This window comes from Papaver somniferum, chromosome 6, assembly GCF_003573695.1.
Source record: "Papaver somniferum cultivar HN1 chromosome 6, ASM357369v1, whole genome shotgun sequence".
NCBI lineage: Eukaryota > Viridiplantae > Streptophyta > Magnoliopsida > Ranunculales > Papaveraceae > Papaver > Papaver somniferum.
Genome location: NC_039363.1, coordinates 80,077,395 through 80,149,081, shown reverse-complemented (window position 1 = coordinate 80,149,081; position 71,687 = coordinate 80,077,395). Strand labels below are relative to the sequence as shown.

Genomic DNA, 71,687 nt, shown 5'->3' with positions numbered 1-71,687 from the left:
TGGTTAGAATGAGTAGTTAATTAAAAGCAACTTGTAAAAACCTTTCAACTACCTAATGCATCTATTCAAGAACAGAAAGAATAAAATTTCAGGAAATGAATGGGAAATATCTGAATACGCATGCAACAGATTAATCAGTGACCAAATGGATACAACAAAAGGAGCACCTGTTATGTAAGTGTTGGCGGACCGAATTCTAGATCCTCAAATTGGGTAAATTAAAATTGTGATGAGGAATTTCAACCGCATTGCAACAGAGAGGCTTTACCCTGGTATCTCATTTGAAAAAGGGGACGGTGGTCATTGTGAGAGGGTTGAAAGACAAAAAATACCTCAAAAATCCTAAAATGTGTCTAGGGAAACCATATCTTCCTATTTTGAACTGTTTTCCCATAACATGAAGCAAGGATCAAATTTCCAGATTAGGTTCTTTGGTACATAGGATTAGTTCATCGCCATGAGGCAGATATGAGGATTATGTGTTGAGGTCAATAGACTGAAGTATGGAATAAATAATAAAAAGATACTTAGGTATGTTAACAAAATAAACAAACCCAATTCACCTTAAGCAAGGCTTGTTGATGTTTTTTACGGTTATAATAGAAGTAAATGCTGCAATTTCCAACTAAACAATGCTGAAAATCAACAAATGATCCAGGATATCAATTGTATGTCACCAACTCGATAAAGCCAAAGTAAATGGTAATTTATGAAAAACAGATTGTTCGTAACCAAGTAAACAATAACTTAGACCAAGAAAAATTGGTGATAAAATAATGGTCGAATTAATCACTGTCAATGCACATGATTCCAAAAGAGTGTTACCAGTAAGGCATTAACACAGCTACCAGATTAGAGTCTGGCCTCAAATGGGTCGTTACCAACATGATTAGTAGCAGAACCCTAGAGGAAAATCTGCAACCTTGACCCCCTAAGGCAGAAGTTTAGAGTCTGGTTTATGTGCCTGCATTAAGAGATTGCAGTGGAGGACATTCAAACACAACGATGGTAACAACAGACAAATGTATACTTGAGATTTTCTATTATGAGTTCACCCATTCTTCAAGCTACCTACCTGGATTATGAAGAAGCTGGATGTTGGTGATAGTTTTTTGAAAACCCACATATGCATTCAAAAGGTCCCACGGCCATGAATGGGTTAGTCTGCCATACAAAAGTTGAACACTTCATGTGATAAGAAACTTTGTTATAATCATTCAACAAAAAATTCTCTGCGCACAGTTAACAAAAGGGTATAGGGAGATGCTACAGAAATAACGAATCACTTTTAGACATTAAGAATTTATTATGCTTCGGTTAAGCTCGCTATAAAACTGAAAAGTAACATTTATCAGTGGAATTATAAAATGAAACTTACGTGGAGTAGATTAAACCACATATCCTAAATGAAATAATTTTTTTTTAAATAATCAAGTATATGTTTTTTTTTTTTTAATGTCAAGAGCTCTTTCCAGACCGCGAGACAGGTAGTAATTAAACCAGGGACGGACCCAGGAAAGATAAATTTTCTTTTAAGACCCGGACTAAAAGCCTATGTCGAGCAAAAACAAAAAAAAAAATTGACTTGTGGACTGGGAAGCTTACCCGGGTTAAAGCCCCCTTTAGCCCAGCTGTAGGTCCGTCATTGAATTAAACCATTAGTTATGAAAATATTAATTAAAGAGGACACTTGATACATGGATATTCGAATGTAAGAAAAAGTGTAGTCATTTTTCTTTCTTCACTCTGTCTTCACCTCAAGTGAGATCTACATACAACGAGAAATCATAGTATACCTAGCAAAAAAAAAAAGAGAAATCATAGTACATGTTAATGGTTGGAGATACATCAAGTCTGCAAGTACTATTGAGAAAGGCTTACCTTTACGATCAATGGCTACATATGCTCGAATCAACTTTGAAATGTAGACTAAAAAATTACAGCCTAAAAATCACATGTTCGTTTATACTAACAAAAAAGATTAGGAATACAGAGAGAAATTAGGGAGTTTAACTGAAAAAACTTTTTCTCTTTCCCAAAACTGAGAGAGCCTGTGATAATCAACAGGAGAATGAATCAATGAAATCAAAACTTTCGAAAATACATTCATAATCGACTAAAATATAAGAGTGAAAAACTAACAACCCTTGTCTCAATTCGAAAATACATTCATAATCGACTAAAATATAAGAGTGAAAAACTAACAATCCTTGTCTCAAACTTAGAGCAGATAACTAAACTAATATCCCAATTTACAAACTGGGTAAAAGAATCAATAACAACCCTAATCTCGATTAACCCCAAATGCGTGTCTATAACCATGATTTTTGGTCATAGAATAATGATTAAAGACCATAAACTCCAACGACAAGAAGAAAAAAAAGAATCATGAAGGGAAAAAAATGAATCATGAAGGAAAATACAGATAGTTAGGAGAAAGAAAAGAAGAAAATCAGCGAGAGAAGACATATCTGTTGTTCGAAGTCGATGATGACGCTATGGATGTCGAATAAATAGAAAAAATATATTGAGAATATGAATCTAAATTAAATGCGTTTGAAAGGGAAATGAATTCGGCGTTACAGAAAAAAGGAAAAAAACAGAAGCTCGAGTCTTTTTCGCTAATTCCTCCCTTGCAGATGTAGATGGGGAAAAAAGAGCTGCCGGTTTTTTGGGAAAGTAGAGAGTCGAGCGTGCAGTCGAGACTCCTCAGTCGGGAAAAATGTTAATCCTCACACAGATGCACCGCTGCAAAGGGGGTGCTTAGATTCTGGAAATCAATCTGTATGACTCCGGCCTAAACCAAGACAATGGCCGTTCCAGAGTCAATTCGGTCACAAAGAGGGAGATGGGTTGATTTGTAGGAGGGAAGCTGAGAGTTGTGCGGGATCAGTGATGATCAAGGATTGTGGGTGTGTTGAAGGTTTCTGCAATATTGCTGAACTGCTGAAGTTGAGTTCTGTGAATAAATTTATATCGAGTTGTTGACGGATAATGATGATAATCGATGATTGATGATATTCGATTTATCCTCCCTGATGTCCTCGATTTAGACTTATTTATATTGCAAGAATGACGTACCATTGATCCATGTAAGTGTGACGGTTTCTTGAGTGAAAGAGTGGGAAAGTGGGAGATCGTGGTAAAGTCAGTTCCATGTCGTGTGGAGACCTGACTGATCGTGCTCCCACTACTTTGCTAACTCCTTCCACCATTTACACGACTTACGCACATTTATCACTGTGGATGAATCCACGTGCCGTAGACCGCCAGACCAAAACCCTAAGTGATATCCCCCCATTTGTGACGTGATTGACATTTCCCGAATCGTGGAGTCTTCAAGGCAGACGTGTATTAGTTGGTCAGTTGTTGTCTGATTTAGACCGTGAGTCTAATTTTGTTGAATCGAGCATAAGTGGTGAATGCTCGGCGATTCATGGATTGAACATGTAGTTATCTGAAATGTCAATGAATTACTGACTAGAGACTGAGCAAGTATTGCTCAACTCGACGAATTGCCGAATATTGAGAGTTTGTCGAGCAACTGAGCAAGTGTTGCTCAATTTGACGAATTTGATAATTTTGGTGTGCAACTGACCAAGTGTTGCTCAATTCACCAAAACACTGAATATTGATAATTTGACGTGCAATTGAAAAAGTGTTGCTCAATTCGACAAACTACTGATGAATTAACGAATATTGATGGTTGGATCAATATTCGAGCAACTGAGCAAGTATTGCTCAATTCAAAGAATTATTTACTGGTGCCGTGACCCAACGAAATATTAATCAAAAATATTGGTGAATTAACGAATATTATTAATTTGGATGTTGATTGCTGAATCAACATAGTTTTGTGTTTGAACTTGCTCAGAATGGTGATTCGTGGAGCGTTTGTTCGAAACCCTAATTTTTTGATCAATCCTTCAACAATTGGTGAATTGCTGAAAATTGGTCATGAGTGAAGAGGGACCGAACACATGGGATGATGAGAGTCCATATGATGCCCAGTGCTCGATTGAGCACGCACCATGGTTCTCAGTTTGAGCGTTGGTGAAAGAACGATGATTAAATGCAGGTTTCATCATTTATTGAAATATTGCTGGATTCAGCGTTAGGTGACAAACCTAGGTATGAGAGATGAGGACCGATCAAGAGAGCATGGGACGGGCTCTTGGTGGTCGCGGGACCAGTTGTTGGTCATTTGAAGGGTTCTCCGGTTGGTTGAAGAGAGTTCGGGCCCAGTATGAGCAATTGAACAAATTAGGTCAGAATTATGACAACATGTGGGACCGGCTTTGTGCAAGCCCTAGGAATGACTATGGTCGGTCATGGAGGCATGCACGTGTTTCCGTGGTGTCCGTGTTTCCATACTGAGAGTTTCAGTATTTTCTGATGCGCGTTCGAGCAACATAGTGAATTTTCAGAAGAGTTTCTTCTTGACTGAGAATTCTCGATTTTTGTTGGAATGAGCATGTTTTCTCAATTCATCAATACTTTGAAAATATTAAAATAAAAGTGTTTTAATATTTAAAATTGTCGTGAGAGGCTATCCAGTCGTGACTATGTTGGCTTTTGGTTTTCGTGATTTGAGCAATATTTGAGAAAATATGGAGAAATAATGAATTTTGCTCAAACCCAGGAGTTTCATGAATTGAGGAAAAATAATTATGCAAGATTAGGGATTGCAAGGTGTGGGACCGACCATGGCTAGGGCATGGTCGGCCGGCTAGGTTGCCTGGTCCCGTACACCTTTCCCTGTTTTATTATTTTTCATGAATCCTTGAAGTTATGGAGAATCCATGAGTTTTTGTTGAAACGGAGGAGTTTCGTGAGATTAGGGAATAATAATTATAAAAGGCTAAGGATTGTGAGGTGTGGGACCGGCCACGTCTTAGGCATGGCCGGCCGGTTAGCTTGCCCGGTCCCGCACACCTCTTGTTATTTTATAATAATATTATTTCGTGAATCCACCAAGTTATGGAGAATTCACGAGTTTTGCAAAAACAAGGAAAGTTGCTAAAACCAAGGAGTTTTTGTGAGTTCACGAAATAACAAAAAATAAGGAAAATAATGGGAGAGGCATGGGCCGGCCGGCTGGTGGGCCCGGCCTTGGGCGCCTCTTAATATTTTATTAATATTCATTGTTTTCTCTTGTTTGCGAAGGATTCCTCATTATTTCATATTTTTTGGACACTCGTTCGTGCATCCGGGTGCTCAGTCATGCATCATTGTCGAGTACACTCGCACCATTTTTGTGGGGCTTACTCAGTGATGGTCCAGACTCTCGGTTGTTGGGTTTATATTACTGATTTATGAAATTTAGTGGAGAATAATTCATGAAACTGAGTAATAAGATGAGTAGTTATTTTATTATCAATCAATAAAATCAGCAGCGGATTGAACTATGAATTCAGAATAATAAAATGATAATTTCATCACCATCTCATGGAATTACAGATTTGACCATGAAATCGGAGTAATAAAATAAGTGGTGATATTACCATTTCATGAGATCAGCCGTGGATTCGACCATGAAATTGGAGTAACATCTATTACCATTTCATGAGATCATCCGTGGATTCGATCATGAAATCGGAGTAATACATTTATCTATTACCATTTCGATCATGAAATAGGAGTAGTGAGATAAGATAAATTATTTTCAAGGAACTCAGTGGTGAATATGACCTAGAATTTAATCTCTTGCGTATAGTCAGTAAATCAGCGAGTGTTGCTAATGTCCCGAAGACGTTTTGCCCTATCAACATTTCATGTATGGAGGACCGCCTAAGTCTATACACGGGTCTCTCTACATAGTCAGGAATAGTGAGTATCACCGTCCTGAAGACGTTATTGCTCTCAATCTTACGGAGAACCGCCCAATTGTTCTTCTATGCAGAGGAAAATTCCTCTATGTATTCAGGGAACAGTGAGTGTCACCAGTATCCTGAAGGCGTTAAGCTCTCAATCTTACGGAGAACCGCCCAATTACGTTATTCTACATAGAGGCTATGATGAAATTCCCGGTGTCGAACGCTCCGGAGAGGCCTTTCGAGTGACATATGCATCATACTTCGTAAAACACGAATCGTCATATGGATCTCTGAAGCCGTGTCAGAAACATGCAGTATCATGATTTTACGGTTTTGACCCTTGTTGAAAATCCACCATCTACATTAAGTCCCCTGCTTAGTGAGGAACAATCATGTTACGCAGTAAGCATTAAATGGTGATTTTCAGTCAACGAGATCAGTGGTTGAACTCAGTCTACAAAGGTAGTTTCAGAATCCTCGATTTACCCCAATGACGTCATGTACGAGCAAATGCACAGATGAGAACTCTGATAGTAAGATAGAGTGTCATCCCGTGAGCGTGGAGAGATGAGTCACTGCTGATTTGGTTGGTTGAAAGTTCAGTTTTGGTCAGTTCAGCGTTTACGGGCTCGACCCAAAAAGGGAAATCCTTGTTTTCGGAACAGGCGTTCGTTCGTTAGTTTAAGAAACAAATAAAATAGACCTGAGTCTAATCACATAAAATTTTGTCTGTGAGCTTTCATGAAAACCAAAATTTTATTTTTTAAATATGTGAGATTTCACAAAGTGTATAAACCCTCATTTCAAAGGTGGATGCTCGTACGAGAGAAAAGTTTTTTCTTTTGAATAGACGTGCGTCTGTTAGTAATAAAATTTTGTCTATGATCTTTCATGAAAAAGTTTGTTTTTAAAAATATACTCTCGTTTCAAAGACCGATGCTCACGAGAGGGACCAAGAAAATACATATTTTCAAAGTTACATGAGTTTCACGTTATATATTTTTGTAAAATCAATGTTTTGATTTTGAACAACTATTGAAAGTAGACAATTATTCACGGTGAAATAATATCTGTATGCGAGTTTTCGCAATTGTAGAATGGACGTCTTTCCAATTTTCGAAAAACCAGTGGATGTTCACTCAGTAAAAATTCACGTGGGTTGTTCACGGTTTTGTGAAAATCAATTTACGATTTTTGAGCAATTGATGAAAGCAAACAATTGTATTCGTGATGACATAATGTATGTATGAGTTTGGCGATTTTATAGTATATGCACACATGTAGAAAATCAGCGAATGTTCACATGAAAGGTTATGTGAATTATTCATAGTTTCATGAAAAGTCAGTGTTGACTCTAGAATGATAAGTTTTGCTCGACTTCGCAGGTTTGAAGGAGTGAGCAAGTTTTCGAAGTTTCGTGTCACCACTAAAGTCTAGTGAAATCATAAAATAGGTAAGAGTCGGTGATTACCATTTTCGTTGTTGAAACTGATCTCATTAGGTCGTCTGTAATTCTGTGCTTCTGATTTGATTCCAGACAATGATGGTTTCCACCAGCAGCAGCAACGATTACTCCTCCAGCTCTTCCCTTAATGACCGAAGGATCTCTTATGAAGAGCTCATGAAGATAAAGTCCCAGGATGATGAGATGGAGGATCGTCGACGTAGAAAGGATCGAATCCGGCGCGGGATACAGGCGGCTAAAGAGAGGCGTCGATTTGTTGATGGTCCGAATTAGCTTCCGGTTCCTTTTGCAAAGTTGTAGAGTATTTCGAGGTCTTTCCAAGGACACTGAGTTTGATCCCATTTGGATAAGTAGATAATGTTTTAACCCCAAATTACGTAATACTAGGTTATAAAACCATTCCATTGATAACTAGAACCATTAGTTATTTCACTTAGCCTATAACTAGAGAATTGTACAAGATTATGTTATGAACCTTGTGTGAGCCTTTTGGCTAATTATTAGAGTACTTGTGTGATTAACAGTTATTCTTTATTAACAACTATCAATTCAAATATGAACCAATGGCTTATGGATCTCAAGGTAGGCGAGGCTTATCATCAAAAGAGGTGGAAATCGATAACGAACTCTCTTGTATTCATTATTGTTTTACAAATAAATCTTGGTGTTGTGAAATTCATCCATATCTTTGTGTGCTTTCTGTGGTATGAGATGTGTTCCGACACAATATCAGTATTCTATGGCTAGGGCGATACACCGCAATATTATTCTTCCTTTATATATTCAGTATTATATGGATAGGGCGATACACCGCAGTATTACCTATTCGGTGTGGAATTGGCATCAATATTAATCTTCCCTTACGTGCGGCAACACACATCTGATACATGGATGTTTACTGTTATTTATGGATGTCTTTGAAGAAGTTTCTACTTTGTGTTTTACTGTCTTTCCGTGTATTAACGACTTTCGATAAAACCTTCATTGTCTTCGAATCATATTAATGTTTACTTGAAAGTTAGTTGTTACTCCTACGGGGCACCCCTTTTAGGGAGGATGTGCTCACCCACCACTTTCAGTTTCAGAGACAGATCAAGATGTGCATGTGATGATGAAAGCTTCGAAGAATTATTTATGTTAGTTAGTTAGCTTCCGCTATGTTTATTCTGTGTTTGTATTCTATTTGTAAATCAACTCAGTATTGAATATGTATCATTTGAGAGGAGTTCTTATATATATATTTCAGAGCTGGGCTAGTTTTTGGGTTAAGTTTTGTAGCGGATTTTTTTAATTGAATGCTTAAGTTTATTATTTAAATTCTTAGTGCCTCTTTATTTGGTTAATCTCTTGGATTAGTCAGATACTAGCTTTGGGGGCGCTACAATGTTGGTATCAGAGCTCACTATTAGATCCTATATGGGAACAATAGGAATAGCCAGTGCCAGCTAGTAAATGAGATTAGTTTAGAACTGGGTTGGGTTGTGAGATAAATCTTAATTCACTAAAAACAATCAAGAACTAAAATATTTTTGAATTGAATTGTTTGATTGTGTTTGTATAACATGCATATTTGTTCGGTTATTGTGATGTGTATGTATGTTAATATATAGAATATGAAGTAAAAGTTGTAGGTTGAAACCAGTTACTTTATAGTTTAGAAATTTCAAACAGAAAACTAGAGATTAGTTAGTCTCAATTAAATGACACTTAATTAATCTAGCACTGGAGAATAGTGAGGTTGGAAATTCTGGTATGTTTGTGTTGTCTTTGTTCGTAGGAAACCATCGTAGGGTCTTGCTAACCTGGACAGGCCAACTACAAGCATGGATTACTATTCATATTAGGAAGACTTGCTTCTATTAGTGAACTGATAGATCCCAAATTTTATTTAGAAACCGATAGAGTACCTTTTCTTGTAATTAGAACCATTAATCTATTAAAGTAGATATGAAGTTAAGTTGTAAGAGTAGTTAAGACTATAGTTCGACTATTAATCTTATTAATGATAATGAATGATAATATGATCAATAATAATCAAAACAAAAGTAACACTAACACTTGTCAAATAGTATTCTAATGAACGTTATCTAATATAAATCTTATTAGTAAATGTATAACGATAAAAGTAATAATTAGGATCAGGTAGCTACGTGAAAATTATTACTAAGTACCTACAGTTAGATTCTGTAAATTAAATAAAATTAGGAATACATTCTTGTGTTTTGAGACCAGATAGATAATATTAGACTTATTAGGTTAAGACTTAAGAACGTGGGGTTATAACGTAAAATAAAAATACTAAATTTGTTAGTAATTTTATACCCAAATTATTATTTTTAGTTCAAAAACTGATTTAGTAAATCATTAAATTAAACAAATATACCCGGAGATGTAATAATAGTATTTAGATGCTTAATATGATATTAGACTTAAAGGAGAGTAAATTTGGATATGAATAAGATACTTTATATTAATAGCAAAATTTAAATACTATTAAAACACATCATAATTTTATGCGGACTCATATTGAAATAATATTAAATTGCCAACGCTAATATATAAAATAAGATATAACTACTATACAGACTTGATAAATTATAGTAATTGTTACGTGAATGTAAAATCATACTTAGAAAATTAAGACTTAGCGTACAAACTGGAGTAGCAATAAACTAATAACGACATTAATAAAGATATAGGGAATAGCAACACTGCCGATAATAATATTTCAATAGTTATGTTAATAGAAAATTTAGCGTAGTTAATATTTGAAAATTTATATTGCATAACAGTAAAGTTAAAATATCAATATTAGGATTTACATGAAATCAAATTTGGAATTAGTTATATGGATAAATTACATCAAATTAAGAAATTATTAAATACTATACTATAATTTTAGCACAGAGAGTTCAGATATCTTCTTTGTTAGAATCAAATTCACCATATTGAGCTAAGAGACAATCATATTGGGAATAGAATATTAGTCTATGAAACTTAGAGCTATAAATTATAGATTTCAGTTATAGAAAACCATATAGGTTTTTTTCATTCCTTGTTGTTTTGACTCATTTAAAATGAGTTTCCTTCTTTTCGCGCGTTTGTAAGTATGAGCAGTACTTGCATTTGGTCGAGAGATAGTATTTCTCTATAAGGTGGGGAGTTTTGAAGACCAGATGGGAGATTCGATTTTCGAGGACGAAAATGAATAAGGTGGGGAGAATTTAAGGACCCTCAAGCTCGTCAACGCTATTATACTAGTCAAGATACGAATTAGCCGATAATAACGATTAGTTAACACGAACGTTAATTAATAGGAATTAATCTAATAACGATTTAGATACAAAATTAGTAACGTTGGATAGATCTCGAAAATTTACGCGAAATGGACTACTTGAACGCGTCATTCGGATTCCGGACGAAGAAGATACGAAGCCCCGAAGTTGGAGTAGAACTTAGTCAACCTTCTGTTGACCTTTCTATTGACCGACGACCCTTGACCTTTCGACCGGACCTCTAGTTGACTGTACCTTTAATTAAATATTGGCCAGCCCTTAATAGTTCCATAGACATTGAATATAAACCTAACCATTAGTTAATAATTATGTTTATGTTAGGTTAATAAACAATTAGGATAATTAATTAAGCGTAACTTAAAACCCGTTTGAGTTTATCTTCTTTGTAACTTAAGAAGGAGCTGTACAAGAGAAGTAGGAGGTGTTGGTTACGAGAGGAAACAAGAGAATAGAGGATTTTATAAAGGGTATGAATTTTGTTTTCATAAGTAGAGATGTTATGTTGGTTGATGAAATAAACTAGTGAAGATGATTTTGGTAGGGAAGAGTTTGAAAAGAAAAGGATTATGAGACTATGTATGGAGCTAGAGTGAGAGAGAGGGTCAGAGAAAGTAAATAGTTGTTATTAGGTTTCCATTATAATCAAATAATAGAAGATTATTGATGAAGCTTGTATCATGGTGTTGATGATGGTGTTAGTGGTGTTCTTGGTGATGAAGATGGATGGATTATCATAATTTTGATGAAAGGTGTTCAATTACCTAAGGTAACCTTACTAACCCACTGTGTGTTAATGAAGATTTGGGTAGTTGATAGATATTTATTTAGACATGAATGATTATGTTCTTAATACTTGAAATCATGTTTTTATGTGAAACTCATGTTTCTCTGCCCATAATATGGTGATGATATTAGGCACTTTATAGTGATAATTAGAAATAGTTCTGTAAACATGAATTGTAGTACGTTCTGTGGTGATTCCGCAACTATTAATTTTATTCAATTTGGTTTAGAAATAGTGAGTTATGATGGTTATAAAATGACCCGTTGGATCTGAATTTCTGTGTAAACAGTCGTGAGGTTTTATATGTATGACTTCGGTAAGATAGGTTAGAGTGCGATTTAGAAATTATTCAGTAAGGTAAACTTGTAGAGGGTGACCCCTTGATTCTTAAAAGCCTGAGTTTGGTACTTTTGGATATGTATTGATTAATATAGATATCTTGGAAGTTGACACCACAAACTGTTTATAGTATTCCATCACTTGGTAGAATTTTCAGAAAAGGTGAAGAAGATGACCGAGTCAGCTTCTGACTCACACCGATTCAGACATAATTAGTGAGTCAGACCAATTCGGGTCTTGGAACGGGTTATCGGGTCAGGTAGTAGGTTGACCCGATGTGTTAGAGAAACTGGTTAGTAGGTCGGGTTATGGGTTAACCCGATGGATCAGTGAATGGGTAATGGGATGGTTTAGTGGTTCGTGCCAGATTAGGCCCAATAGGCTTGGGTTTAGGGGCAGAAACTTTATTTTGTATCTTATGGTCCGAATTAGCTTGCGGTTGCTTCTGCAAAGTTGTAGAGTATTTCGAGGGCTTTCCGACGACACCGAGTTTGATCCCATTTGGATAAGTAGATAATATTTTACGCCAAAATTACGTAATACTAGGTTATAAAGCCATTCCATTGATTTAACTAGAACCATTAGTTATTTCACTTAGCCTACAACTAGAGAATTGTACAAGATTATGTTATGAACCTTGTGTGAGCCTTTTGGCTAATTATTAGAGTGCTTGTGTGATTAACAGTTATTCTTTATTAACAACGATCAATTCAAAGATGAACCAATGGCTTATGGATCTCAAGGTAGGCGAGGCTTGTCATCAAAAGAGGTGGAAATCGATAACGAACTCTCTTGTATTCATTATTGTTTTACAAATCAATCTTGGTGTTGTGAAATTCATGCATATCTTTGTGTGCTTTGTGTGGTATGAGATGTGAGCCGACATAATATCAGTATTCTATGGCTAGGGCGATACACCGCAATATTATTCTTCCTTTATATATTCAGTATTCTATGGTTAGGGCGATACACCGCAGTATTACCTATTCGGTGTGGAATTGGCATCTACATTACTCTTCCCTTATGTGCGGCAACACACATCTCTTACATGGATGTTTACTGTTATTTATGGATGTCTTTGAAGAAGTTTCTACTTTGTGTTTTACTGTCTTTCCGTGTATTAACAACTTTCGATAAAACCTGCATTGTCTTCGAATCATAATAATGTTTACTTGAAAGCTAGTTGTTACTCCTACGGGGCACCCCTTTTAGGGAAGATGTTCTCACCCATTCCCACTTTTAGTTTCAAAGACAGATCAAGATGTGCATGTGACGATGAAAGCTTCGAAGAATTATTTACGTTAGTTAGTTAGCTTCCGCTATGTTTATTATGTGTTTGTATTCTATTTGTAAATCAACTTAGTATTGAATATATATCATTTGAGAGGAGTTCTTGTATATATATTTCAGAGTGGAACTAGTTTTTGGGTTAAGTTTTGTAGCAGATTTTTTTAATTGAATGCTTAAGTTTATGATTTATATTCTTAGTGCCTCTTTATTTAGCTAATCTCTTGGATTAGTCAGCTACTATCTTTGGGGGGCGCTACAGGTTGGTCCATTAACATATGGTTGATATATCATGAAGAGTTCTTCGCAGAAACATTTGCTGCAGAAAAATATAAAATTAGAAAAAGTTGGAAAATTTTCAGAACTGCAAACTCCAGAGTAAATTTGAGAGAACAATGATATGTTCGGGTTGACATTCTGAAGGTCTGTAGCAAGTAAAACCTATCAAGTTTTCTGTAACTTTTATCATGGTTTAACTATCTTATTTTTTCAGATTACAAATGTTCAAATATCAATGTTACATGCATTATGACAACCTTTAACAGTCAGTTGTTTTTTCTAGATTTTTTTCCTTGCCAGATAACGTTCAACATGTTGGATAACCGCCCGACAATCTCCATAATGTGATGTCAACCCCAAACACACATATAAAGATGGTTAAAATGAGTAGTTAATTAAAAGCAACTTGTAAAAACCTTTCAACTACCTAATGCATCTATTCAGGAACAGAAAGAATAAAATTTCAGGAAATGAATGGGAAATATCTGAATACGCATGCAACAGATTAATCAGTGACCAAATGGATACAACAAAAGGAGCACCTGTTATGTAAGTGTTGGCGGACCGAATTCTAGATCCTCAAATTGGGTAAATTAAAATTGTGATGAGGAATTTCAACCGCATTGCAACAGAGAGGCTTTACCCTGGTATCTCATTTGAAAAAGGGGACGGTGGTCATTGTGAGAGGGTTGAAAGACAAAAAATACCTCAAAAATCCTAAAATGTGTCTAGGGAAACCATATCTTCCTATTTTGAACTGTTTTCCCATAACATGAAGCAAGGATCAAATTTCCAGATTAGGTTCTTTGGTACATAGGATTAGTTCATCGCCATGAGGCAGATATGAGGATTATGTGTTGAGGTCAATAGACTGAAGTATGGAAAAATAAAAAGATACTTAGGTATGTTAACAAAATAAACAAACCCAATTCACCTTAAGCAAGGCTTGTTGATGTTTTTTACGGTTATAATAGAAGTAAATGCTGCAATTTCCAACTAAACAATGCTGAAAATCAACAAATGATCCAGGATATCAATTGTATGTCACCAACTCGATAAAGCCAAAGTAAATGGTAATTTATGAAAAACAGATTGTTCGTAACCAAGTAAACAATAACTTAGACCAAGAAAAATTGGTGATAAAATAATGGTCGAATTAATCACTGTCAATGCACATGATTCCAAAAGAGTGTTACCAGTAAGGCATTAACACAGCTACCAGATTAGAGTCTGGCCTCAAATGGGTCGTTACCAACATGATTAGTAGCAGAACCCTAGAGGAAAATCTGCAACCTTGACCCCCTAAGGCAGAAGTTTAGAGTCTGGTTTATGTGCCTGCATTAAGAGATTGCAGTGGAGGACATTCAAACACAACGATGGTAACAACAGACAAATGTATACTTGAGATTTTCTATTATGAGTTCACCCATTCTTCAAGCTACCTACCTGGATTATGAAGAAGCTGGATGTTGGTGATAGTTTTTTGAAAACCCACATATGCATTCAAAAGGTCCCACGGCCATGAATGGGTTAGTCTGCCATACAAAAGTTGAACACTTCATGTGATAAGAAACTTTGTTATAATCATTCAACAAAAAATTCTCTGCGCACAGTTAACAAAAGGGTATAGGGAGATGCTACAGAAATAACGAATCACTTTTAGACATTAAGAATTTATTATGCTTCGGTTAAGCTCGCTATAAAACTGAAAAGTAACATTTATCAGTGGAATTATAAAATGAAACTTACGTGGAGTAGATTAAACCACATATCCTAAATGAAATAATTTTTTTTTAAATAATCAAGTATATGTTTTTTTTTTTAAATGTCAAGAGCTCTTTCCAGACCGCGAGACAGGTAGTAATTAAACCAGGGACGGACCCAGGAAAGATAAATTTTCTTTTAAGACCCGGACTAAAAGCCTATGTCGAGCAAAAACAAAAAAAAAAAAATTGACTTGTGGACTGGGAAGCTTACCCGGGTTAAAGCCCCCTTTAGCCCAGCTGTAGGTCCGTCATTGAATTAAACCATTAGTTATGAAAATATTAATTAAAGAGGACACTTGATACATGGATATTCGAATGTAAGAAAAAGTGTAGTCATTTTTCTTTCTTCACTCTGTCTTCACCTCAAGTGAGATCTACATACAACGAGAAATCATAGTATACCTAGCAAAAAAAAAAGAGAAATCATAGTACATGTTAATGGTTGGAGATACATCAAGTCTGCAAGTACTATTGAGAAAGGCTTACCTTTACGATCAATGGCTACATATGCTCGAATCAACTTTGAAATGTAGACTAAAAAATTACAGCCTAAAAATCACATGTTCGTTTTATAACAAAAAAGATTAGGAATACAGAGAGAAATTAGGGAGTTTAAACTGAAAAAATTTTTCTCTTTCCCAAAACTGAGAGAGCCTGTGATAATCACAGGAGAATGAATCAATGAATCAAAACTTTCGAAAATACATTCATAATCGACTAAAATATAAGAGTGAAAAACTAACAACCCTTGTCTCAATTCGAAAATACATTCATAATCGACTAAAATATAAGAGTGAAAAACTAACAATCCTTGTCTCAAACTTAGAGCAGATAACTAAACTAATATCCCAATTTACAAATTGGGTAAAAGAATCAATAACAACCCTAATCTCGATTAACCCCAAATGCGTGTCTATAACCATGATTTTTGGTCATAGAATACTGATTAAAGACCATAAACTCCAACGACAAGAAAAAAAAAGAATCATGAAGGGAAAAAAATGAATCATGAAGGAAAATACAGATAGTTAGGAGAAAGAAAAGAAGAAAATCAGCGAGAGAAGACATATCTGTTGTTCGAAGTCTATGATGACGCTATGGATGTCGAATAAATAGAAAAATATATTGAGAATATGAATCTAAATTAAATGCGTTTGAAAGGGAAATGAATTCGGCGTTACAGAAAAAAGGAAAAAAACAGAAGCTCGAGTCTTTTTCGCTAATTCCTCCCTTGCAGATGTAGATGGGGAAAAAAGAGCTGCCGTTTTTTTGGGAAAGTAGAGAGTCGAGCATGCAGTCGAGACTCCTCAGTCGGGAAAAATGTTAATCTTCACACAGATGCACCGATGCAAAGGGGGTGCTTAGATTCTGGAAATCAATCTGTATGACTCCGGCCTAAACCAAGACAATGGCCGTTCCAGAGTCAATTCGGTCCAAAGAGGGAGATGGGTTGATTGTAGGAGGGAAGCTGAGAGTTGTGTGGGATCAGTGATGATCAAGGATTGTGGGTGTGTTGAAGGTTTCTGCAATATTGCTGAACTGCTGAAGTTGAGTTCTGTGAATAAGTTTATATCGAGTTGTTGACGGATAATGATGATGATTGATGATATTCGATTGATCCTCTCTGATATCCTCGATTTAGACTTATTTATATTGCAAGAATGATGTACCACTGATCCCTGAAAGTGTGACGGTTTCTTGAGTGAAAGAGTGAGAAAGTGGGAGATCGTGGTAAAGTCAGTTCCATGTCGTGCGGAGACTTGACTGATCGTGCTCCCACTACTTTGCTAACTCCTTCCACCATTTACACGACTTATGCACATTTCTCATTGTGGATGAATCCACGTGCCGTAGACCGCCAGACAAAATCCCTAAGTGATATCCCCCCATTTGTGACGTGATTGAGATTTCACGAATCGTGGAGTCTGCAAGGCAGACGTGTATTAGTTGGTCAGTTGTTGACTGATTTAAACTGTGAGTCTAATTTTGTTGAATCGAGCATAAGTGGTGAATGCTCGGAGATTCATGGATTGAACATGTGGTTTTCTGAAATGTCAATGAATTACTGACTAGAGACTGAGCAAGTATTGCTCAACTCGACGAATTGCCGAATATTGAAAGTTTGTCGAGCAACTGAGCAAGTATTGCTCAATTCGACGAATTTGATAATTTTGGTGTGCAACTGAGCAAGTGTTGCTCAATTCACCAAAACACTGAATATTGATAATTTGACGTGCAATTGAGCAAGTGTTGCTCAATTCGACAAACTACTGATGAATTACCGAATATTGATGGTTGGATCAATATTCGAGCAACTGAGCAAGTATTGCTCAATTCAAAGAATTATTTACTGGTGCCGTGACCCCAATATTAATAAAAATATTGGTGAATTACCGAATATTATTAATTTGGATGTTGATTGCTGAATCAACATAATTTTGTGTTTGAACTTGCTCAGAATGGTGATTCGTGGAGCGTTTGTTCGAAACCCTAATTTTTTGATCAATCCTTCAACAATTGGTGAATTGCTGAAAATTGGTCATGAGTGAAGAGGGACCGACCACATGGGATGATGAGCGTCCATGTGATGCCCAGTGCTCGAGTGAGCACGCACCAGGTTCTCAGTTTGAGAGTTGGTGAAAGAACGATGATTAAATGCAGGTTTCATCATTTATTGAAATATTGCTGGATTCAGCGTTAGGTGACAAACCTAGGTATGAGAGATGAGGACCGACCAAGAGAGCATGGGACCGGCTCTTGGTGGTCGCGGGACCAGTTGTTGGTCATTTGAAGGGTTCTCCAGTTGGTTGGAGAGAGTTCGGGCCCAGTATGAGCAATTGAACAAATTAGGTCAGAATTATGAAAACATGTGGGACCGGCTTTGTGCAAGCCCTAGGAATGACTCTGGTCGGTCATGGAGGCATGCACGTGTTTCCGTGGTGTCCGTGTTTCCATACTGAGAGTTTCAGTATTTTCTGATGCGCGTTCGAGCAACATAGTGAATTTTCAGAAGAGTTTCTCTTGACTGAGAATTCTCGATTTTTGTTGGAATGAGCATGTTTGCTCAATTCATCAATATTTTGAAAATATTAAAATAAAAGTGTTTTAATATTTAAAATTGTCGTGAGAGGCTAGCCAGTCGTGCGACTATGTTGGCTTTTGGTTTTCGTGATTTGAGCAATATTTGAGAAAATATGGAGAAATCATGAATTTTGCTCAAACCCAGGAGTTTCATGAATTGAGGAAAATAATTATGCAAGATTAGGATTGCAAGGTGTGGGACCGACCATGGCTAGGGCATGGCCGGCCGGCTAGGTTGCCCGGTCCCGACACCTTTCCTTTTTTATTATTTTTCATGAATCCTTGAAGTTATGGAGAATCCACGAGTTTTTGTTGAAACGGAGGAGTTTCGTGAGATTAGGGAATAATAATTATAAAAGGCTAAGGATTGTGAGGTGGGACCGGTCACGGCTTAGGCATGGCCGGCCGGTTAGGTTGCCCGGTCCCGCACACCTCTTTATTTTATAATAATATTATTTCGTGAATCCACCAAGTTATGGAGAATTCACGAGTTTTGCAAAAACAAGGAAAGTTGCTAAAACCAAGGAGTTTTCGTGAGTTCACGAAATAACAAAAAATAAGGAAAATAACGGGAGAGGCAGGACCGACCATGGCTAGGGCAGCCGGCCGGCTGGGGGCCCGGCCTTGGGCGCCTCTTATTATTTTATTAATATTCATTGTTTTTCTTGTTTGCGAAGGATTCCTCATTATTTCATATTTTTTGGACACTCGTTCGTGCATCCGGGTGCTCAGTCGTGCATCATTGTCGAGTACACTCGCACCATTTTTGGGGCTTACTCAGTGATGGTCCAGATCGGTTGTTGGGTTTTATTACTGATTTATGAAATTCAGTGGAGAATAATTCATGAAACTGAGTAATAAGATGAGTAGTTATTTTATTATCAATCCATAAAATCAGCAGCGGATTGGACTATGGATTCAGAATAATAAAATGATAATTTCATCACCATCTCATGGAATCGCAGATTTGACCATGAAATCGGAGAGTAATAAAATAAGTGGTGATATTACCATTTCATGAGATCAGCCGTGGATTCGACCATGAAATCGGAGTAACATCTATTACCATTTCATGAGATCAGCCGTGGATTCGATCATGAAATCGGAGTAATACATTTATCTATTACCATTTCGATCATGAAATAGGAGTAATGAGATAAGATAGATTATCTTCTAGGAATTCAGTGGTGAATATGACCTAGAATTTAATCTCTTGCGTATAGTCAGTAAATCAGCGAGTGTTGCTAATGTCCCGAAGACGTTTTCCCTCTCAACATTTCATGTATGGAGGACCGCCTGAGTCTATACACGGGTCTCTCTACATAGTCAGGAACAGTGAGTATCACCGTCCTGAAGACGTTATTGCTCTCAATCTTACGGAGAACCGCCCAATTGTTCTTCTATGTAGAGGAAAATTCCTCTATGTAGTCAGGGAACAGTGAGTGTCACCGGTATCCTGAAGGCGTTAAGCTCTCAATCTTACGGAGAACCGCCCAATTACGTTATTCTACATAGAGGCTATGATGAAATCCCGGTGTCGAACGCTCCGGAGAGGCCTTTCGAGCGACATATGCATCATACTTCGTAAAACACGAATCGTCACATGGATCTCTGAAGCCGTGTCAGAAACATGCAGTATCATGATTTTACGGTTTTGACCTTTGTTGAAAATCCACCATCTACATTAAGTCCCCTGCTTAGTGAGGAACAGTCATGTTCCGCAGTAAGCATTAAATGGTGATTTTCAGTCGACGAGATCAGTGGTTGAACTCAGTCTACAAAGGTAGTTTCAGAATCCTCGATTTACCCCAATGTCATGTACGAGCAAATGCACAGATGAGAACCCTGATAGTAAGATAGAGTGTCATCCCGTGAGCGTGGAGAGATGAGTCACTGCTGATTTGGTCGGTTGAAAGTTCAGTTTTGGTCAGTTCAGCGTTTACGGGCTCGACCCAAAAAAGGAAATCCTTGTTTTAGGAACAGACGTTCGTTCGTTAGTTTAAGAAACAAACAAAATAGACCTGAGTCTAATCACATAAAATTTTGTCTATGAGCTTTCATGAAAACCAAAATTTTATTTTTTAAATATGTGAGATTTCACAAAGTGTATAAACCCTCATTTCAAAGGTGGATGCTCGTACGAGAGAAAAGTTTTTTTTTTGAATAGACGTGCGTCTGTTAGTAATAAAATTTTGTCTATGATCTTTCATGAAAAAGTTTGTTTTTGAAAATATACTCTCGTTTCAAAGACGGATGCTCGAGAGGGACCAAGAAAATACATATTTTCAAAGTTACATGAGTTTCACGTTATATATTTGTAAAATCAATGTTTTGATTTTGAACAACTATTGAAAGTAGACAATTATTCACGGTGAAATAATATCTGTATGCGAGTTTTCGCAATTGTAGAATGGACGTCTGTCCAATTTTCGAAAAACCAGTGGATGTTCACTCAGTAAAAATTCACGTGGGTTGTTCACGGTTTTATGAAAATCAATTTATGATTTTTGAGCAATTGCTGAAAGCAAACAATTGTATTCGTGATGACATAATGTATGTATGAGTTTGGCGATTTTATAGTATATGCACACATGTAGAAAATCAGCGAATGTTCACATGAAAGGTTATGTGAATTATTCAGTTTCATGAAAAGTCAGTGTTGACTCTAGAATGATAAGTTTTGCTCGTCGCAGGTTTGAAGGAGTGAGCAAGTTTTCGAAGTTTCGCGTCACCACTAAAGTCTAGTGAAATCATAAAATAGGTAAGAGTTGGGGATTACCATTTTCGTTGTTTGAAACTGATCTCATTAGGTCGTCTGTAATTCTGTGCTTCTGATTTGATTCCAGACAATGATGGTTTCCACCAGCAGCAGCACGATTACTCCTCCAGCTCTTCCCTTAATGACCGAAGGATCTCTTATGAAGAGCTCATGAAGAGAAAGTCCCAGGATGATGAGATGGAGGATCGTCGACGTAGAAAGGATCGAATCCGGCGCAGGATACAGGCGGCTGAGAGGCGTCGATTGTTGATGGTGTACCCTCCGACTCTGACGCTAATGCTTCGAGGAAACTGTGTGGGTGGTACGGAATTACGAGATTAAGCCAGACCGGCGTACCAGGGAACTTCAAAAGATTGCGAAGCAGGTTGAAGCTGAACTCGAAGCTGAGTACGAAGCAGAGGATGACTCGGACTCAGATGATCCTAATATCCGCCCAGACTTCATCAATGGCCGTGATAGTGATTCTGATGAAGAACTCGAAGAGGATTCTCTCTGAGATTATTTATTTTCCGTTGAAGTAGATGTTCTCTGGTTTAAGCAGCTTGAATGTAGAGATGTTTCTTTAGAGATTATTATTTTTTGAACCGTAATTCCTTGTAGTATCCCCTTTCTGAATCTTCCTCACATCTCCAGTAGATGGACCAATGTCCACATAGACAATAATTACCCACAGAATGCAATCACATGAGCTGTCTAGAAAACACGTGGCCTACCAGACGATCAATCCATCCGTAGTTGTAATGTTGATTACATCCGAACCGTCAGTCCCCAGCATTGTTACTCTTCTCCCATCTGCCACGCATCTGATTCGAGATTTAGGGTTTCAGTAGAAACCGCAACAGACTTGTTTATCCGTTAGGGGATAAGCATCCACATTGGACTTAGGGTTTTATTTAAACAGTCGACCATCTGCTGCCTTTGTGTATCATCAAAAGAAATTTTGATCACAATCCTACCTCTCGTCACCATGTCCAGAAGCAGTGTTTCTTCCAGAAGTGAATCTCATGCCGAACATGTTGGGCAGTATCCGTCTCGGTGAGTTACATTTCTTCTCTTGTCTTTTGCTCGATCAGGATGATTGATCAAAAGAAAAGAATTTATTGCAGGATAATGAAAAGAATCAGCATTCCTCTCGTAGCTTGAGACCTAAACGTACGGTTAAAGCTCCTCCCGGTATAGGTCGGCTCTGTTGATGCCGGAACGGTCTGTAAGTAATTTCATAACTTCTCGACTGAGATTTTTACCATGCTCAATGGTCAATACCATTAAATACTCCATCATTTCATCGCAGGTTGATGTTCATGTCGTCGTCGATGCTAGAAAAAGGAAAAACGGGAAATCCGCGGTTGTGATTGATGATAAACAACCGTGTCGACGAAACTCCACTGATTCTGTGGATACTGAGGTTAGATCTCGTGCTCCTGAGTATCCAACAGCTGGACTCCCGTTTGAGGCTCCCATGATCAACAATTCCCGAATAATGAAGTGGTTGGGGGATTCGTCATTCCCAAGTGTCACGCCCCTGTACACCAAAATTTGGAGAAGGTACGGGCATATTCTACGACCGAAGTATGGAAAGGCTTTCTACCAACCCTCCTAACTACAGTTGCAGGGTTGTTACCGATCATTGAAGAGATGAACCGGACGCATCTGCGAGATGTCAAGAATCATGAACTGCACAAATGGGATGAGATGATTTCAAACTGTGAAACCCTGCAGTTTAACATAGGTTGGCTTCGTCATCGACTCGAGATGATCAAAATTCACAAGGCGGCGGCCGCTGCTGATGCAATTTCCGCGTCTACTGCCATATTGGAGGAGGAAAAGGCACTCGCCTTGGAGTCAGCACGAGTTGAGAAGGCAGTTCAGGACTTGAAGGTGAAAACCAAAAATTTCCAGAAGAAGCTTGACAGGGTTTTCTATAGAGATTATCCTCTGTTGGATGGTTTGTTCTGAGTGAGAGGAAGATTTTATGTAGGTTTGAGATTTTGCTTTGAATAAATTAGGTGATTGAAAGATTTTTGTGAGATTCATAAGATATTTTGAATTTTGAGTGAATGAGCATATTCTCTTTTGGAGAAAACAGAAATTATATTTAGAAATTTAATACTTCCAATGATTGTTCAAGCATAATACGCCTTGAGCCACTTACCGTTGATGATGTTTCCTTCAACTCCTCCATTAACATCTAAGATTTTGTAATATCCCCTGGATACTGCCTTGATGATCACATAAGGCCCTTCCCATTTTGGAGAGAACTTGGGAGCGGACATGTCTCGTTGGATATGATTTGCTGTTTTCAAAACCAAATCTCCTACTTGAAATGTTCGAGGTCTTACCAGTTTGTTGTAGGCCTTAGAAACCATTTGTTTGTAGGTTTCTACATATTTTTCCACCTTGGCTCTTCTTGAATTGAGCATGTCCAATTCAGCAATTCTTGAATCTGAGACTTCTGCTTCATCCCATTGTACTCCACTAGCTGCTGCGATTCTTGCAGAGGGAACCTTGATTTCAGCTGGGAGAATGGCATCGGTGCCATAAATGAGAGAGTATGGTGAAGTCCCAATTGAGCTTCTTGGTGCGGTTCGGTAGGCCCACAAAGCCATGGGCAATTCCTCATGCCACGTCCGTGGATTATCATGAACTGTTCGACTGAGAATCCGGATCAAGGTTTTGTTGGTACTCTCCGCCTGTCCGTTTCCTTGGGGATAGTATGGTATGGAGAAAATCTGTTTGATTCCGTATTCTTCGAGAAATTATGCAACATGTTTGTTGGCGAAAGGAGTTCCATTATCCGTGATGATATGTTTAGGAACGTCGAATCTGCATATGACGAACTCTTTGATGAAAGACGCAATTGTGACTCCAGTGGTGCTTCGAAGAGGAATAGCCTCGACCCATTTGGTGAAATACTCTGTTGTTGTGATGATGTATTCATGCTGCTTTGAAGATGCCAGATTGATATTTTCTATGTTATCCAGTCCCCAACTATAGAAGGGCCACAGACTGCTCACAAAATGTAATGGAAGACAAGGAGTGTGGATGAAGTTACCATGAACTTGAAACGTAGGCAGCTGCGTCATCTTCCATGGTTGGCCAGTAGTATTTCTCATGAATTTGGAGAAACAATTTCTTCTTCCCTTGGTGTTCACCTTCATGCATTTCTTTCGAAATTATGGCAATTTCGTGCTCGGCCAAGCATCTCAGGAGATTCCCACCGAAGATTTTGCGATACAAAATCCCTTCCAAGTAGACAAAACGTTTGGCTCTCTGAATGAGTTTGATTGCACCTCTTGTCACGAAGATATTTTATGTAAGGTTCTCTCCAGTACCCAGTGTGATGAAGTGTTAGAACCTCCAAATGATGAGGTGGTGTCTGACAATTGGGACATGATCCTTGCAGCATCCTCGACTGAGCTTCCATGGAAGGCCAATAGTATCCGAGCCTTTGAAGCCTTCTGAAAAGTGTGACCACTAGAGTTTTCCCACATATTTCTTCATGTATACGTTTGAGTTCTTCACCGGCTTCTTCATCTCCGAGGCATCGAGACAGGGATCCATCAGGATTGCGATAATATAACGATCCGTGCAGCAAGATAAAGTTTTTCAACTCCTTGAGGCTAATTTTCCCCTCCGTAAGAGAATTGCTCAATTCATGGATAATGGGCGCTCGCCAGTCGCTTGACTGAGCATCTTCGACTTGACTAAGCAAGGTGGATGACACAACGCGTCTTTGCACAGTGATGGATTTCTCAGACCCCTCAAATTGCAGTTTGGATGCTAGGGTCGCTAGACAATCAGCATGTCTATTGTTGGTGCGTCCGGTATGGACAATTATTGCATCGGAAAAATGAGCTAATAGTCGTTGTGCCTCAGTCCTGAATGGAGCAAGTGTTATTTCTTTGAGAGAGTATATGCCATTCATTTGATTGACCAACAACTTTGAGCCTCCCCTGATCTCTAGATGTTTCGCTCCTGCTTTCTTGGCCAAAGATAGTCGTAGGAGAAAAGCTTCATATTCTGCTGAATTGTTGGTGCAATGGAAATCCAACTTGAATTAATGTGAGAAGACTTCACCGGATGGAGATACCAGCACAATACCCTCCCCACCGGTATCATTGCTCGGAGTGGCGGACCCATCAAAATATAATAGCCACGTTTCTTCCTGAATGATTGAAATTTCTGGAAACTCACCGGGCACTTCTTCATGCAACATCGTGATGTCTTCTCCAGGGAAAGCGGCAAGTAAGTCTGCAACTGCTTGTCCTTTGATTGCTTTTGGAGGGACACACGCTATGTCAAATTCTGACATTTGAAGTAGCCATTTCGCTGGTCTTCCGATCAGAGCAGGTTTCGACAGTAAGAACTTTATAGGATCATCTTTGGCCATCAGCAAGACCCTGTTTGATAGTAGATAATGTCTGAACCTCTGAATTGCACGAACCAACGCCAGACACGCCCTTTCAGCCTTTGGGTACCGGAGTTGAGCATCCCTCATTGTGCGACTGAAGTAATAGATTGGGATTTCGATACCTTCTTCATCCTCTTGAGCGAGGAATGCTCCAATAGCTACGTCACTGGAAGCTGTGTAAAGTATCAGAGGTCGTCCTTGCACTGGAGATTTCATGACAACAGGCGATAATAATATTTGTTGTATTTTCTGGAATGCTTCTTGTTGAACGGCTGTCCATGCAAAATTTGCTCATTTCTTCAACAGAGGAGTGAATGAAGCAATGAGTTGATCGAGTTCAGGAATGAAACGCCGGATGTAATTGACTTTTCCCATGAAACTTTGTAGCTCTTTCACAGTTCGTGGAGGCGGCATGGTAGTAATGGCTTTTGTTTTGTCTGGGTCGACCTTGATTCCTTCTGCAGTGACCAAGAATCCAAGAAAATTTCCGGAAGAAACACCAAAAGCACATTTCAGGGGATTCATCTTCAGTTTGTATTCTCTGCATCTTTCGAAGACTTGTCTCAGAATGTCTAGGTGGGACGCCCGGGTCTTTGATTTCACCACCACATCGTCAATATAGTCTTATATTTGCTTGTGCATCATGTCATGAAATATTGCAGTCATGGCCCGCTGATAAGTGGCTCCTGCATTCTTCAAGCCGAAAGGCATCACTGTACAGTGGAAGTTTCCAATGGGGGTTCTGAATGCAGTCTTGTTAGCATCATGTTCGTACATCTTGATTTGGTTATATCCACTGTAACCATCCAAGAACGAAAACATGTCATGGCCACTGGTTGCATCGACGAGCATATCAATGGTTGGTAATGGAAAGTCATCCTTTGGGCAGCACTTGTTCAGGTTCCTGAAATCTACACAGCACCGGATCTGTCCATTTTTCTTCCTGACTGGGACAATGTTCGCCAGCCATGTTGGATGTTGAATGGGTTTGATGAACCCTGCTGTTAGTAGTTTCTGGATCTCCATCTTGATTTGTTCCTCAACTTCGTGTCTGAATTGCCTGGGCGGCTGTTTGACGGGTTTGGAACCGAGAGTGATGTGCAGATGATGAGTAACCAATTTTTCGTTTAGGCCAGGCATCTCTTCGTACGTCCAGGCGAAGATATATTGATACTCTTTCAACAGGCGTATCAATCCTTCTCGTTCCTCAGCTGATAGACTGGAATTGGTTAGAATTGGACTTGGGTTTTCATCCGTTCCAATGTTGATAGTCTCGAGGTCGTCGGTTATGGAATTTGTACCATCTTGTAGCTGTTGTGGTGCATCTCGAATTTCTTCGTCGGGCGATTGCTCACTCTGGGATGATTCTTCAGGGCGGGGAGACTTTTCATCGACCTCCCCTGTTAATTGCTAATCGTTACGACGGAGATAAATGACTCTCCCCTCTGCATCGTAATCAGTAACAAAGTTGGACTTTTTCTGAGTCGTACCTTGACGACGCTTGAGTGGTGTGGTGGACAACTTGATAGATTTAGCATCTGTTGATGATGGTTTGTCGACTTTCTCAATAGATTTCCAACTTGGGAGTGGAATACTGCAGATCTTGCTTGGAGGTTCGGGGATGCTCTTTGGATGTTCGAGGAACTCAACATCGTAAACAGGAGCATAAGGAGACACTGAGGCTGGGATACAGACAATTTTGTTGTTGAACAAAGCTTTCATACATTGATGGTACGTCGAAGGAACAACTTTATTGTCATGAAGCCATGGCCTTCCGAGTATCATGTGATAGTCAGGGTCTTTCTCGATCACGTGAAATCTGACAGTGGATTGAATCGGTCCTACTTTCAGATCCACATAGACATACCCGTATGTGTGACTCTGGCTTCCTTCAACACCCGTCATCAATATGGTATGATGAACGATCTTGTTTTGTGGAACTTTGGCCTCCTTGAGAGTCTTCATGTGATAATATTCGTGGAAGCACCTGTATCGATGAGAACTCTACTGAATTCAGAGTCCTTAATGGAAGCAGTAACAAACAAGGATCGGTTATGCCCTTCCTCCGCCATTCGGTCTTCCTCGGTGAAGGTGATGTTGTTGATTGGGAGTTCAGATACCATGGACACTTGTTCAACCACCGGAGATGATGGAATTATTCGCACATCGGATGATATTTTGTTGAGAGCGACAAACGTGTCTGTGCGCTGATCTCTGGAGAAATGCAGAAGTTCACATAGATTCTCGATTAGATGTGTGACCGCTTGTTCCACCAGCTTTTCATAAGTGGTGAAGCTATTGGCTTGAGGGTTAGCGTCAGTGGTGTCAAGAGATGAGCGTTCCACAACTTGAGCTCCTAAGATTCTTGTCAGGTCCATCATGTAGTTGAATAAATTATCAATTACTCTTTTCAATCAATTTATGTTCCTTTCCAAAATTTCTTGCCTTCATCCCAGTTCAGCTAGTGACAGAATTTCTCCATCAAATGCACCAATAGATGAAAATGGAGTAGTAAAGTACGGATGATGAATTTTACCAGAATCATTCGGGTGAGTTAGAGAAGCGTCACCATTTGAAAGACTCTGACTGGAGTTTTGAGAAACTGAATTAGATCTAAGGCCAACCATTTTGCGAAAATGAAAGATTGCAACCGAGAGATTAATCTCCCACCGTGGTCGCCAATCTGTAGATGGGGAAAAACGAGTCGCCGGTTTTTTGGGAAAGTGGAGAGTCGAGCGTGCTGTCGAGACTCCTCAGTCGGGCAAAATGTTAATCCTCACACAGATGCACCGCTGCAAAGGGAGTGCTTAGATTCGGGAAATTAATCTGTATGAATCCGACCTAAACCAAGACAATGGCCATTCCAGATTCAATTCGGTCGCAAAGAGGGAGATGGGTTGATCTGTAGGAGGGAAGCTGAGTGTTGTGTGGGATCAGTGATGATCAAGGATTGTGGGTGTGTTGAAGGTTTTTTCAATATTGCTGAACTACTGAAGTTGAGTTCTGTGAATAAGTTTATATCGAGTTGTTGACGGATAATGATGATAATCGATGATTGATGATATTCGATTTATCCTCCCTGATGTCCTCGATTTAGACTTATTTATATTGCAAGAATGATGTACCATTGATCCCTGTAAGTGTGACGGTTTCTTGAGTGAAAGAGTGGGAAAGTGGGAGATCGTGGTAAAGTCAGTTCCATGTCGTGTGGAGACTTGACTGATCGTGCTCCCACTACTTTTCTAACTCCTTCCACCATTTACACGACTTACGCACATTTCTCATTGTGGATGAATCCACGTGCCGCAGACCGCCAGACCAAAACCCTAAGTGATATCTCCCAATTTGTGACGTGATTGAGATTTCACGAATCGTGGAGTCTGCAAGGCAGACGTGTATTAGTTGGTCAGTTGTTGACTGATTTAGACTGTGAGTCTAATTCTGTTGAATCGAGCATAAGTGGTGAATGCTCGGCTATTCATGGATTGAACACGTAGTTCTCTGAAATGTCAATGAATTACTGACTACAGACTGAGCAAGTATTGCTCAACTCGACGAATTGCCGAATATTGAGAGTTTGTCGAGCAAGTGTTGCTCAATTTGACGAATTTGATAATTTTGGTGTGCAACTGACCAAGTGTTGCTCAATTCACCAAAACACTGAATATTGATAATTTGACGTGCAATTGAAAAAGTGTTGCTCAATTCGACAAACTACTGATGAATTAACAAATATTGATGGTTGGATCAATATTCGAGCAACTGAGCAAGTATTGCTCAATTCAAAGAATTATTTACTGGTGCCGTGACCCAACGAAATATTAATCAAAAATATTGGTGAATTAACGAATATTATTAATTTGGATGTTGATTGCTGAATCAACATAGTTTTGTGTTTGAACTTGCTCAGAATGGTGATTCGTGGAGCGTTTGTTCGAAACCCTAATTTTTTGATCAATCCTTCAACAATTGGTGAATTGCTGAAAATTGGTCATGAGTGAAGAGGGACCGACCACATGGGATGATGAGCGTCCATATGATGCCCAGTGCTCGAGTGAGCACGCACCAGGGTTCTCAGTTTGACAGTTGGTGAAAGAACGATGATTAAATGCAGGTTTCATCATTTATTGAAATATTACTGGATTCAGCGTTAGGTAACAAACCTAGGTATGAGATATGAGGACCGACCAGGAGAGCATGGGACCGGCTCTTGGTGGTCGCGGGACCAGTTTTTGGTCATTTGAAGGGTTCTCCAGTTGGTTGTAGAGAGTTCGGGCCCAGTATGAGCAATTGAACAAATTAGGTCAGAATTATGAAAACATGTGGGACCGGCTTTGTGCAAGCCCTAGAAATGACTCTGGTCGGTCATGGAGGCATACACGTGTTGTCGTGGTGTCCGTGTTTCCATATTGAGAGTTTCAGTATTTTCTGATGCGCGTTCGAGCAACATAGTGAATTTTCAGAAGAGTTTCCTCTTGACTGAAAATTCTCGATTTTTGTTGGAATGAGCATGTTTGCTCAATTCATCAATATTTTGAAAATATTTAAATAAAAGTGTTTTAATATTTAAAATTGCCGTGAGAGGCTAGCCAGTCGTGCGACTATGTTGGCTTTTGGTTTTCGTGATTTGAGCAATATTTGAGAAAATATGGAGAAATCATGAATTTTGCTCAAACCCAAGAGTTTCATGAATTGAGGAAAATAATAATTATGCGAGATTATGGATTGCAAGGTGTCGGACCGACCATGGCTAGGGCATGGCCGACCGGCTAGGTTTCCCGGTCCCGCACACCTTTCCTTATTTTATTATTTTTCATGAATCCTTGAAGTTATGGAGAATCCATGAGTTTTTGTTGAATGGAGGAGTTTCGTGAGATTATGGAATAATAATTATAAAAGGCTAAGGATTGTGAGGTGTGGGACCGGCCACGGCTTAGGCATGGACGGTCGGTTAGGTTGCCCGGTCCCGCACACCTCTCCTTATTTTATAATAATATTATTTCGTGAATCCACCAAGTTATGGAGAATTCACGAGTTTTGCAAAAACAAGGAAAGTTGCTAAAACCAAGGAGTTTTCGTGAGTTCACGAAATAACAAAAAATAAAGAAAATAATGGGAGAGGCATGGGCCGGCCATGGTTAGGGCACGGCCGGCTGGTGGGTCCGGCCTTGGGCGCCTCTTATTATTTTATTAATATTCATTGTTTTCTCTTGTTTGCGAAGGATTCCTCATTATTTCATATTTTTTGGACACTCGTTCGTGCATCGGGGTGCTCAGTCGTGCATCATTGTCGAGTACACTCGCACCATTTTTGTGGGGCTTACTCAGTGATGGTCCAGACGCCCGGTTGTTGGGTATTTATTACTAATTTATGAAATTTAGTGAAGAATAATTCATGAAACTGAGTAATAAGATGAGTAGTTATTTTATTATCAATCCATAAAATCAGCAGCGGATTGAACTATGGGTTCAGAATAATAAAATGATAATTTCATCACCATCTCATGGAATTGCAGATTTGACCATGAAATCGGAGTAATAAAATAAGTGGTGATATTACCATTTCATGAGATCATCCGTGGATTCGACCATAAAATCGGAGTAACATCTATTACCATTTCATGAGATCAACCGTGGATTCGATCATGAAATCGGAGTAATACATTTATCTATTACCATTTCGATCATGAAATAGGAGTAATGAGATAAGATAAATTATCTTCTAGGAACTCAGTGGTGAATATGACCTAGAATTTAATCTCTTGCGTATAGTCAGTAAATCAGCGAGTGTTGCTAATGTCCCGAAGACGTTTTGCCCTCTCAACATTTCATGTCTAGTTTCTAAGATAGAGTCGTCCTCTATAACCTAGGTTCTTCGTGAGATGTATTCAAGGTTATTGCTCGAAGTCTTCACTTAGGGATTCATGAAGCCAGGTCAGACTATATTTTATATGATAGTTCTTGTATCCTTATCCTTTTCTTATTGATTTTTGAGGTTTTCCTAATTTTAGATCAGGAACGAGATAAATAAAAATTGCAAAGTTCTCTTCGTCTCATACTTTGTTATTTCTTAAGATATATAACTAAACTCTTTTTTGATTTATTTTGATTGTTATTGAGAGGTGGTTGGTAATCCATGCATCTCAGCTAACTGAGTGTAAGTGTTCCAGATTCGCGAGGTTTGCTGGACTTTATCCATTGGAAACAGATTTCCAAAAAAAAATCAAAATGAAATCAAATTGGCTTATTTATTATAGGAAGATTGGTATCAAAAGTCCTCACTTAGGTTAAAGCAATTCTTAGGATGAAAGGACGACAGCTAAGGGAATGAATTATGTAGAGCCTTGCGAGGTTCAAGAGACGTAAGGAGCAAAACTGTAGCTGATTTATTAGAAGATTGATAAGGTCTCAACTAAATTGCAGTCAGAAGTATGATAGTAAACTATTGTATGTAGCGGCTTACTACAATTTAGATTTCAAAGTTCCGAGGTCCCGAGGTTTTTCCGCGGGTGCAGTTTTCCTCGTTAACAAATTTTCTGGTGTCTTGTGTTTTCCTTTTCCGCATTATCGTTTTATCTTTATAATAGGAATGTCACAAGTGGTACATAATTAATTTGGATAGTTTAAGTCCTTATTAAGTGATAAAAAACAAGACTTGCTTTTGTTGAAATCATATCTTGAAAGATAGATTGCAAATTTCATTTTTAGAATCCATATCCTCTTGATTTGGATATGACTAAACTGATCTTGGTTATTAATTATAAGATCATCCATGAACTCTTCTAACAATCAGGTTTATGGACTTTGAATCTAGACATATTGATTGTGAAGGAGAAAGAGAAATCTTCATATACATGTTGTTCAAGGATCTTTTGTCAGATCTACTTATAATTGTATTAGGTTTTGTCCATACAGGTTTCCGAACGGAAAAGTTGGTGGCTTACTTGGTATCCTTTCATTTTCATCTTTCACAAAATTGGTTCCTTAAAAAGAAAATTCTGCAACAACCAAGGATTTTTGTCTGATTAACTTGATTTCAGTTTTCATAAGGTAATTTCAAAGGTTTTATCAATGAGATCAAAGGAGGTTATGCTAAGACTTATATGCAATTCTCAAAGAGATTTCATAAAAAACAAGCAAATTTTGAATGGTATTCTTATTGCTAATGAATGCATTGATAATAAACTTAAGCGTAAAGTGCCTGGTATCTTGTGCAAGATTGATATGGAGAAAAATACTGATGATGTAAATTGGAATTCATTATTTGCAATATTAGAGAAGAATGGTTTTGAAGATAAGTGGGTCAAGTGGATTAATTGGTGATAATTTTCTGTGTTGGTAAATATTGCAACTTCTGATAAAATTAAACCATGAATAGGTATTAGACAAGGTGACTCTCTTCACCCTTTCTACTTATCTTGGTGATGGCACTTCTTTCGAAGTTGTAAATAATGGGACAGTGGTGTTTCATCTCCAGTTCGCAAAGTTTGATCCCCTAAAAATGGAGCATGTAGGATATCTTGATTCTTATTGGTCTAATGCCAAACCTAGGAAAGCTAGGAATTATCCTATCATATGGCATGTAAGAGTAAAATCCTAATGGAAATTGGAAAACAAAATCAAAAGGAAACTGTAACTGAGTGCACGACCGGGCCACTTGGCTGGTCAATTTATCTCACGTTCCTTTGGACGTCCGTCCATGCTTCATGTCATCTACCCAATTATCCTCTTTTTAAGTGACCAATCAGATCGGTCGTAGCCTACATGTTCCGTCCTAAATCGTCGACCAAAATAGGATGGTCGAGCTAATTTTCTTAAGGAATAAATCTTGGCCGCCCAAGTCGCAAACCAATCATGACCACATAACTTGGAAGGTTGATTTAGCTAACCTAAATCCCTACATGCTCCGCTCTGGCTAATCACATCGTTTATAGCCTATATGCTTCCCTTACGACCAATCACATCTCTTTAACTTGGTCGGACGATATCCAAAAGGTCACCCAAGGTTGGACGAATATATGGGAGTAATTCATAAAGAATTTAAGTATGATTTATATGCCAAAAATTTTGTATAGGTGTCTAGTATAATATATTAAAAACTCACATCAATCAGATTAACGAGCTAAAATATACATCTTAAAGAGCGAGCTGGATCATGGATGAAAACTAACAGAATTCCTCCTAAATTCTTCCTGAATTTTACTATAGGACTGTTTTTACCTCCAAAAAAAGCTTCAAATCTAAATATTTCAGTTGTGTAAGATAGGACATTGTTTTCTGATAAGAATGGATGGGTCAACCATCAAAATCTAAGTTCGTATGAAGATTCTACAGCAGTTTTAGTGAAGGGTCTCACATCTGAATTTTCTGACTACGAAATTTCACGAATTTCTTCCTGTATTAACATAAACTTCCATTCTCTCTTTCATTCAAGAGGTGGGTTAATGTGATTATGAGACCATATTTCATGCTACATATGCGTGACTACTTTCATACTCAAATATCTTTTTCTCGTCTCTTTCATAACCACCTATCACCTCTGGTTGATAACATGAAAAGCAGTGCTTGACTTGCCACTCATGATCCACATGTAGCATAAATCACACGTGATTGGTCCATGACTTACATGCATGATCAGCACCACATATTTAGTTGGTTAAACAATCACGTCTTCTTATCTACCTCTCACAACTAATCTTCAGTCAAGGAGAGGTGTTAGGATAACCACGTTCCATACAACACAACTTGTTGACTTAATAATACTTGTCAGTCTAGTCATGCATGACAATATAGTCATGTAAGATGACTTCTTTCATATTTTACTTGATACATCAATAATGTCACAGATGGGGAATGTTCATCAAGGTATTGGTCTGGCATCATATAACATGTGGTGTGCAATACACCCATTATGAGAAAGTGACGGGAAGAGCAGGAAGTTAACGAGTAGAGGAGAAGTGGGCACACAACCTTACAGTCCTACCTTCACAATAGGGGCACGGTTTCCACCACCTTCACGCGATCTCCACTACATCACTACTCCACAACTCCCACTTCCTATGAGATCGGTCGGGTGTTCGACTATGACTTGATATAAATAGATTTTTAATCTATTTTTTTCAACAACTAACATAAGTATGCATAGAACACAGAGAACTTACAGCTTACCATCTTTTGCAACAAGTTCTATTTTTCTGAGATAAGTCATAAAACAACCACACCTTTTGCAACAACTATCTCTCTGATCTCAACACCTTCTCTGCTTCCCTCCCTAAGATCAACCCTTCTCCTTCATTTTGTGACTAAAGTAATATTGGAATGGTCATTTCTTGGTTTAGGACAGAATTGTACAGATTGATCTCTCGAATCTAAAGTACTCATGTGCAGTACATTTGTTTAGAGTCTAGACTCAGACTCGTTTTTCATCAACCTACCCACTTTTACTCTTTTATCCAGAATCAGTTTTTACCCTACTATAATAGAGATGTTATTTCAACTGGGAAAATTAATCCCTGACACTTCGTGTCCTAGTTGATTCTAGAGTCATCCTTTATAGACCTGGGTTTCCTCTGAGAAACATAATTAGGTTGACGACTAAAAGACTTCGCTTTGAGGATTTGTGAAGCCAGGTTCGAGTATCTTTACCTTAATAGTTCGCGAATCATGATCTTTTTTCTTATTCTATTATCGAGGTTTTCGTAATTTGATTTAGGCAAGATAGATAGTAATCACAAAGTTCTCTTCGTCTCAGACTTTGTGATTCCTCAAGATAGATATCTAAAAACTGATCTTAATTGATTTTGAAGATTTTTCTTGAGAGGTGGTTAAAAATCTAGGATACTTTTCAGGAGTCGTAAGTTCCGGATTTGTGAGGTTTTGCGAGCTTTGTCTATTGCAAACAGATTTCCAAGCCTTGATTTTTGATCTAAACGGAAATCAAATAGGCTTATCTGTTAGAGACAGATTGGTATCAAAAGTATTCACTCCGACTAAAGAAACCCTTAGGCTGTAAAGGATGTCATCTAAGGGAATCAATTGCGTAGAGCCTTGCGAGTCTCAAGAGACGTAAGGAGCGCGACTTTAACTGAATCGCTTGGTCGATGGATTCGGTCTCAACTAAATTCCAGTCCGAAGTCTGATAGTAGGCTAGTGTCTGTAGCGGTTGAATACAGTTTGGTGTTCAAATATGGGCGAGGTTCCGGGTTTCTTCTGCAATTGCGGTTTCCTCGTGAACAAATTTTTTGGTGTCTTGTGTTTTTCCTTTTCCGCATTATATTTTTTATCTTTATGATTTGATTTACACAGGTTTGTACGTATTCAATCTAAGTAGATATGTCTGCTTAATTGTAATCGATTACGATACTAGTTTCTTGTGGAATTCCTATCTTCAAAGATAACAAGTTTAATTATTTGGAAGAGTTCCAATTGGACTAATTGGATACGACTAGATTGATCTTTAATATTGAATTTTGAGATCGTCCAAGTACTCTGCTTAATAATTAGGTTCACGAGGTGTGTGTCTATATACATACTGATCGAGTAGAGGTTAAAGATACAAACTTTATATATATATTGTTAAGGATCATTCAGTTGGTCTACTTTCAATTGTATTAAGTTTTATCCATACTGGTTGCCCAACGAAAAAGTTGGTGGTGTACTTGGTACCCCTACGTTTTCAAGTGTTTTTAACGGATCTGGTTCCGGTCCATTAATTTAGGAATTGGATCCAGAACCATTGTGGCCCAAAACAGAATAAAATGATCGGTTCCGACATTTTAGGTAAATTTAAATTCCATTTTAGAGTCGTATGCAATGTGGAAAAAAAAAGTGCATGTACGGTCCTATAATTTGATTTTTTTCTGGTCTATTTCGATCACATAGATAAAGGAAACGTTCACTACTTTATATGATCAATGATTGTATATCGATTCCAATAGTAATATTATTTTGTGTCATTATGGAAGAAGATTCGGATAAGATATGTACTTCATAAGGAATGAAAAAAAGAGATCTACTGTTTTTTGGTATTTTTGTCTAAATTCTTTTCTATTCGAAACTTTATACTCCGACTAAAAAAGTTAGCGATCCATCACGTGTCCAAGTCCTTAACTAACCTGCATATTCTCTTTAAGAACCCGGTGACTAATTGAGATGCTTTATTTTTCAGTGGATTTGGGTGATTAGGCCCGTTGGCACCCTTAAAAACCCCATAACAAGTTTAACAAAATCAATTGCCAGTGTAGTACCAACCTATAAGCTTCCATAAAATCTCTCTCCAAAAGAACAACTTTAACTAAATAAAATTTTGTAAACTCAGGGTATGGTTTTTCACAATTCGAGACTCACAATTTGAATTATATCCTGATAATCAGGATGATATAAGGTCCAATCCTATAAAATTGGTAAATTTTTCAATCATGCATGGTGTCACCACTACCACTATGAAATGCTCATATGTTATGATGACACTAGGAAAGACACAGGAGATGATAAAACATAAGAACTAATAATGGTTAACATAGAAGGTAAATAAGGATAATGGGTTTGGTGACGAACCCTACATCCAAAACTTATGCTTAATGACGAGCCTTCCATTCAAAAACAACAAACGGAGTGTTATTTATTTTATAATAAAATAAATAGAATATTTTGATTCCGTTCCAAATACTCTTTAAATAGAGAATTCAATCAACCCATGAATCTAAAGACTCGGGATTACTCATCTCACTAACTAAACCATGACTCTTAAAAGATGAACTTTAACTCCTAATATGTAGGAAGAATAATGACTAGTTTGAATGGTAAAAACCAATTCACTTATTCAAGTCTGTCACTAGCTAACTAACTGGACGAAATTCAAATACTAACAAAATAAAAATATCATTAAGTTTGACCATAACAACTCTCTTCCCCTTGATTCATGCCTTTTCCTCAAGGATGTGGACTGTCAGCTTCCATCACATGATCTCCATCAATTTTTTTGATGAACGGAGTTATTATAAATAATTTTTTTGCATCGGTGTCCTAGTTTGAATATCTCATCACAGCTGAAACAAAGCCCATTTTCCCTTCTTTATTGTAATTCCAAAGTAGTCAATTATTTTACAAGAACCGAACGTCAATTATTTTGTAAGATCAAACCTTGAGTTTTTATTATAGTAACAACGAAAAACTATGACTTATCATGAGCCTCAAAAAACGTGTCGATCCAATTGCTTCTAAAAATGTTGCTGGTTTATTTTCTTGCATATCAGTTCGAATCTATTCTAGTAACCCGCTAAAAAATAAACTTACTTGTCTAGGTTGTGGGAGTGAATCATACTTAGATAATAACTTTCCAAACTATTTTTGATAATCTTCAACAGTTCTAATTTGCTTCAACTTAGTAAGTTCTCCAAAGACATCAAAAAAATATTCAGACCATAACGATTTTGTACCGCTGATTTGAAGTCTTCCAAGTGATGTAAATTATCTCTTGCTTCAATATTTGGTACCAATTTGCGCACATCATCAAGATGATAAGAATCATAAGAAACTCGTTCACTTTCATGAATTTCATGAAGAAAAAAGTACTGCTCAGCTCTGCATAACTAACTAGTAGGACCATCCGTTCCCTTGAAGCTTGGAAAAACTAGTTCAACGCCATTTTTGAATTTTAGGTAAGTGTTTGAAAAAGAACCTCCACTTTCCTTTGATTGTTTTTCCTTACCCTATGCTTTCTTTCAACAAATCTAACCACTGGAAAAAGCTTACTGAAAAGATCAGTTAGTTTGTCCACGATCACTTTTTGGTTGTCAACCATAGTAATCATAAACTTTTTTAGTTCTTCTGCATTCTTCTCTAAGATTTCAACTCTCTCATCCATCTTTAAACTTTTGAAATAGGATGGTTGAAATAGAGGAGTATGAGTATGATTTTTGTTGGAAGTAATGATTGCAAGAGATTTTACCCACAATACAAGATAGCCAAGCTCTGAGATACCACTTGTTATAATCACACTAGCTAAGATACAATAAATGATAAGTAGGGATGGCAACGGATAACCGATATCCGATATCCATTTCCGAAATCCGACATCATATAGGATTTTATCCGACATATCGGATAACGAAATCAGATATTTTATCGGATATTTTCTATTAACGATAACGATATTGGAATAGGCCTTTTCGTTAGGTTAATATCCGATATCCGATAGTGTGTTTTAACGATAACCAATCTCGTTAAAATCTTAAACCTTTTCGCCTCATCTGCTCATTCGTTTATCTTCTCTCTCTATTCCCTCTGATAAGCCTCTGTTCGAATCATTCTGAGTCATAAAATATCAACCTCCATTCACTTTCTTATCAAACCCGTTTAAAAATTTCTTCTCAAATTCTCCTTCAAAACAAACGGTTTTTTTTTTTTTATCAACAGTAAGAAGAAATTGATCATTGCTTGAAGAGATGAAGGTTTTGATTTTGAAAGAATTGGAATATCGGTCTAGTTAGTTTGAGGTTTTTTTTATCAACAGTAAGAAGAAATTGATCATTACGTAATCTGTGGATACATACCTCGTTTGAAAATATCATCTTCTTTGCAGGATTCTCTGCTATTCTAACTCTGCAATTTCATTCTCTGCTTCTGAAATTGATCGACTTTAATCATGTTTCAAGCTACAGATCAATGGGTTGAAGTATAAAAGTTTCAGTTTGATCAAATTTACAAAATTGACAGAGATTTTTTTTCATCTCTTTTTGTAGTTTGAAAACAATTGAAGAACAAATTGATCGATTCTGATAAATCTCCACCACTTGGTTAGAACACACACACTTGTCGTTATCGGATTTTAACGGATAAATATCCGTTATCCGATAGATTAACGTTAACGATATCGGTTTGTATTTTTGATATCCGCCGGATGCTAACGGATATCGGATATCCGACAATTCTTAACCTTAACCTTATCGGATTGTCCAATATCCGGCGGATATTTATCCGTTGACAGCCCTAATGATAAGAGAGAAGAATTAATAATGGTTAATAATGGTTAACAAAGGTAAAAGAAGGATAATGGGTTTACTAACGAACCCTATGTCCAAAACTTAGGCTCACTGACAAGCCTTCCGTCCAAAAGCAACACACCATTGCTATTCTTTTCTAATAAACTTAATTGGTGATTTTCAGTCCCTTACTTTTCATATAGAGAATACAATCAACCCACGACTCTAAAGACTCGAGATTATTCATCTCGTTAACTAAACCATGACTCTTAAAAGATAAACTTTCACTTCTAATATGTAGGAAGAATACCGACTAGTTTGAAATGGTAAAAACCAAATCCACTTATTCACGTCTACTACTAGCTAACTAACTGGATTCAAATATTAACAAAATAAAAATACACAAAATTGATCAATTAGCCCTAAAACAACAATTCCTGGGTGAGAAAGACATATAAAATTTGATACTGTTTAAATGGACGGGAATAAAAAAAAATACTTTTCTATTAACCATTTTGGGTAATCTGCCCAGAAAAATATAAATAAGCTATTGTTGATGGTGGTTTTTAGCTTAGGGTTAAAATCGTAAAACCTTAGTCAAACAGTGACGTCACACTTGAGTAATAATGTCGCCACTAGTACATTTATTGAACCATTCAACATGTCTGCGTAAAGCTACCGGGGTACCTTTTTATATGCCATGCTCCACGGCAGAGCCCTCGGTACTGATTGGCATCATCTCTGCACATGCCAGCCGCGCATGCTAGCCAAACGTTCCAATCACGCGTGCCAGATATTTTAAACTAGGGTTCGACACGCTAAACCCTAATAGTCGTATCTCCGTGCCAAAGGCATGCCAACCATGCCAGCCGCACCACCGTGCCAATGGCATGCCATGCCAGTCACATCTCCGCGCCAAAGGCATGCCAACCATGCTAGCGCACCACCGTACCAATGGCGTGCCATGCCAGCCACATCTCCGCGCCAAAGGCATGCAAACCATGCCAGCCGCACCACCATGCCATGCCAACCACATCTCCGCGCCAAAGGCATGCCAACCATGCCAGCCGCACCACCGTACCAATGGCATGCCATGCCAGCTACATCTCCGCGCCAAAGGCATGCCAACCATGCCAGCCGCACCACCGTGCCAATGGCATGCCATGCCAACCATATCTCCGCGCCAAAGGCATGCCAACCATGCCAGTCGCACCACCGTGCCAATGGCATGCCATGCCAACCACATCTCCGCACCAAAGGCATGCCAACCATGCCATCCGTACCACCGTGCCAATGGCATGCCATGCCAGCCACATCTCCTCCAAAGGCATACCAACCATGCCAGCCACACCATAGTGCCAATGGCATGCCATGATAGCCACACCTCCGCACTAAAGCCACGCCGGCCATGCCTCCATGTCGTTGGCTGCCAAACGAAGGGTTGCAACAATCAACGACCACCCTTTCTTCTGAGATGTAAATCTCAGCCGTCCAAATTCGCCACCAAACGCGTGGCAACTTTTGTCCCAATGCCAAGCCCTAATTTTGGCCGCGCCTAAACTATGCCAAAACCCTAATGTTGGTCGCGCCTAAAACTATGCCAAAATCCTAGATTGGCCGCGCCTAAACCACGCCAAATCCATGCCGCTGGCTGCCAAACGAAGGGTTGCAACAATCAACGGCCACCCTTCCTTCTGAGATGCAAATCTCAGCCGTCCAAGTTTGCCACCAAACGCATGGCAACTTTTGGCCCAATGCCAAGCCCTAATTTTGGCCGCGCCTAAACTATGTCAAAACCTTAATTTTGGCCGCGCCTAAAACTATGCCAAAATCCTAGCTTGCCTGCGCCTAAACCATATTAAAGCCACGCCAGACATGCTTCCATGCCGATGGCTGACAAACGGAGGGTTGCAACAATCAACGGCTACCCTTCTCTCTGAGATGCAAATCTCAGCCGTACAAACTTGCCACCAAATGACTTGTGGAAATCTCTTGGCTACGGCCAACTCTTGGCCACGGTGCCAAAACCCTAATTTGGCGACGCCAATGCCATGCCGGCCATGCCTACATGCTGCTGGATGCCAAATGGAAGGTTGCAAAAATCAACGACTATCCTTCCTTCTGAGATGCAAATCTCAGCCGTACAAGCTCGCCGCTAAACCAAACGACTTGTGGAAACCTTTGGCTACGCTGCCAACTCTTTGTCCACGACGCACACTTAGCTATACCAATTCTATGGTCACGGCACCAAACCCTAATTATCCATACCAAGAGCATGTGCAATCCATGCCAGCACCGTGGCCATGCCACTGGCCACTAACGGATGGTAACCACAATCAACGGCTAACATTCCTCTCAAGATGCAAAATCTCGACCATCGAAGGTCACCACCGAGCCTGCAAGCCTCCCAAGCTCAACTTTCCAAACAATAGCAACATGCTACATAAAACACTCGAGACATCAAAACATGTCACAAACTGGGGGATGCTCATCAGGGTATTGGTATGGAGGTGTACAGCGTGCGGCGTACACTACGCCCGTTACAAGAAAGTGTCATAAGAGTGAGGCGGTTAGTAGATACAAGAAGTAATGGTGAAACGTTTCCTTCATTATGGAAACATCACTTCCAGGCGTTACCGGTTACCGCTTTCTTCCATTTACTCAACTGTTTCCACTTTTTACGAGACCAGGGTACGTTTCGTTGCGACTTGTATAAATAGGTCTCACCTATTTCCACCAAAGAAAAAGTTTTGGTCAGGAGAATACAACACTCAGAAATCACTTGTTAGCTTTCTCAGCTGTTAGCTTTCCACTTTCTGATACAAGTCGTCAAACAACTACTCTTCCGAATCAACTATTCTAGTCTCAACACTCTCTTCTCTTCCCTCCCTAAACCAACCCTTCTCCTTCACTTTGTGACCGAAGCAAGTATGGAATGGCCATTTCTTGGTTTAGGCCGGATTTCTAGAGATTGATCTCTCGAATCAAAGTACTCCCTTGCAGTACATTGTTTAGGGTTTAGACTCGTTTCTCACCCACACACTTGAAATTACCAAAATCAGCAGAAACTGTTTTCACCCTCAAACAGCTATACATTTTAGCCTAAAATGCCCTTAAAAAATACCACTAATCTACTACTTATGAATAATAAACACGCAACTTAAGTTCTCTTTCAAATACAACCATACTGAGTAATTTCTCCTTGCTATCTCTCTTCTCCAAGAATTCTAGCTCCTGCACATTACCAAATAATTAAATAATAATTAACAAACATGAATTAAATATTAGTAATATAATGCGTGATGTGCTTGTCTATGCAGTAGGTGCAGTACTTCATGGTACTGTTCGTAACACTTGGTCCCTGGCTACATAGCTTGGCTAGTTAGCCACTGTAGTATATGCATGACGCATGTATTGAATCAACTTCATGAACCCCTAGATGTTTTTTTTTGGTTTCTCTATACAATGAGTTGGCTATTTTCCACCCCCACACTATTTTGATCAAGAATTCATGAAGATTATCAATCAACACACATCAACCCTCCATTGATAAACATGTCAAGTCAATAAAGGTACATCACCGACCCTCCGCAGTTCTCTCAACAAGTTGTATAGGTTCACTTAATTCATTTGCAGGTTGTACCTAGTTTTATTGTGCATATTCAGACGCAAATAAAGGTATATCATGGTCTAAAACTGTATGAAATTGGTTTCATCCTGCGTATTTCTATGTAAGTACATGTATATCACAGTCTAAAACTAGACGAAACTGGTTTCATCTTGCATATTCTAACGAAAATACATGTATATTAAAGCCTAAAACTAGATGAAATCGGTTTCGTCCTATTTGTTTAGAGGAAAATACAAGAATCTCACAGTCTAAACTATATGAAACCGGTTTCATCCTTCTTTGCTTCAGGAATCTAAAATACATTCCAATTTATCAAGGTTGCAATCTAAAATTAATTCCATACTTTTCTTGGCTTTTCTTTTGCTTCATATATCAAATTTCATTAAGATTTATCCAATTATGGAGTATGATCAAACCTATTTCATCATATCTTAAAGCTATATAAAACCCATTTTAACTGAATCTTAAATAGGATGAAACCAATTACCATCATATTTTAAACCAGGATGAAACCAATTTCAACTCAATCAAAACAGGATGAAACCAATTTCAACTAACATGTTTTTTTTCATTGTATTAGATATATATAAGAAAAATATGGTAACGAAGGATTACATAATAATCAAGCATGCATTAGATGTGAAATTTTTGAAAAAGTACATACATATAATTGTGGAAGAGCAACCATGCACGCGATTATTATTATTAGAGATTCAAAAGCATTGATGCTTAAATGAATCGAAAACAATCAAAAATATGTATACCCCATATTAAAACTACATGAAACCAGTTTCATCCTAATTGAAACCTGCTTAAACTTCAGATTAAACCTGGATGAAAATGTTTTCATCTTATTTTATACTAGGATGAAACCAAATTAACCTTGTATAACATACTTCATATAAATTCATTCTAACTATAAACCAGAATGAATCCATTTTCTTCCTAGTTTGACTGGGTTAGAGAGAAAACCAATTTCACAGCATACAATTTCATCATAGTTCAGATGGGCTAGAGATATAATCAATTTCTTATGAAACCGATTTCACAGCATACATATGAAAAATTTGTAAACTTGGATGGATGATTCAAGTTCCATCATACTTCAAATGTTTTAGAGAGAATCAATTTCATATACAGATGAACCCAATTTCATAATTATAAAATAAATTACAGAGAAAACCTAAAATTAATTGATAAAGATAATAATTACCTTGTCGTTTATGATTAAGAGAAGAATTGACTAGGGTTTTGGTTGTGGTGGTAATATAAACTTCTGATTGAAGTCGTGGTGATGGTGATTAATATAGATGAAACCAATGAGAGTTTTTGGTTTCTATGGTGATGGTAGTGGTTAATATAGATGGAAGATATAATTTGATGGGTTATGGTGGTGGTAGTGGTGATGGTGGTGGCAAAGAAGAATTTGAGGTATAAGAAGAGAAAGTTTTGCTAGATTTTCTATTAATGAAGAATGGATAAGGATGGAGCAGAGTTTCTACTAGTTAAGAAAGATAAGAGATAATCGATACTTTCGAGATGGTATAATTGGAAAACGGTGTATCGTTCAGGGATACAACAATCAAACTCTTATTTAATTTTTTCCTGTCCATATCACCCAACGCAAATCTTACTCGTCCAACACGACCAGATTTATCAGTTTTTTCGTCCATTTCACCCATTTTCTCATAAAGATATCATTAAGTTTGACCGTAACATCGTACAAACGAATTGGATTCTGAGATACATAAGAGAAAGTTTTATGAATGGAATCCAAACTATCTCTATTTTGGAATGTCAAGTTAATGGTTTCTAAGTAACACTATTTTACACTTGACCATTAAATTTTTTTTTACACTTGACCATTAAATTTGCGTCCGGGGCCGATTAGGCTATTATTGGGGCGTCGCATTCCATTAAAGGGACGTCACCTAATAGGACAAAAACGGGTCACCCAGAAGTAATAGCAAAAACACCTTATCTCAAATAATTTTGTAAAGAGCCAACAACCCTTTAGTTAATTTTAATTTAACTCAATTTTAGTAGATAATAATTAATTTCTACGGTTGAAATAAATCCAAACCTAGACGTAAAACCAATTTCTACGGTTGGAATCAACCCAAACCTGGACGTAAAATCAATTTCTATGGTTGGAATTAAAAGGAACCTGGACGTAAAATTGAAATTTACGGCTAGGTTAACGAAAGGAAAATTCAATAAACTAAATAGACGTAAAATTGAAAATAACGGTTGGAATTGAACTAAACCTGGACGTAATACAACATGCAAATCAAAGTTTACGGTTGAATTGAACTAAACCTAGACGTAAGTTCTTCAAAAACTAAATTACGGTTGAAAAATCTAGTAACGTACCCAGACGCAACACTAGCAAAAAGTAACTAAAACCCTAATTTTACTTCGATTTCATTCAATCTAACCTATCTTAAGCACAAAAACAAGTAAACAAAGATGGGTATGTTCGATTATTACCTTACATATACCATGGCTTTGTTCGATGAAATGAATTCAAATGGATTTACGATGAAAAGGATGAAGAGAAAGAGGAGAGGAAGAAGAAGAGCAATTGAAATGTGAAGAATGAAGAATAGAAATTAGGTTTTGTTTCTGTTTTTAAGTTTTAATTTTAATTGAAGGGTAGTTTGGACAGTTGCTATTGAATCAAAAGTACCCCATAACCAGATTTTTAGTCATTAAATATCCAAGTGAATCCCCTCTATTGGATGGTGACTCCCCAGTAATAGCCTTCATTACAATAGGTGAGGATACCATTCCTCGAATTCTTTGGGGGGACTATCGGAAAAAAAAATAAAAATCTTTTGGGGAGAGGGGGGAAGGGGGTGGAGATAGAAATCAAGGATGAATTGGGGCCATGGAAACTAATTGGGGGCCATGACATATTTTATACCCACACCAAAAGATATATGGGGCTTCCAAAATGATGGTGAAATAACTATTTTACCCTTCTATAATAACTTCTTCTCCTCACATTCTTCTTCTCCTCCGCTCCCTCTCTCCCACTGTTTCCCATTCCATTAACGACTTCTGAGATAAAAAAATTCACACCGATTCATCGTCGTAAGTGAACTAAAAAATTGCAGTTACAGTTCCAGGGTCATTAACCACGGTTTTTTATTGCTTAACGATTTTTGATATGCATGTTGAATTGATAAAAAATCGTTAACCATTAGGGTGTAGTAGATAACGACCCTAAACCTGATTTTCTGCCCCAAAATAGTGTCGTCTAGGGATTTCTAAATCGCTAACGACTCTATATGATACAAAATTGGTTCCCTGTTCAAAAAATAGGAAGGGTCGTCATGTCAAATGGTTGTAGTCGTTAACTATGTTGAAGGGTCGTCATGTGAAGTCGTTAACGATGTTGAAGGGTCGTTATGTTTTATAAATTTTGCTTGCCGACCCTTGATCTATGAAATGGCTCGCTAGGGTCGTCAGTATATAGGAATGCCTAATTAACGACCCTAAGAGTAACATCTTCAGAGAGTAAAAAGTTTTAGAGTCGTTGGGTTCTAAACATATTAAGTTAACGACTCTATATGACCTAACTAGCTGGAGCCGTCAATTATATCATACTTGGTTGACGATTTTTCATAACCTGCAAAAGTTGCAGGTTTGAGTCGTCAAAGGTTGTGTCAAGTAATTGACGACTCCTTAGAGTCGTTCGTTTATTACCCTCTCGACTTAACGACCCTCACTCTGAGTAGTTGCAAAGTGCACATGAATCGACCACTTGGGGCATCATTCATATAATTTGAAGAGTATATGAAGTTTACCTTATTGTTTTGAGTTTCGGGTTCTTCATTTTGAGGACTGGTTCCTTCATTTTGAGTAATATGATTCCTCTACTGGAATCCCCCAAAACTCGACTTCTTCCTCTCCACAACACAAACACAATCTTTCTTTTATCAAAATTTTATCCCTAAATATGATTTTAATTAATTAAACTAATTAACAATTAATTAACTTAATTACCACTAATGATTTGTGGTAGTTTAGCCATTTAAAAAAGTTGGGGATAAGGGATAACTCTCAATTACTATTTCATGACCTTTTTTTGTCCTGTAGCTAGGGGTCCCCAATTATTTTTTCAGGACCTCCAATTCAGCCCCGATAGAAATCCATTTGGGTGAGATGTAGGGGTAGCTCGGAGAAATAAGTAATATAGCAAACAACATTTGTCGTGGATGTATGGCCGGCAATGTAGGTCTAGTCCGTGTTTTTCTTCACCAACATCAAAATTACAATCCGTCTAAACCACAAGCTTTAGGAGCGAGATCTTTCGAAACATCGACGTGGTCACTTTTAGGCGCCAAGAAAGATTACGGCGCACATTAGAACTAGTCAGTTTTCGTCATGGAGTCAGTTTTGGATTTCACTGCACAGCGGAACTGCGGAAGGAATAATGGAAGTTTCAATTCCTTCAACGACTCTTTTTTTCAAAAGCAGTTTGAAAAGTGTTCATAGAACAGGACTAAACCCTAATTTAAACCAAAGCCCCAATTTTATTTATCGTAATAGAGCAAAAGTAGCTACAAGATTACCCGTTACAATCAAGGCGATTAATGAAGTCCCTGTTACAACATTTGAGCCAGTTCAAGCTGAGATTACATGGGAAATCATTGTTGGAACTCTAGGTTTTGGACTTGATTCCTCTCTCTTTAACTTTGGGTTTAATTTGATTTTGCATTGAATGTCTTTGAAGCTAAATTGTTTGTATCTCTTTTGAATATGTTTAGCTGGAGTTATACCTTTCGTGGTAGCAGGAATTGAATTCAGCAAAAGAATTGTAAGTTTATGATGCTTAATCTCTTATATCTGCTTGTTTGGTGTAATGTTAACATGTAATTAGATTATAAATTCTGATTATATTAGTCTATTGCTAAGCCGCAACAAAATGCTACTGACTCTGAGAATCTAAAGAATGTAACATCTAGGGTTGGTGATGAAACTTAAATTTCGTGGTATGCTTGGATACTGATTGTAAAGAATGTGAAATATTAGGGAAGGGGAATGGATGGTTCAGAAAGTGTTTGCTCTCTAGAATAAACCAAGCTAGGAGTTGGGATGAATTGTGTATGGTTGTAGCTACAAATAGTTGAGTTTCATATTATTAGTCTCCCTTTGGAGGGCTTGTCTTCATTACACCCGATGAACTACTTCAGGTTCACCAAATACCTTGGAAGTGTTGAAAACTGTATCGAACTGAAGAAATGCACGTTGAGGGTAACCTGGTTGTTGTTATAGGGTTGTATGTGACATCTTAGGACAGAGGGCTATTTACAGATATTTGCCCATCCATAGAAAGAATAAGAAAAACAAACGGTTTACAGTGATTGAATCTTACTTATGATCGCCACAAATTAAATTATAATCAAATTGCTCTGAGTTGGTTACTGATGACAGTAATTGAGATTATACAATACGAACCGTTATAAATTCTAGGGCGGATTCTAACTTATCAGCAACTGGTAGAGTGTGCAGAAAATTGAGTTGGTACTAAGTTTAAGCAATTCACTTTTTTGACTTGTTGATGTTATCAAGTCGTCGGGTTATTGTTGTGTTGCTTAACAACCAGTTTCAATGCTGCAGCATGTGCATATGATAACTAAAAATTGATATTCCTTGCTAACTATATTATTCAGCGGGGTTTAATCTTTAAAAATGATACATTTCTCTGCAGGTTGAGCAGAAAAGATGCACAGTATGTCGTGGATCAGGACTAGTTCGAAGAGAAAAATACTACTTCCGATGTCCTCGCTGTGGTATGTTTCCAAATAAGTGCTCCTAGTAGGTCATAATGTCATGAAATTGGTGAATGCCGAACTTGTGGATTTATATGAGCATATGGATTTTGTTTTTTTTTTTCTTATTGTTTCAGAAGTTAAAATGATTCTCACTTAGATAAGCTTGATAACCTGAACTGCTAGGTAGAATTCATGCTTCCAACACTCTAACAAAGTGGTTTTCCTTTAAACTGATGAGGTTTCTAGGTTCAAATTAACCATAAGATAGACATTTTGATTGCTTGGTTGGCATTCGTGTCCTGAATTGGTTTTGTATATCCACAGGCGGATTTCTCCCATGGCAGTCATGGAAAAGATTCTTCTCTGGCTAAAATTCTGATATTATGTTCTTGTCGCTCTAAGTGTTTGTAATAGCAACCTTATAGTAATCCTCTGAATTTTCAATGAAGATAAATACAAATTGTACGCATTTGGTATATAAATCCATTTGTTTCACAAGGCTCCCTTGTTGGTGTATCTTCTTTGTATGAAACCTATCTATAACCATCTCACATAGTAAGCAAAAACTTTCCTTTTGAGTCATGGATTTAAGAGATTTTACTATGTCACGCGGGTTGATAAATCATGTCGCTGGCTTAGCCACTCTAAACTGGGATCTTCTTCATAAAGATACCACGTCCATAGTGGCAGTGATCTAGTCATGAGATCTGTCTACCATTACTCTTTACAAGAAATCTTTGACTTTTGGGAAGATCACGACAGAGATTGGGATAGTCATTCATGTACTTTGATGCTTCTGTCATTCTGTCAAGTCCTCTTCAACACTGCCACCATTTTCTTATACATGCAAATGATCAGTCAGTGATTCCAGGAGGTGAAAAGTCAATTATCATTACTTTGTTTTGTCATGGAATCTGGTACCTGGTTATGTGTTTGTGATACAGGTTTGCTCTCTGTAAATGTTGGACTCAAACCTTGTTATTATTCTAAAACGCTGACACCATCTGTTTTACAGTTTTCCACCAAGACTTCTGTCAAATAAGTGGATTTGGTTGAAAACTAGACCTTTGTGCTTTCATATGTCAGACATTATTTCAAACTTGTTGACATTATCCATATATAGAACTATTTTATTTTGGTTGCTATATTCCTTTTGGAGTTCCAAGGTCTTCAATTTCCCTTGTTTCTCAGAGAGTCTTGGCCTTTATGGAATGAATGAGAGCATGCCTTGTGGGAGTTTGTACTTTATCAAATAATGTTACCACGAAGTGAAATGATGGTGCATTAGATAAAGCATTTGATTGCTCTTTTTAAAATGTCCCAAATCTTGTTATGTTTATGAAAACAGTGAAATTTTATTGCCTAATAAACCCAAAATGTGTTGTTGGGCATTCTTCTTTCATGCTAGACAAAGAAACAAGAAGAATCTTCATTATGGTATTAGTATTACTTTCTGAATGATTCCAAAAACATATTATTTGTGTGGGGAACTTCTCTTTTGGTAATCCCTCCTCCTAAGCTTAATCTTATCTTCTTCACTTTTACCAAGATGCCGATTGCTCCATTGAGCCGTTGGTCAGTCCAAAGAATGAAATGATAAGAACATTTTTCTTACAAATATCAGCAGTTACTGTTTAAAATCCTTCATCATATTGAGCTCGTGGAAATTAAGTGGTAATCATTCTCATTTGGAGCAGATTACATGGTAATCATGTTCCTCTTTTTGAAAACCCTGAAAGTCTTTTGTAGTAGTAGTAGATCATGCCATCGTGAGAGAAAGACACAGGAAGTGGATTTCCAGGCCATAGGGTGGAGTCTGAAGCTTAACCGCGTGGGTCCAACATCTTTTTGATTCTTCTTTCTCGGACATCAGCAGTTAATATAGAAAATGATAGCAGGCATGGTAGCACATGGTGGTATATAAATTTAAAATTAACTGTGAGATTAGTTTATAAAATTCTATCTTATTTCTCTTAATTTATTGTAATCAACGTTTCTTACTTCCCTTATCAGATTAGATCATATTCTCTGATAGATAGAATTATCAAAGATGCCTTTTATTGGTACTGTCGCACGGTTCTCATGTCGTAAGCTTATATACGTACGCCTATGTCCAAAATTATTCTTATGTAGCAGGTAGATTCAAACTGTAATTCTTAAATTAGATTACCACGTAAGATTGAAGTATTTTTTCTAAAAGTTTTTACGTACAATTTGTGCATATTTTCCATGAAAAATAGTCCAAAGCAAAAATGAAAAAACTACCAAAAGTTACTTGACCATAACATGTGTAAACACCCCTTTGATCATGACATCATGACATATTTCATCTTTGTCTAAAAACAAAAAGCAGTCTTTTTCGATGCTTCAACGTTCAGTCATTGATATTTAAACCATTTTGTTGTTTTTCTGAGAAAAATGTATCATAAAAGTCGTATTTTCTGGTCATTGACATTTTGACCTGACTCACCAAGTGATAAAGGGTGGTACAATTGTAGTTTGGTTGATAAACACGGGGTAATAGATAATAAGGTTGTTTATAAATTACCAGAACATGGTTAAACTGTTTTTCCTCAGGAAAAGAAACACTTCTTTTTCACTGTCTTTGTCTGAAACTTCAAGCTCAATACCTAACAGGAAACCAAACGAAAGACTAATCAAAGGAGAAATTATCCTGTAAGAGAGGTATTTCAATTCTACTTTCAGTTGTATTGACTTATTTTGATTTATACTTTTCAATGATTTGCTTCCTAGTATAAGTGTTTCATTTGCAAGTCCATGTTATGCATTGGTCTTGCTTTGTTTGTAATTTCAGTTTGATTATCTGGGGTTTGAGGGGTTCCATATGTTTTTCATAGAGATTGAATAGTTTCTGAAAATGGGTTGGTCAAAGAATTTTAAAAAATGGAGTGTTTGAGCTGAAAGACTGGATTATAATGAATGTTTGAGCTGAATAGACATCGTTTTGGATTTGAGTTCTCTGTAATTAGTTATTGTAAGCTGTACATGAAAGGGAATAGCTTCTGATTTTTTGGAATAGGTTGTTGGTGTAAGATTTTTGGGCATGGTTTAGTTTGAGATATTTGAAGGTGCAGTCTTTTTCTCTATCTGAACGTTGTTGCTTTTATCCTTGAAGTATGTTACTGTTCAACTCACCTGCCCAAGTTCTAATCTAGGGTTCAAAATGCTTCTCTTTTTTCTTTTCTTCATGTGCTTGGTTGGTGAAAATTGTAATCTTGCAATTTGGGTTGCACTAAAATCTGTGTTTTAGTGTTGATAATTTTTAATCTTGTTTGCAGATGGCTTCAAGGAAATGAGTTAACAAGTTAAGGTCTACAGTATCAATTCCTTTGGTTCACTCAACCCCTACCATATTCTTAAATGAGTTCGTCGATGAATCGCAAGAACTTAGATGCATCCAATGGGTTTTACTGTAAGTCGACGCAGTGCTATCCTCAAGATTCTGAGGGTTTCGACCAGCACCCATCCTTTAATGACATCACCCAAATAAACAGCTTGCCAGTTCAAAGTTCACCCTCTACCATCAGTTTTTCACCTAATGGTAGCCCTATTTCTCAGCTAGATTCTCAATCTAACCCATCCGACTCACGTCATTCCCCAGATAACACCTACGGTTCTCATATCAGTGTATCTTCAGTTACTGATGATGTTGATGATTTAAGGAACACATTGAGAGAATGGGAATCTATGATGCTTGAACCTGATCCAGATATGGCGGATAGCTACGGGAGCACAATCCACGGTGACAAAAATCAAGCTTCGGTGGAGCACCAGAAATTGAAAGATATGACAGAGGCGATCCAAAGAGGAGATTTGAAACAAGTTCTTGTAGGCTGTGCCAACGCCATATCAGAAAACGATATGCCAACAACAGAATGGTTGATAGCTGAGTTAAGGCAGATGGTTTCAGTCTGTGGGGATCCCGTCCAGAGGTTGGGTGCTTATATGTTGGAAGGGCTTGTGGCCAAGCTGGCTTCTTCAGGGAGTTCCATATACAAAGCATTAAGATGTAAAGAACCTGCCAGTGCCGAACTCCTCTCTCATATGCATTCCCTATATGAAGCATGCCCATATTTCAAGTTTGGGTACATGTCTGCTAATGGTGCCATTGCAGATGCCCTGAAAGATGAAAACCGAATTCACATCATTGATTTCCAGATTTCCCAAGGAACTCAGTGGCTCTCTCTAATCAAAGCTCTAGCGAGTCGCACTGGTGGCCCCCCACATATACGTATCACTGGTATCGATGATTCTGTATCAGCTTACGCCAGGAATGGAGGGCTTCAACTTGTTGGGCAGAGGTTATCTCACTTCGCTAAGTCATGCAATGTGCCTTTTGACTTCCATGCTGGAGCTATGTTTGGTAGCAATGCAGAGCTGGAAAATCTTACTCTGAGACCAGGGGAAGCTCTGGCAGTGAATTTCCCACTCATGTTGCACCACATGCCAGATGAGAGTGTAAGCACTCATAATCATCGAGATCGACTATTAAGACTTGTCAAGAGCTTGTCACCCAAGGTGGTAACCCTAGTCGAGCAAGAAGCTAATACTAATACAGCCCCATTTGTTCAACGGTTCATTGAGACGTTGAACTATTACACAGCTATTTTTGAGTCGATTGACGTAAAGCTTCCTAGGGAGGATAAGGAACGGATCAATGTCGAGCAACATTGCCTAGCCAGGGATGTGGTCAATATCATAGCATGTGAAGGGGTCGAGAGGGTCGAACGTCATGAACTTCTGGGCAAGTGGAAGTCCCGATTTATGATGGCTGGGTTTACTCCGTACCCGTTGAGTCCAGTTTTCAATGCCACCATTAAGGCTGTGTTAGAGAACTACAACGAGAAATATACACTTGAAGAGAAAGATGGGGCTCTTTATCTTGGCTGGAAGAACAAAGCCTTGGTAGCCTCTTGTGCATGGCAATGAAAATACATATTCCAATTAATGTTCCCTCTCCAGGTTCTTGAGCTCAGTAGAGAGTGAACAGATTGTAGTACTGAATTTGCTTTAGCTTTCGTTCTTTTCAGCAAGTATGCATTGTAAGTCGGCATAAAGAAAATGTTACCAGTGTAATAATCAAAAGTAGTTAAATGAGAATGAGTTTCATTTGAATTTTTTCTATGCCTTGCACTGAAATGTTGAAACCCCCATAACTTATTAGCCATTAGTCAAAAATTATGACAAAGCAAAGAAGAACAGCATCGGAATTTCTTACAGATAAATGTTCTAACTTGGAACATAATCCTTCCTTGATATTACTACCATCTGAATCAAATCCTTCTTCATAATCACTTTCTACTTGATCACCAACCATATTAGCTGCCATTCCAGCTATGACTCTGCAGATTACCACAGCTCTTTTTACATTTTCTCTCCTGTCAACAAAAACCAAGTTCTCAATGAAATTCGAACTTGAGTTCCAATGTGCAAGCCCTGTCTTCATGGCATCATCTGTATCAAAACCTGTCCGAATCATTCTGCATACATCACAATCAGTGTTATGACAAAGCTCAGAGACTTTGCTTAACTGCCTTGAGCAGCAACTCATGGTTGTGCTGTAAAACTTCAATACTTCATTTCCATCAACGACATTTCGTGGGTGGTATGTAAAAGAGTTGTCGCAGTACTTGGCTTGCTTCTTCACCATCTCTCTGTACTGTTCGAACCTTTCGAGGGTCTCTGCCGAGTTTCTCACTCTTACAACTCGTTCGATAGTGCTAGCGTTCTTCGTTGTAGCAGTAGACGTTTGGAAAATCTTCTCAATTACGTTCCTTGATGGATCTCCAACATTCAGCTCTGCACACACAAACTTCAGGGTCAAAAGCTGTAAATTGTTTAACCCCCAAGTGTTTACCGAAATTACTTTAAGCGCCACTGTGTAAATTAAGCAGCAGTCATTGACTGGAGTTATCTCCACAAGGCCCACGAATTACACGGGCCTGCCGTTAAAACTGAATATTACGTAGGTTCATAAAGAATGATTTTTTTTGGGACCATGATTTTCTTGAGGGGACCATGGTTTTATTAGGTCATCCTCCCTATAGTTATAAGGGGTGTCATAAAACGTCGAAATGACTAACTTATCCTTAACCTAATTTAATTTAAAACCAACCTAATAACCACCTATATATGTATAAGCACCACCCCCTCCCACCACCACCGCCCACCACCACCGATTACCACCACCAACAACCACCGATTACCACCGCCACCTCCTCCCACCACCACCGCCCATCACCACCACCACCACAGATTACCACCACCATCGCCTCTATATATATAGCTTAATTTAAAACATTAACAAAGATATTCTCACAAACCCATTACTTGTCATTCGTTTTTGGTTGAATAAATGAGAAGTAATCATCAAAATGAGTTGGAAATGGAAGTTGCAGAGAGGTTTAATGGAACTTTTTTTTCCAGAGAAAAGTTCGGTTACGTCGCAAAACGTTCGGTTTCGTCGCAAAAAGTTCGGTTATCATGAATTATTTTTTTCTTAACCGAACTCAGAGTTTGGTTGATTCGCAAAAAATACTTTTAACCGAAATTCTTTTATTAGAAAAACACAAGTCCATAAGTTCGGTTCTTTCGCAAAATAAGGATATCACCGAACTTTAGTTTACGAAAATAATGAGAAATCCAAAAGTTCGGTTCGTTCGCAAAAACGTTAAGTTTTCTTTGTAACCGAACTCTATCTTTGAAACTTCGTAACCGAACTCTACCTAATTCGTCAAGAAATAAATTTCGTAGTAACCGAACGTTTGCCTAATTGCATATATGCATATATAAGCCCAGTTTGGTTGATTCGCAAAATATGTTGAAGTTTGCGAACCAACCGAACTTCTAATACTAGGTTACTTTTAACCTGCAGTTCGGTTGGGAACTTGGTTTCGTTGAAGTTTGCGAACTAACCGAACATACCTTTGTAAATCTTATTACTAAAGTTCGACTACCTGCGTGTTTGAAGAAAGAAACCGAACTCTATGTTCGGTTATATGTTCTTGACATTTATTAACCGAACTCCGTGTTCGGTTACCTGTTCTTCACACTTGGTAACCGAACTACCTGAACCTAACAGGAATTGTTTATAAAAATTTACAGTTTTATGAATATTTGGACCAATTCAACCACCATTATCTAAGTTTGAAGCATACTTGGGTACCCAAATGCTCTTCTTCCGGTTGTGGTTGGTAAAATCCATCATTTTCATCTTGAGATTGAGTTTGTGGAAGAATACATTCACCATCTAAGAAATAACTCATATCTAGAGCATTGTGAAGATTAACAAATACTCTAGTAGAGGATGGAGATGAAGAATACATTCATCTTCTCTAATTTTACTCTCTCAATAATTCTACTTCTTTAGCTTAATCATTTCACTAATAATTTTACTAATCATTACCCAAAATCAATCAGGAAGGTAATTTAGATATTAATATAAATATTTAGATAAGGGGTGACCTAAATTTATTTCTAAATGTCTTATTGAAAATAGCATAGTCCCTCAAAAAAAACCATGGTACCAAAAAAATCATTCTTCATAAAGCATTCACAAGGTTTTCCCGGCTTTTACAACTCCATTCCCCGTAATTGGGAACAAAGGTGTGAATCACAGAAAAAGAGCAAAATGATTTCGGGCCGGAAAATTAGAGTTAGCACAAAACCACTACAATCCGCGAATTTATATACTACACGTGATAACAAGAGACATTGGATATCCAACGACTTACGCGTTCAAGCGTAATGGTTTAGTGCTTTGTGCTTTACCCCTTAAGTCACAACCATAACAACAGTTGCCTTCTTAAGTAAGACTAGTCTAAAGTATCGTAATCCGTAATGGTTTAGTGCTTTGTGCTTTACCCGTTAAGTCACAACCATAACAACAGTTGCCTTCTTAAGTAAGACTAGTCTAAAGTATCGTAATCCGTATTATCAAGAACCAGTATTGAGGCACACTAAAAAAAAACTGTTGGGCATATTGGATAATGTCAAAATATGATCACTTGTAGTAAAATAAAAAAACCCTCATCCTTATATTTTATTAATGGTAAAATTGTAGTTATCCTTTACATTTTCTAAATAATTTAATTTTAATCTTAATTTTTAATTTTTTATATATTTTTTTTTAATCTACGAACTCATACGTTAGGATGATATCTTGACATCCCAATCAAGGTTTTCTGAAAATATAAAGCGAAGTTCGGCCATCGTTTTCGTGTTTAATTATTAGTCGAACTATTCATTATAGCACCTTTAAAATGAAGAACAATGAGCAGTTCGGCTTGTCAGCCGAACTTCACTCTGTAATTGTTGTAAAACCCTAGTTTTTCAATTTAAACCTAATTCATCAATTAGACACAAGAAATAAGACATGGGTTTCTGGAAAATATTTTTTGCTGTAATTGCAACGAGGATTTGATTCTCGCTCTCCAACTTCACTCAACTTCGATTTCTGTTTTAACTCGTTTTTCATGAATTTACGGGTTAAAAGAATAATTAGAACCCTACCTTTAGTTGAAAACGATGAAAATATAAGTTTTAGGTTAGCGTCGAGAAATAAAAAGGAAGAAAAACAATTCAAAAACTTTTGTAAGCAAATAATATAAAAGAAATACACTAATTAAGGGTAATTAATTAATTTATATACCATAAGAACTCCTTATCACTCTACGATAATCATTTTGTATGTCCAACTAGGGCTGAGCATAAAAACCGTAACCGCGGTTTTTATCCGTATCCGTCCGCAAAATTGCGGGTGAAAACCAATCCGCAAGAGCTATGGACCGGACACAGATGCATTTTCAAATCCGCAAGCGGTGCGGTTACGGTTGCGGTTGGGATTTGATAACCGCGGATTACCCGCACCGTAGGACAATTAGGGATTCAATCGATTTCTTCTTGGGCCTCTTATTAGCTAAGTATAATTAGTTGGGCCTATAGCAAACTCTTCTTGGGCCTCTTATTAGAGTGACTCTACACGTAGCGAGGCTGCGAGAGGATAAACTCTTATTTTCTCTTCTTTCTTCTTCATTTTTCCTTCTTCTTCTTTTCTTTCTTCTCTTCTCTGCTTTCTTCTGTTCTTCGCTCGAGTAGTGATTTTGAGAGTAGATTCAAGAAAATTCAATTCGTGATGTTGTTTAGATGGAGGAAGAGTTGATGTATCATGGAATTACGAAGAAGAAGGTGCTTCCGGGAATCGTGATGAAGAATCAATGAAATTAGGGTTCCATGAGAAGAACTCTGAGATGATTTAGAAAGTGAATCTGACGCTCTAGATAGATGATTAGAAGTGGGTTTTGTTGATTGTGGAACGGGTCGAGGTTAATTAGATGATATGGAGTCATGCGTGAAGAATCTGATAGTTAGGGTTTCATGTTCTTCCCTAATTTTAGAACTAGAGTTTTGGAAACCGATTGAAGATTGATTTGGAGTTAGACAAGAAGAAACTGAAGGCCGGGTGTAGTGAATTGAGGAAGAATCTAAGAAGAAGGTGATGCTTCTGAAACTGATTAAGAATAGAAGACTAATATCAGAGAATAGTTGATGATGGTGTGTTGCTTCAAAGGCTGTTTCAAACTCAGGGGAGATGTGAATTAGATTTCAGCATTAGTGGGTGGTGGAACATCAATTCAGGGAAGATTATTGTTGGGTAAGTCTGTATGTTGTTTAATTTCAGTGTTTGAAGTTTAATTTTGGTTCCTTAGGAATTGGGGTTATTCATGTGTTCTTTCCAAAATCAGTAAATTAGGATTCGTGGATTTTAGTGGAACTATTCGTTTATTTGTATTTGATAAGATGAATTCCAGATTTGTAACAAAGATGTTAAATGTCTGCTGTGTGTGTTGGAGTTGTCTTGAAATGGAGCCACAGATTATTGTTGGGTAAGTCTCTTTGTTGCTTATTTCATTGTTTGAGGCTGAATTGTTTAGCTTGTATGTGTTGAATTGATATGGACATGGCGGATATGAGACACAACTGTGGTTGTTTGTGAAGATAACTTCTTCTTTTTTTGATGATTTTTATGATTAAAAATCCGCGGTTAATCCGCAACCGGCCCGCACAATCCGCGGATCCGCGGATGTAAAATCCGCGGGTGATTGGGCCGGTCACGGTTTGATTTTCCAAATCCGCAACTTTGACGGTTTGGTTGCGGGTGACCCCTAATCCGCAACCGTCCGTCCGTTGCACACCCCTATGTCCAACAATTAAAAACTTTTATAGGTTCATTATAAACTGAGTCAGTCTCCTTCCATTATTAAGCTCAGAGTCAGGCTTATATCTAGGCCCATGCGGCCTACATGAGGTCAATAATGGAAGAGTCAGCCCAGCTCGGTATTTTTGACAGACTCAATAAAGATGTGAAATATCACCACCAAATTGGTGGGGTGGCAACCTTCTGAGAAAAGATTATGTCTACTTAATTATTTGATTAGCTAGACGTGCAAAGCAATAATTAAGATAATTATTACTTAAAATGAATAATTAAATAGAAACATATCGAGGGAAATTATATGTTAATCCCATCTTTTGTTCGCAAGCTAAATTGTAAGGAGATCTAGAAACTTATAAACCAGTGGCTGCTTAGGACTCGACTTGTGGCTTAAGATGTCACTGAAAAGGTACTATTATGAGTAAACATATATAATACTGGAACAGGTAAACTGCAGAGGATATATGCACATGGTTAATCTACTCTCACGTCGGCCCACAAACAACGGTTTTTTATCTTATTCTGATGATATGAAAGTCAGTCGTGTGTAAAAGTAAATGGTAAAAATATAACTCCATCTCAGACTAAATGGTAAATGTATTTCAACCTCAGGGTGTCATCCAACATTGCTATCCTGCAGATTTACTACCCTACGAGAAAGATCGTGTGTACGTCTCTGCATAGCAGTTTTTAGTTAAGCAATGGTGACTGATGAGTTAAAAGATGAATTAGTTACTTACGGTAAAAACGTTCTTGGCTGTAACTCGTTCGCCTGAAACTCAAACTTTTTACCATCTTCTTATCTCTACTCATTCTTTCAACTCTGTTCTTGTTCTTTTTCTTTTTCTTGTTCCTTTTATTCTTATTATCGCAAACTTTACCTTGGCAATATCCAATAAAATCAGTACTCTTGCAACTCACGTTCTCTTTCAAATACAGCCATATTGAGTACATTTTCTCCCTGCTGTCCTCTCTAATTAATCAAGCCTTCTTCATGTAAAATTCTAGCTCCTGCAAATTACCAAATCATAATTAAACAATAATTAACAAACTTAAATTGAATTATTAGTGTATAATGTGTGCTGTGATTGTCTACGCAGTACTGCCTGGTACTATTCCCCACATGCAACACTTGGTCCCTGGCTACATAGCTGGGCTAGCTAGCTACTGTACTATATGCATGACGCATGTATTGAATCAACTTCATGAACCCCTAGCTGTTGGATTTTGGTTATTGGTCTCTCTACAATGAGTTGGCTATTTAATTTCCACCCCCACACTAGTCTGATCAAGAATTCATGAAGATTATCAATCAACACACACACCAACCCTCCATTGATGAACATGTCAAGTCAATTTCAAATCCTTTACCATCATCGTCCTCTTAATAATAATAGCAATATTATTACTGCAATTCATGTACAATGTATGCAGAGAGAAAAGGAAAGCTAAGAAAGCAAATGATGATGATTAACTAACCTAGCAACCAAAAGATCCCAAGAGCTGGGGTTTAGTTATGAACACACTAACTATGTATCTAAAAGCTAAAACATGACATACCTTCTTTAGCAGACAATACAACAAAGTTAACGACTCTTGCCTTCAAAAGAGATACAGCTCTGTTCTTTCTTTCTCTCCTTAAGATTCCTTCTTTCCCCCACCACAAGAAAATGGACCAAATGGTATAAATGAGGAAGAAAGTTAAAGGGATAGAGGCTGAGAGCTAGCTGCTATATAGCTGGCTAGGTAATGCAGCAGAGTACTATACTGCTACTAAATGGAGTGATGAATAATTAGAAAGAAGCTCGCAATATGTACTCGTTGGTTTTTCAGTGGTGCTTTTCTTTTCTTTTCTGATGGATAAGTAACTAGTATACGCATACCAACCATTATAAAGTTGGGACTTGGGAGAAGAAGATAGAGATAGAGACAAAAGTACATGAATTAAAAGAGAATTTTGTATGTTTTCTAGAGGGATTTAAGACAACATCATCACACTCCATGCAGCAGAGAGATGAGATATTGTATGTCAGTATGCAATCCGAACCCTAAATGCCAAGCATCAACAACCGTTATATAAAGGTGGCAGAAAATCATACACATTTCAAGTATTATCAAGCAGCTATAATTCATAATACAACCAAAATCCTTTTATGTTTGCTACTCCCCTTATTTCAGAGATAGACGACAATCTAACAGCTGTTCATCCCATTAATTTCCTACGTCCTCTTTGAGATATAGTATACTCTTACGTATTCACGTGTTATATTCTGATCTTTAGTCAGGTCCCAGTTGTTATATCCACCCCTAAATCTCTACTTTTTACACCCACCGACAATATCTTATCTCAGTGAAACTCTCCTCGTTCGCAACTTCTTGGCGTCATTCATGTTTCATGCTACTGTTAATTATCTTCTTTCTCGTAAAATTACTTGGTTAAAAAATGTCACAGGAAGGAGAAAGTGTTACTTCGGTTGTCCAGAGGGGTTCAAAATGTGCAAGAGCCCTCCTAAATACCCAACCCTCCCACAGTCTCACTCACAGACACATATTGGGTTCTGTCATTTATAAAGATCTGTGGGCATACATTATTTAGTTACCCTGGCAACAATAATGATGGTAGTCCACGGTTCAATAGCTAATGACAACTGTTCAAATTTGAGTCAAGAAGATGACATTTTCTTCGTAAATCTTAGCAAGCATATGGAAATTTTTTCATGCATTATTCGAGTATTTTTTATCCATCACTATCATCCTAAGCGGCTCCCAGATGGAGCAATTTTATCATCTCATTCTCATCTGTTATTTACCTGCATATCTAAAATCACGTTGCTTAGAAAAAAGTTGCAGACTTGCAACCTAGTGCGGCAGTGCCTACTGAGTATAGTGCTTCTGGGGCCTTAACAGCACCAATGTAAGTATATATAAAAGGCCCAGTATGATACACACTCATAAACTAAACTTGCACGGTTCCACGTCTCCGTCAGACTAATTCAGTAATATATTTTTCCAAGGTCCCCTCCCTCTTTCCTTCCTCTCTCTTCTCTTCTTCTCTTTGCATTTCCCTAAAATTACACAAATAAGCTCCCTTTGTTGTGTTTACCTTGAATCGTGAACCATTTTAATTTCTCTCCGTTCTTTGCACAAAGAGAAGAGATTTATATATACAAATTTTGTCTTTCTCTCTTTTTTCTCACTCATCACTTTTCTGATTCTTTCTTTCTTTACATCTCTCTCTCCCCTCCTCTCTGATAAATAGACAGACCGATCTAACTGGACAACAACAAACCACTTCACCTCTCTGTTGTTGTTGTTGATTTGTTTTTGATCATAAAACAATCAAACTTACATCTCCATCTACTTCATTTCATTAAGGTTGGTAAATTTTTCATCCCTCCGTTTCTTTAATTTCATTCGTTACTCTTTCTGTCAATTTAACTAGTTTATTGTGCTCATTTTGTTGAATAAAAATTAGGTTTAGAGTTTAGTGATTAGAATCATGATATTGAAATTCTGCTGTGGAAATCTTACCAAAGATCATAAATTTGAATGTGGGGTGGTTTTCAGTTTTTCATCTTTTGATCGTGTAAATTTTGACTTTTAGTAACTGATTATTAATGTTGTACCAACTTCTATAGACAGAAACAGAAGTGAAAACCCTATTTAAGGGAAAGAAGTGTAGCATAAGTAGGTAGGAATCAAAATTCTTTCATTTCACCCTTTTCTACTTTGGTCCAAAATCTTGCAAACAAAAAAAATTTGTTAGTTTTTTTTTTAGTGGAAATATTTTGGAAGGAAAAGTTTGTTATTGAGGTAGAGGAATGTCTTTGTGATAATAGTGTTGATAGTGAGTGGGACCCATTGACATAAGAAGAATGATAGTCAAAAAGGTGTAACTTATTTTTCCTATTCATAGCTAAGTTTTGAGAATTTGTATATCCAACTTATCTAGTTTTAATAGTGATTTTTTTGCTTTTTTTGTGTATCCCATTGAGATCAAGGGTTTTCTCTCTATATTTGAAGTTTTTTTTTTGTGTGTAGTGTAGAGCTTTGTTTCATAGTTTTTGATCTTGTTTATTTTCATAAGCTCTAGACTTAGTTTCAGTATTTTGCTTTATGAGGTTGATAATGTGATGTTTCTGTATGTAGAAACGATCAGCAGAGCTAAGTGGATATGTTTCTTTGCTGAATTTGTTCATTTCATGTGTTCTATGCAGACTGTGGGAAACTAAAGCTGGAACCTTATGTAGTGTTGGATGTTATCTATCAGCTGGACTGGGGCTTGGTGCACACTTATTATGAAGTTTTCTGCCAAATAATAAAGCAAAAAAATGTGGAATTCTTGACTGAACTTGCCGTAGTTACGTTGGATAATATTGAACCCCAGGAGGTATGTTCTTCAGTTTTTGTGTACTGCATTGGGTTACTTCAAGTGACCACAAAATCTTCGTACCGTTTTTTTCTTTTCTTGTGTGTTATTCTTCTTCTTGTTCTAACATGATCTGTTTATTCTTTGAAGGGGGAATTGCAGAATTTGTGTGCTGAACTCTCCAACTGTGAAGAAGCTGAAAAGCAAATAGTATAGCCGGATATGGTCCCTACGATATTACTCTAAGCATAACCAGTACATAAAGAAAGGTATTTGAGCAGATGGCCTTTTATACAGAGGAAGAACAAACTGAGGATTATCTTTTCAAGGTTGTTTTAATTGGTGATTCAGCTGTCGGTAAGTCAAACTTGCTAGCAAGATTTGCTAGGGATGAGTTCTACCCAAATTCTAAATCAACCATAGGAGTTGAGTTCCAAACTCAAAAGATGGATATTGATGGGAAGGAAATTAAAGCTCAAATTTGGGATACAGCAGGCCAAGAACGATTTAGAGCCGTGACATCTGCATACTATAGAGGTGCTGTTGGAGCTCTTGTGGTTTACGATATCAGCAGACGTCAGACATTTGATAGTATCGGCAGATGGCTTAACGAACTTCACAGTAAGTGCTCTTTAACTTTTGCCTTACGATAACTGCAACACTTGATAATCTGACGAAACAAGGATATGACCAGAGGGACTGTGAGGTCTTTCAGAAAGAAAAAAAAACATAAATGTTGGGGTGTAGAGTGTAAGCAATCAAGGAAAGGTCCGGTCGTGATTAATCAGAACTTATAACCATCCGATATTAGCCTTGCCTACACATTTCTATTAACTTTTTAAGGTGTTACCGAAAGATTTAGGATTCTTAAACAAACATGTGAACAAACTAGGAGGATTGTTCCGTCTCCTGAAAATGCTATCCATTCAGATAGATATTATGGGAGATAATATTTTTAGTTGGCTAGTCAACTTGTGCTGGGGCAGCTATCCAGTTAGTATGCGGCAACCGCTAAACTGCCACTTTGATGTATCTGTTTATTTCCTTGTTAACTTATTGTTATTGAAGCAACACTTTCTGTTTTCTGATCATTTTATTAAACAGCTCACTCGGATATGAATGTGGTTACCATTCTTGTTGGGAACAAATCTGATTTGAGAGATGCTAGGGAGGTAACAATGGAGGAGGGGAAGTCCCTAGCAGAAGCTCAGGGGTTGTTTTTTATGGAAACTTCAGCGCTTGACTCATCCAATGTCAAAGCTGCTTTCCAGACTGTCGTTAAGGAAATATATAACATCTTGAGCCGAAAAGTTATCCTCTGTCAAGAGAACAAGAAACAAGATACTGGATGGATGGAGAATGGGAAGACTGTGGTGGTACAGGCTCCGAACCATGAAGCAGATTCACAAACTAAAAGGTGTTGTTCGTCCTAGAGCAGCGCGAACTTTGTTGTAGTCTCAGTTAAGAGCTGACCCAGGCACAAGTGATCAAAGAATCTACCCAGAAACAAGGGCACTCTTTTGTTTACTTTTTTTTTTTTTTTGCTTTGTCCTTCCCTATTTTATGTTTTACATGCACTTCACTTATGGCCTTGTGTGGCCTTAATGGAGAAGATCTAAAAATATAGCTTGGGACGAGCACCACCATGTAGATCATCCTGTAAAAGACACTGTTTTAAGTCGTCTGAAATGTGTTCAATGCTGTCACGTAGAGGAATACATCAGTCACGAATTTTCTTATCTGAGATTTCTATATTTAACGGAACTTCTACGGAAAGAACACATCACGCTTGAAAGTTTATATAAATTGGCTACATCAATGTGACATTAAAGTGCATGGTTATGACCTCCACACTACCAGGTTCATATCTTCTAGTGAGACCTTTAAATCTTTTAAAAAGCTACATGCCAATGAGGACTCTTACGTCTGAAAATTTTCACATAAAAAAAATAGCTTGATCGAGGAGCTTTCCATTTTTGTCTAGGAGAAACACTACCCAACATTTCAGCTTAAAAAACACTACCATTACATAAGTCTTCTGCTACAAAGCTAGTGAATATACATTCAAATGAAATTATTTAAAGAAAGCGAAACCTTACTACAGGGGGGGAATTTACTCGAGCAAAACAGTAGCTATTGACTAATAAATGTCAAAATATCATATATCTAAATCATGATACCCCAAATAACGGCCATTGCCTTCTCCAAGAATATCCAGTACATTTATTGATGGGCGACCATCTTCGACAACATTCATAATTTACCAATCATCTTTTCCTATGTGCACCCATTTTCAGCGGCTTACAAATGCTTTCATGGTGGTGGGTTGTCAAACCTAGGGGAATCATTCTGCTTTTCCTTCAGTTTGTCTCCATCTGCACCACCGAGACAGGTTGCAAGCGGGTTTAGATCAACTATGTTATGAAGTGGAATTGTGCTATGGTTTTTGTCCTGAGCTGCTACTTGATCCAGCATTGAACGCTTATCCTCGATCATTCCAATTTGAGGACTTGAGCCTGCTCCTGCAGCTCCTACTCTATTCTCAATGGTATCCGCATCGTGCTCTTCCGACCCAGGCTTTGGTGTTAAGGCTTCATTACTGTAAGTTCTCGGAGCAGGCATGTCATGGTTATGCTTTCCCTCATATGTGGTTATGAGTAGTTTCGGATTGTGTGATGACCTCTCCACATGCTTCTTCATTGAGCAACCAGAATTTGAGCATCTGTAGTAATTTCTACGTAACCAAAAAAACAACAACATAAAAACAGTGTAAGTATAAAGACAGCTGTATGGTGGAAAAGCCACTTTCATGTGAACATCTCCTACCAGCTTGAGCACATTCGGGCAGCAAGACGAAAGCATCATTTAAATACATGGTTTTGAAAATGTCAACAACAAAAGTGATTCTGATACATCTGACACATCAATGCTGGGTGTCAGAATAATGCCCTGCATGTGGGGAAAGGGTCGGATTTTCCTACTCTACATTTAAACTTCAGAAGAGAAGCTACAGATCTGAGGAACATAAAAGGTCAAGGGTGGAGGAATACTGCAGTACCCACTCCTTGAATAACAATAAGGAGAGTCCAAGAGTTCACCCATAACTTAAAGAAACTGAATCCTACTGTAACAGAAGAAAGCACCAGGGAAGCATTCAATTGCTACTTTACTATTGCCATCTCAACCGCAAAGGAATAGTTCATTGTCTACCAGAGAGGATCTATTTCTTAAAGGGATCTACATACCTTGGATTGGTGTTGCCTTTCACCATTTTTCTACCATATTTGTGCCAGCGGTACCCATCATCCACTACATCAACCTCACTAGGCTTTTCGACAACATAACGTGGTTCCCGAACTGCTCTACCCATTGCAGAAACGTCTAAATCATCAACGTCTTTCTTCCTGCTTCCAATTTATTCACCACATCAACAATCGTAGTTATACACGAAAGCACCTACATATTTCAATTAGTGTCTGAATTGAACATTAGTCACCTGCGTTTAGACTGCGGGTCATCATCACCCTCAACATCATCGCTGACCCTATTTGATTGTGTAGTTGGAGATTCCAAATCATCATCACTTGCCATGACAACTGGATGCTCGTTGGCACCTATTATCTTAATATAATGAGATGTCTGGCTCTGGCTCTCTTCATTTGATGGCTTGCCTACAGAACATAAAAACTATAAGCAGTTTTGCCATGCATAAGCAATTAAAAAACAACAGCGGTTTTGTGTGCTAACCATCAGATCTTTCATCCTGGACAGACAGAATTGCACCCCTAGGCAGAGGCTTGGGATGATCATGCTTCCCCTTGTAAATAATCTCTATTATCCTACCATCATGAGATAGTCCCAATTGTTTTTTCACCTGGCAGTTCGGATACGTGCATCTATAATAGCTTCGCGGGAATTCGTTTCCCTTGATATGTTTTTGCCCATACTTCCGCCAGTTATATACATCATCAGGTAATCTCTCAGTTGGTATTAAAGAACTAGTTCCTTTTTGATAAGATTGTCCCGCTTGGAGCCCACTGTCTGGGCCATCAGTCTCCCGCTTTTCATTAGAATCAACAGGTAAACCATCTCTTGAGGAGACCATGTAAACTGGATGTTTCAGAACACGTAAAGATTAGAGTCAGATTCGTGGTTGAAATTCAAGGTCTCCAATGAAGCTTAATAAATAAATGAATAACTGTTTCCCATTAACCTTGAATTTGTAGAGACGGCTCACTTTGCTGGTGAGTTGACACTGCCACCGCCAACGCATTGCTGGTCTCAGTATTGGATTCAGAGCAGCTTGCCTTAGATACTGGAACTTGATCATTGTTCACTTCCTTCCCAGGCTCATTCAACTTAGGACCCTGATCTTTTACATCCACATCAGTTGCTGCAATATGAGATGTGCCAACATGAGCAAGCTCTTGGGGTTGGATGCTCTTCGGATTGGTATCGCATGATGCTATGTCATGTCCATTTGATGAGTTATCTACAGGGAACAAAAGAAGAAGGGAACCTTAGCCATGAATTATCAAGCAGTGACAGGTCCAAAAATTCACGCATAACATTCCTTGCATACCTTTTTTGAGATTTAAAGAAACTCTATCAGATTCTTCTTGAATAGACAGTATCGTACCAACTACCATTCGACTGCTTGGCTGAGGTTTAGGATGATCATGAGTTCCTTTATATACAATCTCCGTGAGCTTTCCATCATGAGAACGTTCCAGCTGTTTTTTCACCTGGCAGTTAGGATGCGTACATCTGTAATAGCTCCGTGGGAATTCACTTCCTGAAATACGTTTTTGCCCATATTTTCGCCAGTTATATCCATCTTCCGACAATCTTTCAGCGGCCATCAGAGGCCCTTTGAGGTCAGATGGCATAGCCTGAACTATGCTGTCCAAAACTTGTCTCTGCTGCAACTCATGAGAGTCAACTTCAACAGGTACAATGGTTCTTGACGTAACCATCTGACCTGGAGAATTTGAGAAAGTTGAGGGTGTTGCTGCTTGAATCGCCAAAGGTGACACAATTGCAGGGGACTGGCATTCACCTGGCACCTCAACAGATGGTTTCCTCCGCTTCTGTTTTAACTTAGCCGGAGTTTTGCTGATGGACATTGCGTTGAGCCCAACACATTTTATGGAGGACTCTGGATCATCACATTCCGCGACCTTGATATCATCGGTCAGTTTTGGTGCTGCACCTGAAATTTCCTCACTTTGTGCTGTGATGGGAGAAAAACCAGAGATACCATTTGGTTCGGTGAGATGAATTTGTTTTTCTGCAGATAGAAGAGGGTACAAAAAGAAACCAATAGTTATTACCTTAAGTATCCAAGTAAACTAAGCCTATGAAATAAAAGTTCTAAAAGGGATCTTTTTTCAATGAACAGAGTCATACCAACGGCCATTTCACTGCTTGTCTGCGCAGGAAGATCGTGCTTTGCCTTATACGTAATCTCTTTCGCCGGCCCGTTATAAACAAAAAGAGTTGTACCAACTGCCATTTCATTACTTGGCTGTGGTGCGAGATGATTATGGTTTCCTTTATAAGTAATCTCTTTTGTCTGCCCTTCATAAGATCGTATTACTTGCTTCTTCGCTTCACAGACAGGATTGGAACATTTGTAATAGCTCCGTGTAGACTCATTTCCTTTTACATGTTTCTCCCCATATTTTCGCCAGCTATACACATCATCCGATGATCTGCCATCATCTGGGCTCTGCCTCTTCCTTGATTCATTAGAATCAATTTCCATCGGAGCACTAGGGTTTGAAGCAACCACATAGCCAGGCGTGTCTGGGGTAGTTGCAGATGGTTGAAATCCCGGAGAGGAGTCTTCCATAGTTTTGCTACTAACTAATAACAATGCCTGAGACTGGCTTGTTTTACCCTGGACTTGCATTAGCAGGTCGCGCTTTTGGTGAATAGACCTTGCAGAAGCCTTTGAATAATAAACAATGTCAGGAAACCACGATCCTCAGATTAAACAAGTCTCCTCATGCAACTAGAAATGAACACTTCAAGCTGCCTTTAGATTCACTAATATGATTCAAATGAGCTTGACTTTACTAGACATTCTTTCATTACATAACAAACAAACAAAACAACAACAACAAAAAACCTCCAGGGTTCATCTCAAATCGAATAAAATCAAAACGACCTTTTAATACTACTGATGTGCTCATGTTTTGTATCTTGGCGTGTATAACACGTTAGCGGAGTTATATATACCCATATTGAATGAGAGAAAAGATCGTGGGGTGAATCAAATAAGAAGCAAGCTCATAAGTATGCATTAAGGGAAACTCCAAAACACGATTAAAATTTGATTTATAATATAGACTTTAACAAAGACCAATCATGGCTCAACAAAAAGAACTAAATTGGTTCAAGATGAGCCTTTCCAAAACAAGACAATAGGTGACTTATAATCAGGAACAAAACTCTACGATATGGCTAGCACTTGGATGCTAACATCATCACAATGAGAACAAGAGATAGATTTAACATAGCACCAGCTAGAGATACATACAACAATACATGCTTCCTCTTAGAGTGGCTATTCATAATTAGGGAACTAGGAACCCCGCTCCGTATTACTCATACCCAAAATTTATATAACTAAAAATAAATCCCATAGTCATGAAGATAACACTACGTGAAGTAAGGGGATGCATTTTTTAACAGAGTTCATATCTTTTAAGTAGAATACAGCATAGAAAGTGCAAATTGTTGACAAAATCGTCGAATATTACCATGTTGGGCAATTAAGTAAAGAATCATCAAAAACAAATGAAAATCAATTAACTTCTTAGTTCCAGTCTCCAACAAAAATTAAGCAAACATGATGCCCTAAATCGAGTTAAATTTCTTCAACTAAGTCAACAAATCATACCTAATTAATGAGCTAGAACCACTGAAACTAAAACTCAGAAATTTAAACAAAAACCCAAATTCAAGACTTACAATTCAATTAAGTCAATTCACAGGTATAACCTTTAAATCGTCAAACATCATCCAAGTAACTTAGCTGACCAGTAAAGGGAAAATTAGGGCTTACCTTCATGGCTAGAGAGAAGTGGAGGAGGATCAAAGTAAATCCCCCAGCACAACTTACAGGAAAAAGTCAAGATCGGAATTTTCTGAGCAGACACCGATCTATACTCTGAAGCTGTTCGATCTGTTGAGCTAAAAGAAACCCTAAAATCCAAAATTTGCTCTTAACAGTAACAATTCCCTTCCTCAATAGATCTTCTCTTCGAACAATCGAACCCTAATTGGTACTTTGTGTGCCATCACTCACTCAGATGAAATTCTGTTTCTGGAGAATGGGAAAATCTGTCTGATTTATTATTTTACAGAAAAGAGTGAAAAGAAAGAACAAAAGAAAAGGGATTGGGTAATAGGGGCATTTTAATAATTTAAGGGGTAGAGTTGCGTGTTTTGGTAACCTATCGAAGACTGAGGGAAACATGTTGACTCATTCACTTCCAACAATCGGGAGATTTAATTACGGAAATATCCTCGGAATATTTATACATTGACTATCTAAACACTTGGTTTACTTTTCTGGGTATGGTTTTAATTAAATGCCCTTAGGTCAAGAATTTGACTACAGTTTTGTTGGTATGGATCGGGTTACGACTGATCCAAACTCATCCTACCACATGGGCTTAGTTGGTGCAAGTAAGACTAAGACCTAGCCGAGGTAGGCTTGTCAATGGATACCGATTTTCCGTTATCCGTTATCCGATACCGATAATCCGTTAGCCGTTACTGCTACCATCCGATATAGCGGTAAACGGATATCCGATACCGATAAGCTAACGGATAATCCCTTCTTAACGTAACGGTAGTGGCAGAGCCTATTTCCGTTAGGTTTAGTTCCGTTATCCGCTAACGTGCGTACTGCACGTGTAAATTTTTATACGTTATGTATTGTTTGGTTTATCTCATCTCATTCTTCTGTTCTTCACTTCGATACAACAGAGAAGTTCTCAGAGAGAAAAAGAGAGAAACTACGGATGCTGAATCAAGCATCGTCTTGTCTGCCTTAGAAATCATCATCTTCTCTGTGTGATTACTGATTAGAAACTAGGGTTCTCTTCTTCAATTTCCTTTGAGTTTAATTTCAATCTTCAAAACTCAATTTCAATTTAGGGCTTCTGAAATTAGGGTTCACAATTTCAGATTTGTGAAATTAATCATGTCCCAAAGCGAAAGAGGAGCATCAAACCATGTTGGGTCTTCACAAAATCTCTCTATTTCAGTTGCATCACATTTACCTGCTGCTGCTGCTGCTGCATCCAACCAAGTTCAAGCTTCTGGAGTGAATTCAACACCTGCTTCTATTACACCTGCAATTCGTCCTAG

At 37.9% G+C, this 71,687-nt stretch overlaps 5 protein-coding genes and 2 long non-coding RNA genes across 10 annotated transcripts; 3 read left to right on the top strand and 4 right to left on the bottom strand.

Moving 5' to 3' along the window:
- Positions 1-785: 785 nt before the first annotated feature.
- Positions 786-1,901, bottom strand: LOC113285795. Its single transcript, XR_003328944.1, has 3 exons — positions 1,606-1,901; positions 1,076-1,164; positions 786-964 (listed from the first exon to the last, which is right to left on the bottom strand). It is a non-coding gene; the product is annotated as an uncharacterized LOC113285795 (long non-coding RNA).
- Positions 1,902-14,422: 12,521 nt separating this feature from the next.
- Positions 14,423-15,375, bottom strand: LOC113285908. The gene is made up of 3 exons (XR_003329003.1): positions 15,244-15,375; positions 14,713-14,801; positions 14,423-14,601 (listed from the first exon to the last, which is right to left on the bottom strand). It is a non-coding gene; the product is annotated as an uncharacterized LOC113285908 (long non-coding RNA).
- A 31,921-nt stretch (positions 15,376-47,296) lies between these two features.
- On the top strand, positions 47,297-49,857 carry LOC113285794. Of its 2 annotated transcripts, none has more exons than XM_026534554.1 (4): positions 47,297-47,589; positions 47,692-47,741; positions 48,636-48,717; positions 49,279-49,857. In XM_026534554.1, the coding sequence occupies exons 1-4, from the start codon at positions 47,358-47,360 to the stop codon at positions 49,395-49,397; spliced, it is 483 nt and encodes a 160-aa protein (XP_026390339.1). In that variant the 5' UTR covers positions 47,297-47,357; the 3' UTR covers positions 49,398-49,857. The 2 variants fall into 2 exon arrangements, with proteins under 2 accessions (XP_026390339.1, XP_026390340.1); XM_026534555.1 differs by lacking the exon at positions 49,279-49,857 and adding an exon at positions 49,024-49,239 and having other exon boundaries at positions 47,303-47,589.
- Positions 49,858-51,274: 1,417 nt separating this feature from the next.
- LOC113288123 (scarecrow-like protein 21) lies at positions 51,275-53,840 on the top strand. Of its 3 annotated transcripts, none has more exons than XM_026537076.1 (2): positions 51,275-51,384; positions 51,999-53,840. In XM_026537076.1, the coding sequence occupies exon 2, from the start codon at positions 52,081-52,083 to the stop codon at positions 53,647-53,649; it is 1,569 nt and encodes a 522-aa protein (XP_026392861.1). In that variant the 5' UTR covers positions 51,275-51,384; positions 51,999-52,080; the 3' UTR covers positions 53,650-53,840. The 3 variants fall into 3 exon arrangements, with proteins under 3 accessions (XP_026392861.1, XP_026392863.1, XP_026392862.1); XM_026537078.1 differs by having other exon boundaries at positions 51,288-51,375; XM_026537077.1 differs by lacking the exon at positions 51,275-51,384 and adding an exon at positions 51,482-51,788.
- Positions 53,841-53,859: 19 nt separating this feature from the next.
- Positions 53,860-60,737, bottom strand: LOC113288124. Its single transcript, XM_026537079.1, has 3 exons — positions 60,494-60,737; positions 59,674-59,944; positions 53,860-54,519 (listed from the first exon to the last, which is right to left on the bottom strand). Exons 2-3 carry the CDS (start codon positions 59,885-59,887, stop codon positions 53,888-53,890), a joined length of 846 nt encoding a protein of 281 aa, XP_026392864.1. The 5' UTR covers positions 59,888-59,944; positions 60,494-60,737; the 3' UTR covers positions 53,860-53,887.
- A 1,190-nt stretch (positions 60,738-61,927) lies between these two features.
- LOC113288122 (ras-related protein RABA5a-like) lies at positions 61,928-65,037 on the top strand. The gene is made up of 4 exons (XM_026537075.1): positions 61,928-62,308; positions 63,151-63,323; positions 63,453-63,923; positions 64,407-65,037. Exons 3-4 carry the CDS (start codon positions 63,584-63,586, stop codon positions 64,733-64,735), a joined length of 669 nt encoding a protein of 222 aa, XP_026392860.1. The 5' UTR covers positions 61,928-62,308; positions 63,151-63,323; positions 63,453-63,583; the 3' UTR covers positions 64,736-65,037.
- A 244-nt stretch (positions 65,038-65,281) lies between these two features.
- On the bottom strand, positions 65,282-70,686 carry LOC113288121. The gene is made up of 8 exons (XM_026537074.1): positions 70,375-70,686; positions 68,712-69,255; positions 67,885-68,592; positions 67,516-67,794; positions 67,050-67,412; positions 66,799-66,973; positions 66,548-66,706; positions 65,282-66,036 (listed from the first exon to the last, which is right to left on the bottom strand). The coding sequence occupies exons 1-8, from the start codon at positions 70,378-70,380 to the stop codon at positions 65,616-65,618; spliced, it is 2,655 nt and encodes an 884-aa protein (XP_026392859.1). The 5' UTR covers positions 70,381-70,686; the 3' UTR covers positions 65,282-65,615.
- Positions 70,687-71,687: the final 1,001 nt, after the last annotated feature.

Excerpts from the sequence above, each read along its gene's own strand:
- LOC113285794 (XM_026534554.1), top strand. The coding sequence starts at position 47,358 with ATGGAAGTTTCAATTCCTTCAACGACTCTTTTTTTCAAAAGCAGTTTG. Across the intron at positions 47,742-48,635 it reads TTGAATTCAGCAAAAGAATT|GTTGAGCAGAAAAGATGCAC; the intron begins GTAAGTTTATGA and ends ATTTCTCTGCAG. Across the intron at positions 48,718-49,278 it reads CTTCCGATGTCCTCGCTGTG|TCATGGATTTAAGAGATTTT; the intron begins GTATGTTTCCAA and ends TTTCCTTTTGAG.
- LOC113288121 (XM_026537074.1), bottom strand. Across the intron at positions 66,974-67,049 it reads CCAGGATGAAAGATCTGATG|GCAAGCCATCAAATGAAGAG; the intron begins GTTAGCACACAA and ends TATGTTCTGTAG. Across the intron at positions 66,707-66,798 it reads GACCCGCAGTCTAAACGCAG|GAAGAAAGACGTTGATGATT; the intron begins GTGACTAATGTT and ends AATTGGAAGCAG.
- LOC113288123 (XM_026537076.1), top strand. The coding sequence starts at position 52,081 with ATGAGTTCGTCGATGAATCGCAAGAACTTAGATGCATCCAATGGGTTT.
- LOC113288122 (XM_026537075.1), top strand. The coding sequence starts at position 63,584 with ATGGCCTTTTATACAGAGGAAGAACAAACTGAGGATTATCTTTTCAAG. Across the intron at positions 63,924-64,406 it reads ATGGCTTAACGAACTTCACA|CTCACTCGGATATGAATGTG; the intron begins GTAAGTGCTCTT and ends TTTATTAAACAG.
- LOC113288124 (XM_026537079.1), bottom strand. The coding sequence starts at position 59,887 with ATGTACTCAATATGGCTGTATTTGAAAGAGAACGTGAGTTGCAAGAGT. Across the intron at positions 54,520-59,673 it reads CAGCCAAGAACGTTTTTACC|AGCTGAATGTTGGAGATCCA; the intron begins GTAAGTAACTAA and ends TTGTGTGTGCAG.